This window comes from Macrotis lagotis, chromosome X (assembly GCF_037893015.1).
Source record: "Macrotis lagotis isolate mMagLag1 chromosome X, bilby.v1.9.chrom.fasta, whole genome shotgun sequence".
Classification (NCBI taxonomy): Eukaryota; Metazoa; Chordata; class Mammalia; order Peramelemorphia; family Peramelidae; genus Macrotis; species Macrotis lagotis.
Window position 1 is genome coordinate 617,343,013 of NC_133666.1, and position 72,089 is coordinate 617,415,101.

Consider the following 72,089-nt stretch of genomic DNA (forward strand, 5'->3'; position numbering starts at 1 on the left):
TCTAAATTACAATGGTTTCTTTGTTAATTATCTCCTATTTATCTTATATGTGTACAATGCATATATGTATATAAATAATCTTGCTTTGCATTCGTTTATTGATTTGTTTTTTCCCTTTGGGATTTAAACTTCTTGAGGGCAGGGCCTGTCTTTTACCACTTTTTGGATCTGTAGCACTTTAGTACAGTACTAATCAATAACCGGTGCTTAATAAACATTTATTGTTTGATTATTTCATTTGATCTTATTGATAATTTAAGTAGGCAGGACATTTTTGAAAAAGACCATGACATGAATATGAACTGGATGGGGGGGGGGGTGTACTGTGCTGAGTCACCAGCTTCATTTTCTCCTCCCAAATCATCTGGCTCCAGTGGCCATATTGAATCAGAACAATTGGAGATGGTGCTGGATACAAGGGCAATCAGGGTTAAATGACTTGACCAGGGTCAGGTGCCTGAGGACAGATTTGAACTCAGGTCCACCTGACCCCAGGGTTGGTGCTCCATCCACTGTACCATCTAGCTGGCCTTAGCTGACTCACCTCCTCACTGAGTGCATATCTCAACTGTTCATCATTTTGGAACATAAGATTTTCCACCCCAGGGTTTTTCCATAGAGAAGAAACCACTTGCAGGTTAGTTAGTCTAGACCTTGGGGACGGGTGTCTACAGAGTCCTTTGCTGATTCATTCCCAAAATCTTTGATCTTGTTAGGATCTGGTGAAGCTGATTTTCTGTTGTCATCACCAGGCTGGCAAGGCAGCTCGATAGACTGCTGGGTCTGGAATCAGGAAGGCCTGATGTGTGTTCCTAGGCAAGTTATTTAACCACTGCCTTCCTCAGTCTCCCCAACTGCAAAATAGAGATAATAATGGCACCACCTATGTAAGGTTGGTGTGAGGATGAAATGAGTTAATAGTAAAGGACTTAGCAGAGTGCCTAGAGCATAGTAGGGGCAATAGAAATGCTATCTATCATGATCATCATCATTATTATTATAGCCATAGAGAAATTTCCCTCTCATGTTGACACTGACCTGCTGAGGACCATTCTTAGGTTCATTCATTCAATCAGGTCTTAATCTAACCATTCACCTAGCCTTCAAAAGTCTATGAATGACATCATTATTAAGTTATTAGATTAACAATCAGGGAGAATTCAGATTTTTACTAGTAATTTTTATCCCAGGCAAGGCCTGGATTCTGTCACTCCAATCTCCTCATTTGTAAACTGGAAAAAATAACTATTACTGACCTCAGCATATACATCAAGCATAGAATGCTTTTGGATTATTGTGATATTTTTTCCATCTTGCTCACAAATATGGCCTAAGAGATTTTGCCAGATATATCTTTCATGGGACTCAAGAAGCAGACTGACCTCAAATAGAGTGACAAAGTTCAATCTTAAATCTTCTCATTAAAAATAATCTACGTGGCTCCTTTTGTCCCCACCCAGAAACCTTCCCTATCAGTCTGGCTGCTGTCTCTCTAGAGGACTCCTAGCATTCAAGAAGCATGGCAATGAACAAAATCCATTAGTCAAAAAACTGCCTTGTAAATGGCTGGGGACTAGTATCCTGGCTTCTTTTCCAAGCTGACAAACTATCTTCTCCTGAGCTCCATTTCCATCATTCCCTATGAAATTCACTCACAAACTGCCAGCATACCTTGGTAAAGTCCTTGCCTCACTCTTGGTTAGTGTTTGTTCCAAGTATAATTCCTTGAACTCCTCAATTATTTGGGGGTCTGTCCATTTTCTAGCCCTGGAACTTTCTCTTGACCTGTGTTCATAACTCTCAGTAGAATCCAAGATTTCTTAGCACTCCAGTATCATGGCTCCCAATTTCTAATTTGACTAGGCATTTAGTCATCAAACTGGTGCCATGTTCCTCATGGTCATTCTCCCTTGGAGTTCCCAAAATGAACCCACTATCACATGGACTTCCATAATGTTTTCATCATAGCTGTTCCCCTCTCTTCTCTAGGGTGTGATGTGGTGTGGTGTGACTTTGTATAAGTTTTTGGGATTTGCTTATTTGTTTGTTTCTCTCTCTGAACAGGGGAGGAAAAGGACACTCCAAAGTTTTCAGAGATACTCATATTATTTCCATATAAATCCTTTCTGCAATGCTCATTGAAATCCAGGAATACCATCTCTATTGTATGCCACCAAGTTAAGTGATATCTCTCTCTGTCTCTGTTGCTCTATCTCTGTCTCTCAGAGTCTCTGTCTCTCTGATTCTGTCTCTATCATTATGTCTCTCTTCTGTTTTTCTGATTATCTCGGTTTCTCTGCCTCTCTTTCTGTCTGTCTCTGCTTCTCTCTGTTCTGACTCTCTTCTTTATCTGTCTCTGACTCAGTCTCTGTTTCTCTCCATCTCTGTCTCCTTATCTCTCCCTCTCCCCTCTCTCTTAATGATGGTTCTTGGAGTTCAAGGAATCAGAAAATGAAGAAAAAACACAATCAGGTTCTCCTACTTTTTCAGTTTCATCATTTGGTCTCAAATGACACTCAAAATGATACATAATGTGGTAATATTACACTGTAGAAACAAAAATGAATGCAAAAGATGAATGTGTCCAAAGGAAATTTAATTAAGAACAGTCTATACATCAGGAGATGGGAGCAAGGATACTGCTCACCTCAAAATGTGTGTCTATCCTGGAACAATAGAGCAGTTGCTCCTCAGTCTGCATTGCAGTAATTTTCCAGCTTTTCTTTGTTGTCCAGGAGTTCAGTGTCTAATATGTGTTAGTGATGTTCCATTGTGTGTGGCGGGGTGGGCAGGCAGGGCAATGGAGGGAAGTGAATTGAAGAATGATGACTAGTAGAGAGAGTGGCAAGAGTCTCCTTTTTCTCTTGTAAGTTTTGGAATCTTTGAGCATAGTAATTGGTTGGGAAAATGAGAACATCAGAAGAGAATGTTCCTGGCTTTCCGTTAGGTTAGGTAACAAGGAGGGTGTGATTGTTCTAATCAATCGTGCCAGGGGTTATAGGACTGGCCAGGACCAGGTGTAGACTTTGTCTCTGATGTTATTATAGGTCAAAGAGGAGGACATCATCTCAGCTGTTTTTAGGGGTGACAGCAAAAAAGCAAAGAACAATCAGTACTAATGGGATGCATGAAAAATATTTGTCAAGTGCCAAGAAAATGACTGAGTTATTCTTTCAAGTAAGGTCAATAAGATACTTATGTTTGCAGATGGACAAACACATATCCCACATTCACCCATGAATTTTACATTTGAAAAACTTACTCAAATTTAAAAGGAAATCTGGAATAATCTTCAAATATGGAAAGACCCTAACAGATGAATATAAATCTCTATTTTTAATGTAGCTATGCTCACTTTGTTCAGTAGTGTTTCAGTCATGTCCAACTCTAATCCCATTTGTGATTTTCTTGGTGAAGATATTGGAATGGTATGTTCATTCAACAGCTGAAGAAACAGAGTCAAACAAGGTTACGTGACTTTCCCAGGGTCACACACAGCTAGTAAGTCTCAGGCCAGATTTGAACAGGGAAATGAGTCTTCCTGACTTCAGGTCAGCACTCTGTCCACAATACCACTTAGATGCCTATAACTATGTAGATGTTTATATTGTAGCTATAAAATATTTGGTATATTACATTATATAATATGTAAATATATTATAAAATAGCTATATAAATATAATGGCAAACAATAATGATTCATTTAAATTCCTCAGTGAATGGAGAACTAGATCTGGAATCAGAAATCTGAGTTCAAATCTTCTCTTAAGACAATGACTAACTGTATAGGCCTAGGCAATACTAGATCTGCCTCTGTTGCCTCAGTTATAAAATGGGAATAATGATAGCACCTGCACCCCAGAGTTGCTTTGATAATAAAATGAGATATTTGTTAAATGTGTTGCAATGTGAACAATTAAGAAGCAAAACCATATTCTTATAAACATCATGTTTTTGTCTTTGTTCTCAAGGAAGACCACGATATCAAGGAGATGATACCATGACAAGCACATGAATTGGATTTAAGTGAGGGGCTGCTATGCTAAGTCACTAACTTCACTTTCTCCTCCTGAGTCATCTGGGTCCAGTGTCCAGAAATGAATCAGGGCGACTGGAGGTGGCCCTGGATGTGAGGCAATCGGGGTTAAGTGACTTGTCCAAGGTCATACAGTTAGTAAGTGTCTGAGACTGAATTCAAACTCCTGATTCCAAGGATAGTGCTCTATCCACTGTGCTACCTAACTACCAGGTGAAGGGAGATTAGAATTGTAAATTAATCATTTTGAAGGTCAGCTGATGACAAAAATGAAAATGTTGGTGTGGAGAAGGATCAGCGAGGCAGTCAATAAGCATTTTTAAAGCACCTACTAGGTGCCAGACACTGTGTTATGCCTTGGTAATATAAAGTCCTCACTTTTCAACTTCCCAACTCTATGAATTTGAATAGCTCCATTGAAATCTTGGCCTCAACTTTCTAATCTGTAAAATAAAAGGGATGAATTAGATGATACATCCCCAATTCTAAAGGTAGTATTCCTATGATGCTTGATTGGTGTCTGTGACTTGGGGATCAGCCTGTAATGAGTGGTCACAAAAATACAAAAGATATGTGGGGGTAAGGGGTGGGAAGTGGATGGGTTGGGGTAGGTGGTTGTGTTTTTAAGAAGAGAATTGAGGGTGAAGATTTGGAAAAAGTTAGAGGGAAGATCCTTTCAATGTCATAAAATAATAATAATAATCTGTGAATAATTACTGCTATTATTTCTAACCATTATAATAGCATTTACATAATACTTTGAGGTTTGCAAAGTTCTCTATATGTATTCATTCATTTGATTCTTACAAAAACTCTGTGAGATAGCTGTTAATGTATAGATGAGAAAAATGAGGCACAGAGAAGTTTTGGATAGGGTCAAATAGTCTGGCAAGATAAGGGAGGGAATAAGTACTTATACCATTCCTGCAATATGTCTGGCATTTATGTTAAATGCTTTTCAAATTTCACGTTTGTTCTTCACAAGGACCCTTCAAGGTAAGACTCTATTATCATTCCCATTTTAAAGTAAAGGAAACTGAGGCAATTAGAATGATTTGCATTGGGTCACTCAGCTGGTCACTGTTTGCATTTAAACTCAGATCTCTTGACTCCAGGCTCAGTCTACTCTCCATCGCATCACCAAAGCTACCTCTCATCTCTACTGCTAGAAGTACCAATCCTCAAAATTGTCTCCTACCTCTTTGACCCTCTTTACTTCCTTCCTGACGGATGCTCAGTTCTCTTTCCATTATATCAGGCTGCTGCTGATGCTACTTCTCTTACTGCACAATCTCTTTTCTGACATACATAATTAGTTCTTCTAACAGCATTTCCCTCCTTATAGGGTCCATCTTCTTTCTCTTAGAGAAAGGCTCTTTTCTGTAGCCTGACTCCTAGTTTTCAGTAGGTCTTTTAACTGTGATACTAACTTATGTACTACTGACATGATACCACTACCATATTTTGTGATGGTTCCTATTAGACTGTTAACCCTATGATGGTTAGGAATGTGTTTTAACAAAATTTGTATCTCTCCCAGTGTCAAGGATAGGGTTTGACACATAATAGGTACTCAAGAAATGTTTGCTAAGTTGGATTGAATTGAGACTTGGATTCTGGCCCTGAATCCCCCACTGAATTACCACGTACCTTTGATCAAGGCACTTCCCTAACTGGGTTTCTTTCATTTGTGAAGTGAAAAGTTTGAAACTAGCCCTATATACCTTCCAGACTTCTTGGAAGAGTAGAATGAGGAAATGGGCATAATGATAACAAAAACCACAGTAACAAAAAATAATAATAGCTAACATTTGTAGAGTACTGACTGTATGCCAGACAATGAGCTATATGTTTCCAGACATCTCATCTGATCCTCACAACAACCCTGGTAAGTAAGTGGTATTATCTCCTTTTTTTATTTTTGCAAGGCACTGGGGTTAAGGGACTTACCCAAAGTCACACAGTATTATTTCCATTTTTATAAAGACACTGAAGTGAAGTGACTTTGTCAAGTGCCATATAGTTAAAGTTTCTGAGCCTGAATTTGAACTCAGGTCTTCCTGACTCAAGTCCTAGCCCTTTTTCCATGGCAAGACTTTACTGCTTCTAAAATCTCAAAGTGCTTTGTCTCCATCAGTGACCATGGTCATCCTCATTATTTTGACTGTATTAATACTTTCTCCTTCTTCAGAATTCAACTTCCTTAGTAACAGATAGAAAATTTTTTGTTAAGACTTGTAGATTGTTATTCCATACTACTGACCTAAGAACCCAAGGAGTTTAATATCTATTCCTATACAAAGTACTGCAATGAGACAGATGTAAGGAAAAGCATTAACATATAGGCTGATTCTCTTTCTTAGAAGATTCAGAGGACACAACCTTCTCCTTCTTAACTTTACTTAATTGGCAGTCAGACTATGAAAAAGGATATAAAACCCAGTTAGAGAATGGCCTAAGAATTATTTTTTTCTTGTGAAAACTTCATGAAGCTTTGGGTCTCCAGGAGGATGGCAAGAGGGGAGCCCTGCAAAGGAAGGAGAGCTGATGATACACTCTTTGATTCAAGGATATGATCTCTAGTTATGCTTCATACACAATGTGTTAGAATATAAATGCCGGTAGCACCCTACACAACACAGAACATAGAATGTTAGAACTGGAAAGGATCTTAGAAATACTCTACAAATTAAGTAATCTTTGAGATTGCGAATCTCAAAAAGTCAATGGTAAATCTGGATTTTATAACACCCTGGTTTCCTTTTTCTCACTATTGCATCCTTTTCACTGCCTCCTGCTACCTCTCAATAAACCAGTCTCTGACACACGGGCACAAAGGTCCCCCCATAAAGCCCAAGGTCACATACTTCAAAATTCCTGGCCCACCCCAGACCAGTATTCTAAGTCTAGCATTCTGGTTAGTGCTGGGAAGTTGCCATAACAACAGAAGTCTGCAAAAATAGAAAGCCCTGATTGGACAACAAGGTACTGTCCTTCATTTCTCTGGAGGAGATAGTTCATGATTTTCTTTACTGCCTAAGCAGTCTCCATGGTAACTATCTTCCAATCTGATGTAAAGAATACTCTTTGCTTTTGAAAGGTTTGTGTCCTATTGTCCTCTACCACCACCATGAGTTAAAACTTCCCTGTGTCAGTCTTCAATTTTAGACTAGACTGAGGTGGGAGAGGGGGCCTGAGCAGCCCTATTTTTATAGAAATCTTAGAACCTTTGTGCAATGATGAATAAAGTCCAGTTCCTACCCTAATGGTTTCAATCTAATTGAAACAGCAGGGAAGTGAATGAGGTGGGAATACAAAATGCACACATTCAGAAAAAAATTTGGAAATGAGAATTTTGGAACTAAATTGATCTATTTTAATATTGACAAGGTAAACTTTTTGGAGGTCCTAGAACAGTGATTTAAAAAAAAATTTCTAGCTCTCAAAATAGACCATTGCACTTGGTGCAATGGATAACTTCATTTTTAGATTTTATTTGTTTTTGTTTTTGTTTTCTGACATCAATCTTAATTGAACTTCCTTAAAATCCCCATCAAAACTACTATTTACTCTTTATCCTGCCACTAGGACCAAATAGAACAAACCTAATCCTTCTTTCATGCAACAGTCCTTCAAATACTTATAAACAACTCCAAAACCCTTCCCCAAGATATTACTATCATTCCCTTGGCGTGGATACTGTACGTGGAGATAGCCCTGGATACTTTGGTTACTCTGTCTTACTATTAGTACCCATGAAGCTTATGGTTCACTAGAACCTCCAGATCGGTTGCATGTCAACTGATGATTTGACAAGCCTTCTTGAGCCTTCATTTATGTAGTTGATGCTTTGTATCAATGGATAGAAATTTTATATTTACCCTTGTAAAATTTCATCTTTTCTGGAGTCAACTCATCATGTGAAACTGTTGAGATCTTTCTAACCCCTGTCTTATTTCAGCAATCATCTCTGTTTTAATAACTGCAAGTTTGATAAGCTTGGTATTTAGCTTCATCTAGTGCTATAATATATACAAAGTGTTTGGCAGATCTGAAAGCTTTCTGTAAAAGACAGGGGAAAAAAGGAAGAAATAACAGGAAGAAAAGGAATAAAAAGAAGAACTTAAGACCAAAGATAAGACCCCAGGGCACCACACTAGAGATTTCCCTCAGAGTTGATTTCTCCTTCAAAAACTAGTATTTTTTCTTGGTTGTCAATATTTCCCCCAAGACCAACTCTCCTGTGCTGCCCTTTCTTTCTTATTTTCTCCATCTTGCTCCCTTGATGAATCAATTCAACTCTACTCTGTCCTCTTCTCTTGAGTCTCCAGATTCTTTGTCATTTCACCAACTGAAGCTGCTAAGCCTCATTCTTGGATCATTTCTAACATTCATTGTATTTGTTCCTATACATTTGATGCTCCAAGAAGGTGGAGAAAATCACACAACCTTTCAAATGGGAACTACTACAAATATATGTTACACAACTTCAAATGGACTCACACTGCTTCTAGGTAATTCTGCACTACCTGCCTTTTCAACTCACTATCCCACTCTCCAAAAGGACTCTTCCAAAATCTCGTCATTGCTTCTAAGACCTCACATGATTCCCTGTCCTCCTACGTCCTCAGTTAAGGATCTTCTCTCATTTTAATGAAAAACATTGATGCCATTAGCTATGAACTCTTTCTCCTTCACTCCTCCTCAGCTCATAGACCTTCTGCCTCTAATTCTTCCCTCACTCTTATCTCTCATGATGAGGTAGCTTTACTCTTTATCAAGGGTAACCCTTTTTACTTGCTCTAGAGATTTCTTTAACAGATATAGCCTTTACAGATATCTCCTTTAACAGGTAGCCCCCTCTGTCACCCTTATCCTTTCACACTTTTTAGTCTCTCCCTGTCTGTTGGTTATCTTTTCTTACTATTTATAACCTTGTCTGTTTTCCCTCCCCTGAAAAAAAAAACCCTCATTTGATCCTTCAGTCCCTATTGTTACACTATATCTCTTCTGTCCTTTGTGACCAGACTTCTTGAAAAAAAAAAAAAGATATCTCTGGGCGGCTAGGTGGCGCAGTGGATAAAGCACTGGTCCTGGAGTCAGGAGTACCTGGGTTCAAATCCGGTCTCAGACACTTAATAATTACCTAGCTGTGTGGCCTTGGGCAAGCCACTTAACCCCATTTGCCTTGAAAAAACATAAAAAAGAAACATCACCAATGAATACCTCCATTTTGTCTTCCCTCATTCTCTTCTTAAACTATTATCAATCCACCAAAATTGCACTCTCTAAAGTTATTAATGGTCTCTTATTTGCCAAATCTAAGGGCCTTTTTCTGAGTTCTCATTCTCTTCAACTTCTCTGCAGCCTTTGATATCATGGATTACTCTCTTCTCCTTGATGCTCTCTTCTCTTTAGCTTTTCAGGACACTACTTTCTCCTGATTCTCTTTCTGCCAATTTGGCAGATGATGAATTCTTTTCCAGATCATACCCTCTAAGGTCTCCAACAGGATGTTTCTGAGCCTTCTTACACAGCCTCAGTTTCTTTATCTGTCTCCTAGACATCTTGGAAGAAGAGAATGAGAAAATGGTCATAATCCTGCAGGGGAAAATAGCAACATCAATCATTATCATTGCTAGCATTTAAACAGCACCTACTATGTGCTAACTGGTTTACAAACATCTCATTTGATCCACACAAAGACCCTGAAAGGTAGGGGTAATTATTAAAACCATTTTATAGATAAGCAAACTGGGAGAGAAAAAGGAGAAGTAGCTTTCCAAGGATTACAGAGAATTAAATTTCTGAGGCTAGGTTTAAACCAGCCGTCTCTCCCATTGCAATATCTAGCCATCTTTAAAATCTAAGTGGTCTTTAGGGACCAAGGTCATCCTCATTATTTTAACTTTAACAAAATTTTCTCCCTGTCTGGTCAAATTAGCAGACTTAAGAGCCCAAGTATTTTAATATCAATCTCAACATTATGTACCTCAATGAGACAGATGTGTTAAATGGAGCCTGAGGATGAACAATGAAATTCCGATGTTCTAGTTCACTCTTCTCCACACCTTCCTCAAGACACAAAGGCTGCAGTGCATCTCTATTCCTAATTTGATCTCTGTTGCCAACCAGAGGAAGGTAGTAGATGAAACACAAACAGAGAATAAAATCAAGGGTAATTTTTCCTGGAAAATTCCTCATGAAGCTGTGACTATGTGGGACCAGAGTGGGGAGTGGAGAAATGCAAAGGAAGGAGACCTGATGATCTGCTGGTTAATTCAACACATAATGCTCCATATACAAGATACTAGAGTATCAGTGCAGGGGACAACCTTGGAACACAAAACAAAGAATGCTAGAGCTTGAGGGGGAGCTGAACAATAATCTACCAACCTGATGCTGAATCCCAGAAGGAAAATAGTAAAACTTGGATGATATAGCATTATTGGGAGATTCTATCTCCCAGTTCATTCTTCTGTCCATTGCATCTTGCTACCTTCCCAATAAAACCATCCCACACCTGGTCACAGAGTACCCCTTAAAGCCAGAACCACATACTTAAGAATTCTTGAGTCACCCTAGACCTGCATCCTAAGGTTGGTATTCTGGCCAGCACTGAGATGTTGCCATAGCAACAGAAGTTTGAAAAATGGAAAACCCTGATTGGTCAACAGGACACTGCAGTACATTGTCCTAAGGGAGTTAGCTCATAATTTTGTCATCTATCTAAACAGTCTCCTTGATAATCATCCATCAGATTCAAAAAACACTCTTTGCTTTTGTGAGGTGTCTGTCCTGCCCTCCATCACCACTATTGTCAATTAAAACATCTCTAGCCCAGTCTTCAATTTTAGACCAAACCAGAGAAGTTGTACCTATTTCTTTTTTTTATTAAAGATATTATTTGAGTTTTACAATTTTCCCCCTATCTTGCTTCCCTCCCCCACCCCACCCCCACAGAAAGCACTCTGTCAGTCTTTACTTTGTTTCTATGTTGTACTTTGATCCAAATTGGGTGTGATGAGAGAGAAATCATATCCTTAAAGAAGAGAAGAGAAGTCTAAGAGGTGACAAGATCAGACAATAAGATATCTATTTTTTCTAAATTAAAGGGAATAGTCCTTGAACTTTGTTCAAACTCCACAGCTCCTTATCTGGATACAGATGGCACTCTCCTTTGCAGACAGCCCAAAATTGTTCCCGATTGTTACACTGATGGAATGAGTGAGTCCTTCAAGGTTGATCATCACTCCCATGTTGTTGTTAGGGTGTACAGTGTTTTTCTGGTTCTGCTCATCTCACTCAGCATCAGTTCATGCAAATTCCTCCAGGCTTCCCTGAAATCCCGTCCCTCCTGGTTTCTAATAGAACAATAGTGTTCCATGACATACATATACCACAGTTTGCTAAACCATTCCCCAACTGAAGGACATTTACTTGATTTCCAATTCTTTGCCACCACAAACAGGGCTGCTATAAATATTTTTGTACAAGTGATGTTTTTACCCTTTTTCATCATCTCTTCAGGGTATAGACCCAGTAGTGGTATTACTGGATCAAAGGGTATGTACATTTTTGTTGCCCTTTGGGCATAGTTCCAAATAGCTCTCCAGAAGGGTTGGATGAGTTCACAGCTCCACCAACAGTGTAATAGTGTCCCAGATTTCCCACAACCCTTCCAACAATGATCATTATCCTTTTTGGTCATATTGGCCAATCTGAGAGGTGTGAGGTGGAGTTGTACCTATTTCTTGTAGAAAATTCAGAGTCTGGTGCAATTATCAGTAAACTCCAGTTGCTACCCTCTCTGAGGGGAACAGGGCAATGAAGTGAGGAAAGAACATGCATAGATTCATAGAAATCACCCAAAAATATTTACAATGGTGACACCCCAGGCCACTTGGAGTTCCCAGAATCATTCAGTTCAGGAGACCCAGGAGCTCAAGAGGTATCACAGTGGTTCACTGTCCAAACAGAGAAGAGCTTTTGGAGAGGTGCCACTCTATGATAACAGACTGCGTTTAGAGGGAGAGGCCACTAAATTGGGATCTCAGACAGGGTAGGAAGTAAAAAGAGGCTGCTGAGGACATCCAAAGAAGGGGACAAACCAAAGAGAAAAGGTTAGAGTTATCTCAACTCTAAAAGCCCATTTTCTACAAAAACTCTTATCAATCCCTCCTAATTCCAGTGCCTTTCCTCTATCCATGATTTCCTGTTTATCCTGCCATAATCTGTCTCTACCTTTGCTTGCTGGGCTGGCTCACCCTTTGGGGAAGGCACTGTTTTTGCCTTATTTTTTTTACGTACTAGTTACATACCTGGCATCTAACAGGAGCTTAATAAATATTTATTGACCAACTGACTCTACGAATGCAAGTCTCAATCCTTTTTGACATTTTGGGAGAGAATTTTAAAAAGCCTACTTGTAGATATATTCTAGTTAAGCTAAACAGGTTCTTAGGGAGTAGGCATCTACAAAGAATCCATTGTCAGTTCCTATCCTAAATCTTTCCATCTTGTTAGGTTTTTTTCAGAGTTTGTAATTTTGTTGTCATAGCCACACTGTCAAGACAGTTGGACTCAGGAAAATCTCAGTTGAAAACAAGTTCCAGACACTTCTTAGACATGTGTCACCGAGCAAGTCACTTAACATTGGCATGCCTCAGTTTCCCCAGCTTCAAATGGAAATAATATCACCAACCTTGCAAGGTTATTGTGAGGATCAGATGAGATAATTGCGGTTAAGCATTTATCACAATGCCTGGCACATAGTAGGTGCTACTCATCATCAGGATCAACATCATCAGCATCAACATCATCATCATCATCTTCATCATCATCATAAGAAAACTTCATTCTAATGGTGATATATAAACAATCACTCTTTTATGTTCATTTGTTCAATAAGGTCTTAATCGACCTAATTGTTCATCTGTCCCTCATCAGTCCTCTGTGAGGTATAATGAATAGATGGCTGGATTTTTAATCAAGAAGGCCTCACACCTTTATTAGCCATCTGACCCTTCTGAAGATCTGGATCTGTCAACTTCAGTTTTCTCATTTGTAAAATGAAGATTGCAATATCCATTAAAGATCTCAATGAGATGAGGTGTGCATAGTCTAGATATGTAAAGTTCTTCCCACACCTTATGGTATTTCTGCAAGATACTGTGATTACCTTTGCTATCTTACTCACAAAGATAATCTGAAAGATTTTGTCAACTGTTTTATTCTTGAATCCCAAGAATCTGACTTTGATCACTGATAAAGTGACCAGAAAAGATAATGGGGTTATCTCTTTATTATAGTAGTAGCAGAAGAAAGGGGGGAAAGTAAGGAAAAATGAAGGGTGTTTTGTGTGTGTGTGTGTGTGTGTGTGTGTGTGTGTGTGTGTGAGAGAGAGAGAGAGACAGAGAGAGAGAGAGAGACAGAGAGAGACAGAGACAGAGACAGAGACAGAGAGACTTTGAGTATATATGGAATGTCTTAACTCAGAGACCTATACAAAAAATAGTCTCCCTAGTTTTCAATAAGTATTGATTGTAAGGATTTATATGGAAAGGATATGAACATCTCTGAAAAGGTAGTAGACCTTTTCCTCCCTCTTCACAGGAGGAGAAGCAAACAAGCAAACTTCAAAGGCTGTAACCCAAGCTTGGGACCAGGCTATAACACCAATTCTGCAAGAAAACAACCAAGAAGAAGACAGACTTCCAGTTTGGAAGATCATGTTATAGAGAACTTATTTTAGGTATCCCAGGAGAAAGTAACTATGAGTGGTATGGCACCAGAGGATGCTGCCTAAAGGCCAAAGTCAAACCAGAATTTCAGAGTCTTATGATCTGTGCTTCCCAAGAACCTTAAGATCAGTCAAGAGGGAGTTCCAGGATGAGGAGTGACCAGACCCCAGAAGAAAAAAAAAACACAGTCAACACTGAAATATCCTTGGGAGCCACTGTAGGAGTGTGTGAGGCAGGGGCTTCATCAAGGGATACTGTGCATTTGTGGAGATTGAGAATGAACCCTGTAATAATGATAGAAATGCATCTCACCACAAGCTCAGTTCTATGACTCCTGCTATTTACAAGTCAGCTTCAAAATCCACAAAGAACAAAATAACCTGCTCCCAAACTGGGTGATGCTCCACTTCCAAACTGAGTGAGCTCAAGCTTAGCTTTCTGAACCGAGAGCCCCAAACTGTAGCCTCCACATCCCTCACAGAGTCAGAATAAGAATGGGACCTTCTGCTGCCACAATGTCCTGTTGATCTAGGATTCTAAATTAAAGTCAATCATGGGTTACACGAGTTTGAGGATTTTGTAAATTTAATTTACAAAGAAAAGATTTAATCAGATTCTCCTACTCGTTTCATTTCTTTCACTTGGTAGCAAATGGATCCCTATGTGACACATTTTATGACAACCTTACACTAGGTAGGGAAAAAGGAAATCCATGCAAAAGATGAATATGTCCAAAGGAGATTTATCTTAAGTAAAATCTATGTAGCTGCCTGGAGATGGGAGTGGGAATACTGCATCTATATTGGGACAATAGAGCAACTGGGTTTCAGACTGAATTGTGGTAACTTCCCAGCTTTCCCTTTTTGAGTAGGGATTCCTTGACTAATATGTGTTAGAGATCTTCCTTTATTTCAGGGGAAGGGGTTGGTGATCAAATTCCAAAATGATGATTGGTGGAACAGACTGCCTATGGGTCACCTCCCTTTTCAAATCTAAGTTTTGGGATAGTTGAATGGCTAAGTGAGATAAGACCAAAAGAAGAGAATATTCCCTGATTCAACCAAGAGTAGCCAACAAGAAGGGTGTAAAGGTTCTCATTCAGGATACCAGGAGCTATAGGACTATTCAGAGCCAAGTGTAGAGTTGGTCTATGAAGTTATTATAGGATGGTAACAACTTCTCAGTTGCTTTTAAAGGTGAAAGCAAAGAACAAACAACCATGATGGGATCTATGCAAAATGTGTCTCAAGTATCAAGAAAATAAACTTTCAAACTGTTCTCTGAAGTGAAATCAATATATACTTGTGTATACATATACACATACACCTACGCCAGAAAATTTATATTTGAAATGCTAACACAAATTCAGTAGGAGATAGGAAATAAACCCCGAATATACAAAGATCTGCATCTTATAAAAATCCTTGCTAGACTCTGAGCTCCTTGAAAATAGGGTCAATATCTTAAGTAAATTCGTATCTCTTTCAGTTCAAAAATAAGGTTTGGTACACAATAGAAAATCAAGAAATATTAAGTATAAATGAACTAAGATTTGAATTCTGGTCCCAATCCTTCCAATGATTTTCTATGTGACTAAGTAGGCATTTGCCCCATAGGATCTCAATTTCCTTATTCATGAAATAAGGTGTTTAATCCCTGTCTTATCTCTCTTCAAGACTTCTTAGAAAAAAAGAGAAAATTTGCATTATTGTGTAGATGAGATTAATAACAATATAACAACAAAACTAGCAAGAATAATACTGATAACTAGCCTTTTTTAGAGCTTACTATGTGCCAGACACAGGGTTAACCAGTTTACAAACATTATCTCATTTGATCCTCACAACAACTCTCAGAGGTAGGTGCTATTACTAACCCCATTTTATAGTTAAAGAAACTGAAGCAGAGGGGAAGTGACTTTCTAAGAGTCAATCTATCAATATGTCTGAACCTGAATTTGAACTCAAGTCTTTAATTCCAGGACTAGAGCTCTATCCACTAAGCCAATTGTGCCAAAGGTCTTCTGTGGTCATTAGAGACCATGGTCATTTCCATTATTTTCTTTTCCTCTTTAGAATTCAATATTCTTGGTCACAGTTAAAATCTCTATATAAAACCCTGTAATTTCATTGATCAAATAGAGGAACTCAAAAGGCTAAATTTAATTTCTTACACCATGTACTGCAACAAGACAAATGGACTGAATGGGGTCTGGTCTATGGGGACAAATATTGAAATACAGGCCTGCATGCTCCTGCTCCATCTTCTCCACATCTTCAAGACCTAGTTGCCATATTTCCTTTCTCCTCCCACTCCTCTTTCAACACCAAACAAAAAGGTCAGAGATAAAAGGGACTAATTTACTACATCTTCCTCATGCAATAGGAAAGGACTCTGAGCCTCAAAAAGTCAATAAAAAAATTTGGACAATATAGCACTCTCCTTTTCTATCTCCCTGTTCAGTGTTGTCTCTGCATCCTGCTGCCTCTCAATAATGCAGGTTCCCTACATGGGGACAGAATGTCTCATAAAGCCTAAAGTCACAAACTCTTAAAATCCCTGACCTACCCTTGACAAACATCCCAAGGCTGGTATTCTGGCCAGCACTGAGATTCTGTTGCCATGGCAACAGAAGTCTGAAAAATTGAAAGTCCTGATTGGACAATAGTGCACTGCAGTGAATTTCCCTGAGAGAGTTAGTTCATAGTTTTCTCAATTATTCTAGACAGTCTCATGGTAACCTTTCTCTGATCTGATGCAAAGAATGCTCTTTGTTTTTGAGGAAGTCTGCCCTACTCTCCTCATCCCAACATGAGTTAAAAACATCCCCTGACCTTGTCTTCAAGTTCATATGTACAAATTTTTTACAGCATAAATAGAAAGCAATTAATAAAGGGAAGACCCTAGTATTAAGAGGTTTTAGGAGAGGTTCCCTGCAGAAAATGGACTTTTAGTTGGGACTTAAAGGAAAGCTGGGAAGGCAGTAAACAGAGAATACAATGTCAAGCATTCTGAGCATGGAGGATTGCTAAAGAAAATGCCTGAGTCTGAGAGATAGGGATGGGAAGGATTCAAAATTGAGTCATGCCCAGTGCTAAATGGGCAAAATAATACAAGGAGATAGGGAATAAAGTGAGAAGACACAATGTAAAGTCAAATTTACCAAAGGATCAAGATGAGGAAAAGGGAAGAGAATGGCACTTTCTTTTTAATTTTGTTTTGCAAGGCAATGGGGTGAAGTGATTTGCCCAACAAGGTCACACAGCAAAGTATTAAGTGACTGAGGCTGGATTTGAGCTCAGGTACTCCTGAGTGCCACTGTACCACCTAGCTGTCCCCAAGGATGTAAGAGTAGGTGACTCGGGAAGGAATGGTGAAATCAAGAAAAGTAATAAATTTTGAAATAAAAATCAACTCAGGAATGTCTCCAGAGCAGCATCCTAGGGTCTTGTCCTTGGTCCTGGTTGTTGTTCTTTTTCTTCCTATTGTTTTTTATTCATGACCTTAAAAAAAGCACTTTCAGGTCTGTGAAACACTTTGCATGTCTTATGTCACAACTTGGGTTGTAGATACTAACCTTATCAAATTGGTAGCTCAGCAGATTTTGCAATGATTGAGAACACTGAGAAAGAATTCAAAAAATTTCAAAAGACTTAAAAGATAGGTTGACTCCAAAAAGGTGAGGGATGGCCTGTATAGTCAATAGTTGGTATGAAATAGTTTAGGGGTTTTAATCTAACATCAGCTTAATAACTACCAATAGTGTGACAAGGTGGGCAAAAAACTAAAAACATGTAGTATGCTTCCAATGAATAGGTGGGTGGGGTATTTTAGGGAAGCACATTTAAGGAGGAAAAAATTCTTAAAAATGAAGTCATGCCAAATAGCTATCCAAAAATACTTTGAGAGGTAGTGAGTTTCCCATTACTTCCAGTTTTCAAGTAGTCTTCTTGGTAACTTTGCCTTTTCTCTCTCTCTCTGGCTTGTCCCTAAACTTCCCTTCCTTGGATGCCCCCCTCAACATCTTTAAACCCAGTTTAAAGACTGCTGTTTCTTAGTGCCAACTCTTCAACTAAACTGCAATTATTATCCATGAATGGCATCTCTCTGCACTGTCATATTCTTTCCATATAAATACGTTATGCAAAAGCTCATCAAAATCCAGGTATACTAGGTCTATGATATGACCCTGAATTAAGGGCTCTCTCTCTCTCTCTCTCTCTCTCTCTCTCTCTCTCTCTCTCTCTCTCTCTCTCTCTCTCCCATCTATCTATCTATCTCTATCTATCATCTATCTATCTATCATCTCGCTCTCTCTCTCTCTCTCTCTCTATCTATCTATCTATCTATCTATCTATCTATCTATCTATCTCCACCTCTTCCTTTCCTCCATCTCTCCATTATTTTTCTCTTTTTGTCTCCATTTTGCCTCACCTTTTTCCCTTCACCTGCTGCTTTTATAACCAGATGACTAATTCTAAAAGCTGTCATTATTTCCCTTTATGTTGCCACCCCCATCCCTATGTCTACATGCTCTGAATCTAGACCTCAGAGCTGAATTTTCTAGGTTTTTTCCACACACATAGAAAAAAGAAAATATAAAAATTTAAGAATAATACTCAAAGGATGGGTCCCTTAAAGTCCAGCCAGAGGACAACTACCTTGTTCCAAATTGGATGATGTTTCACTTACAATTAATTTTGTCTCATTGGAGTTCCCCAGGCTCAATTTTCTGGACTGGGAGTCCCAAACATAGCCCTATCTTCCTCATGGAACAAAAAAAGAAAACAGTTCCTTCTTTTCCTTCTATCATCTGCTGATTTGGAATTCTAATTAAGGAGATAATTGGGGGCTTCCTAAGTTCAAGGAATCTGAAAATTAAGAAAAGACTTGATCAGTTTTTCCTCCCCCTTTCAATTCCTTGATTTGATAGCAAATGGATTCCCAAAGGACAGATTATGTGGCAACCATAACACTAGGGAGGGAAAAAGGAGATCTATGTAAAAGATGTATGTGGACTAATATGGATATGTGATTTAAATGATTGCCCCTATATTAAACTGTTTATCATCTTGAGGAGGGGAAGGAGGGAGAAAATTTGGAATTCAAAATTTTAAATAAAAATGAATCATTTAAAATACCCATTACATGTAATTGGAAAAAATAAAATACTATTTAAAAGAAAAGATAAAAATGCAAGCATCTAAAGGACATTTGTTTAAGCACAATCTCTGCAACTGTGTGAGAATATTTCTCATCTCAAAATGTGCATCTAACACTGGGACAATAGAACAGTAACTCTGCAGACTGCATTGCAGTAATTTCCCAGCTTCCCTTTTCTGTATAGTGCTTCCATGTCTGATGTGTTAGAAATTCTCCCTCATTTGAGAAGAGGGAGGAAAGGAAAAGAAACAAAACTCAGTTTGGAAACTGTAGAGCACCCTTATTGGTTCTTTTCTAGTGACAAGAAAATAGTTTTAAGTTATTCTTTCAGGTGAGGTACATAGGTTTTTATATTTCCTCACACATACATCCCATTTTCTGACCCCAGAATTTTACATTTGAAATGCAAATTCAAATTCAGTATAAGACAGAGATTAAACTTCTTATGAAAACCTCCAATATGTAAAGATCCATATCTTGAAATCATACTTGTGGAGTTGTAAAGATCCCTGAAAATAAGAACTATGTCTTATCTGTCAGCTTCCTTCCATTAATGAGCACAGGGTTTGTCATTCTGTAGGCATATGTGCTGAATTGGACCTGTGAGGACAAGCATTAAAATACAGACTATGATGTTCCCCCTCAGACTTTTCCACATGTTCCTCAAGACCCAGAGACCACAGTACCCTTCCCCCCACTCTCCCCACTCCCAAGGTTCCTTTGGTGGGTCAGACCAGGTGGGGAGAGATACAGCAGAGTCAGAGAGCAGAATGACTTGAGAATTGTTTTTTCCTGGGAAATTCACCATGAAGTTGTGTTTACCCAGGGTCATGGTGCAGATGGAGAACTGGAAAGGAAGGGGAGCTACTGAGCTGTTCATTATTTCAAAAATAGGACCTCTTGGGGCAGCTAGGCGGCACAGTAGATAAAGCACCAGCTCTGGAGTCAGGAGTACCTGGGTTCAAATCCGGCCTCAGACACTTAATAAATACCTAGCTGTGTGGCCTTGGGCAAGCCACTTAACCCAATTTGTCTTGCAAAAAAAATAAGACCTCTCTCCGTACACAGCACTTCACACACAAGTGTATTGGAATATCAACATAGGGAATATCCTTGGAACACAGAACAAAGAATGTCAGAGCTTGAAGGGATTTTAGAAATAACCTACTACAGCCTCCTTGTATAATAGGGAATCTTAGAAAATCAGAGGTAAAAGATGGATGATATAGCACCCTGTCTCTTGTCCCCTAGGTCATCATCATTCTTGCCAATGCATTCTGCTACCTCTCAATAAAGCAGGCTCCCATGGATGGCCACAGAGCATCCCTTAAAGCCCAGAGTCACACATTCCAGAATACCTGGCCTTCCCCAAACCAGAATCCTGAGGCTGACAATCTTACCAGCTCAATGATGCTACCTTAGCAACAGAAGTCTGAAAAATGGAAAATTCTGATTGGGTACACTGAGAGGTGAGGCACCTCCTTAGCCCTAGAGTTTCCTAGGGAGATAAATAATAGTTTTAAAGACTAGCAGGACAGGTTTCATGGTAACCATCCTCCAATCAGATGCAAGGAATAGTCTGCATCTGATAGGTGGAGGGCCTACCCTCCCATCAGAAATTAAAACATCCCAACTCAGTCATCAATTTTAGACCAACTGGATGAGTTATCCCTACTTCTTATGGAAAATTCAGAGTTATGTGCAAGGATTAGTGAAAATCCTTGTCCCTGCCCTCTTTGAAGATTCAGTCTCATTAGAAAGATCAAGGCTTTGAGTGAGGTGGAGATAGAATATATAAAGAATCATTAAACACACACACACACACACACACACACACACACACACACACACACACACAGAAAAAAGTTTCCCTGAAACAAAAGAGCTGATTACAGTGACAAAAATCTCAGGTTTTTGGAGGCCCTGTAACAGCAACTTTAGAGAATTTAGAATCTAGTGAGGATTTAGGATCTCAGGTAGCTTGCTACCCAAATAAAGCAAGGTATTCAGAAGGATGCCACTGTTATGACTCCGGTCCCATTTTGGTTGGGGAGCTGGGACTAAGAGACACCAGGTCTGAAAACCCAAACAATGTTGATTTGAAAAGGTGAAAAAGGTCAATGGGGAAATTTTACAAAAGTACTCAGGGACAGGGTAGAGAGAAAAGGTAGAGCTTCTGCTTAAATACCCATAATATTAGGAAACATACTACCTCTCAAAGCATTTTTCCCAGGGGTCATGCTCATGTTTATCAGTATCTCTCCTAGTATGTTATGTAGTACCCAGACCTGAATATAATATTTTAGATGTAGTCTAGCCCTGGCAGACATCAGTCTAGTAAAGGAGCTTCTCATTTCCTGGACTGGACACATCTCTAGATGCAGCCCTAGATTGTTATGGCTTCCCTGTCACATTGTCTGAAGTTTTAAGCTCCTAGTCTGTAAAAGACCCAACATTTTTTATACCAACTGTTGACTAGCCATTCTAGTTGATTAGAACGATTCTTTTCATTCATGTGTAAGACATTTCTGTTTATCCCCTTGTTAAATGTCACCTTTCTGTAGTCAATACATCACTTGAGCCTGTTGCAATCTTTTGGATCCAAACTTCATGTTAGTAACCATTGCAAATTCTTGTTAGCTGCAAATTGGATAAGCTTGGTGACTATGACTACAGCTTAATCTAGTGATATAATGAATATAAAAGGATTTGCAGACCTGAAAGCTCTTTGTAAATGTCTTGAAGAAGAAAGAAGAAATAACAGGAGAAAAGGAAGCAAAAGGACAAACTAGACCCAGGACAAATCCCTGGGACAATACACTAAAGACCTCCCTCAGCACTGATTTCTAGGATTTTTCTTGCTATCACTATAACCTCCCAGGTCTTCTCAGTCACTCTCTCCTCTTTTTCTCAACTTGATCCATTGGTGAACCAATTCAACTCTACATTCTTCTCTTTTCCTGAATCCCACCCCCCATCATTTAACCAATTGAATGTTGTTCATTCTTAATCTTGATTCACTCCCACTATTCACCCCATTCTCTCCAATGAACCTTCAGTTGCAAGAAAATAGAGAAATTCACTCAATTGTTCTATGTTCACTACAAATATATGTTATACAACCTCAACTGGACTCCACATTAATAGGGAAGACAACCCAGGAGAACTTAGGGTGAAAATGTTATGTTTGGGATAAATTGAGTTGCAGGTGATTCTTGGAATTTTGAGATATCTGAAAGACAACTGGCATTGTGAGGATTGGAAGTTAACAGAAAAATAAGGACAAGATAGGCAGATTTGAGAATTGTCTGTCTAGAGATTGTAATTAGGTTCAAGGAGCTAATAACATCACCAATTAAAGTAGTTTAAAGGGCAAAGGTATTTAAGAAGAAAGACCAACAGAGACAAAGAGATAGAGGGAGAGAAAGAGGGGAGAAGGGGAGATGAGGGGGAGCAATTGTTACTAAGCAATTCTACTCTACTTTCTTTATCAATTCACCATCCCACTCTCCATAGTGACTCTCCCAAACCTTTTCATCCCTCTTCAAACCTTCCTTGGCTACCAATCCCCTGCCTTACTGTCTTATATGAAAAACTTGCTTCAAATTTTACAGAAAAAAATGAGGTCATTCTTTCTCTAGCTCCTTTGTTGGATCCAAATCTCAAACACTCAAGCTGGAAACATCTTGTGCTTGATTGTTTCCCTCCCAAGGTTAGCACTGCGTGTCTCTTGTTTATAAGCTTTTGAGATTTGTTCATTTGTTTGTTTCTCTTCTTGGGCAGGGGTAAGGAAAAAAACCACTAAACCCCTTTCAGAGAAGCTCATATTGTTTCATTCACATCATTTCAGCAAATATTCATTAAAAATTCAGGTCTCTGTCATGTCCTTGAGGTAAAAGACCACATATACACACATACATTCTCTCTTTCTCTCCCTTCCTTCCCTCCCTCTCTCTCCCTCACCCTCTCTCTCTGTCTGGCTCTCTCTCTCTCTCTCTCTCTCTCTCTCCTTAAATATCTGACTTCTTTTTCTCAGGCTCTGTTGCTGGGGTCTCCCAACAAGGTTTGTCTTGGTGCTTCTCTTCAATTGATTATATCATCAGCTTCCTCATATCTCTAAACTGACAATTCTCCAATCTACCTATCCTACCCCAATCTCTCTGTTGACTTCCAGTCTCACATCTGCAATTGCCTTTGAGACATCTTAAAATTCCAAGAATCACCTTCAACTCAATATATTCCGAATATAATATTATCTTTCACCCTAAATTCTCCCAGGTCTCTTGTCCTCCCTATTACTGGAGAGGTAATACCATCCTCAAAGTTCTTTAAGCTTTCAACCTAGGAATCATCCTGAAAACCTAAAGAGAAGATGAGTATCAAAGAGGAGAGTATGACCCACAATGCCAAGAATTGCAGAGATGTCAAGGAGAATGAGGACTGAATAAAGGTCATTGAATTTGGGATCTAAGAGATCACTGGTAATTTTAAAGAGAGAAGATTCAAAGGAGGGATAGGAGGTTAAGAAGATAGTGAGAGGAGTTAGAATGGAGCTACCTACTGTAATTGACCTTTTCAAGGATTTTAACCACAAAAGACGGAAGAGATATAGTATTATGATAGGCAGGGATTAAAGGATCAAGTGAAAGTTTTTTGGTACAAGTTTGTAGAGTCAGGACTGAGTCAATAGACAGGGGATATTTAAAATAAGTTATAGAACAGATGGAAAAGTGAGGTTGTATGACATATTTATAGTGGATTCAGGCAGAACAGTTATGTGATTTTCTCTACCTTCTCGAAGTAGCAGGTATGTAGGAAAGAACAGAGTAAAATGGTTGGAGTGTTCTATGTCCTCAATTATCAGGGATCAATCAACTAAATTATAAGGAGTTGTCATCATTATTTTAATTTTAACAAATTTTTCTCCCTCTTTTCAGAATTCAGTTTTGATCACAACATAAAATTGCAAGTTAAGAAATATATAAAATCTTGTGATTTCCTTTCTCCAGTCAGAAAAGCTTAATATGTGCTTTCCTAAACCATGTACTGCTATGAGACTAATGTGCTGAATATGGCCTGGTCTATGAGGACATGAAATGAAATACAGACCCTGATGTTCTAGCTTGGTCTTTTTCCACTCCTTTTCAGGACCCAGTGGTCACAATGGCCCACCCCCTCCCCAATTTCAACCCCTTTGGTGATCAGATACAGGAGAGAGAAGATAAAATAAAGTCAGTGGGATTGTTAACTCAAGAGTTATATTTTTTTCTATGGAATTTAGCTTCAAAGTAAAGGGATATATAGTGGGGAGTGGAGAACTGGAAAATAAGGAGGGTTAGTGAACTGCTGATTAATTTAATAAGATATCTTCTAGTGTACAATGCTTCATACACAGAGTAACTGAATATTATTATGGGGAAAACAAAGAATGTCTGGGTTGGATCTCCTTACGTAATAAGGAAGGACTCTGGCACCAAGAAAATCAAAGGTAAACCTGGACAATATAAGACCCTGGTTTCCCATCCTTCTGGTTGGTGTCCTCATCATTGCATCCTGCTGCCTCTTAATAGAGGAGGTTCCCATACAAGAGCACAGTGTGTCCTATAAAGTCCAAAGTCAAAATTCTAGAATTTCTGACATACCCTAGAACTGTATCCTAATGCTGATGTTTTTACTAGCACTGAGATTCTGTTGCCATAGCAACAGAAGTCTGAAAATGGAAAGCCCTGATTGGACAACAGGGCACTGCATTGAATTTCCCTAAAGAATATAATTCATTTTTTTACTGTCTAGACAGTCTCCATGGTAACTATTCTCCAACATGATTCAGAGATTATCTTTGCTGTTGAAAGGCAGCACCTTTCTACCACCACCATCACCAGTAAGATGTCCTACCTTCCATCACCACCATCACCAATGTCTTAACTCCTCTCTGACCCAGTCTTCAATTATAGACCAAAGTGGGTTATTATCCCTATATTTTATAAAAAATTCAGTTTTGTTGAGTCTAGTCCATGTACTCTTTGATGTCAGTCTAGTTAGGGGAAGCAGATCTGTGAATGAAGTGGAGATTAAATATGTATACATTCATATAAATCACAATAAAAGAAGATTTTTGGAACCAAATAGACTGATCATGATGGTGACAGTCTAGGCCTTCTAGAGGTGCCGAAACCATCCCAGCTCAGAGGACTCAAGGGATCAACAAGTATTACAGTGACTTGCAGTATAACCAGAGAAGGGCACAATTCAGAGGGATGCCATTATTATGGCAACAATTCCACTTTACTTGAAGTGATGATAAGATATCCTACATCTCTAAACTGAGATCTCAGACAGGGCTGAGGTAGGAAAGGAAAAAAATGAATTATGGGATCTAATCAAGAAGATTCTCCTGAAAACCCACAGTAATGTTTAAACTCATTGCATCTCAAAGCAGATCATTGCACATAAGGATAATTTTTCAGGACATTTCACTGTTAGAAGTATTTATTTCTTGACACCCAGTTAAAATGTGCCTCCCTGATTAGCCTCCCAACCCACCCATTGCTCCTGGTTCATTAAGACCAAATAGCACAAATCTAATGCTCCCTTCTTGTGACAACCCTTCAAATACTTAGAAGTAGTTCCCATGGTTTTCCCCAAGGGTGCTATCATCACCTGGACAAGGAAATTTGTCTTTCTGGATGCAGCCCTAGATGACTGTGGCTGACCTTGCATACTAGTGGTCCTTATTAAGAAAATTCACAGATCTAACAAATATTACTTATCCAGGTCCTCCCAGTCCTTCATTTGGACAGCTGATTTTTTTACATTCACAAGTAGGATTTTGATATTTACAATTTATTAAATTTCATATTTCTTGAATCAATCTGGAATTTAACATTTTTCCCCTCTTTTTGACTCCAGTCTTTGTTAGTGATCATCCCAGATTCTTATGAACTTCAGATTTGATAATGTTGGTGTCTACAGTTTCATTAGTGATATAAGATATGGAAAGTGCTTTGCAGACCACTTGTAACTATTATGAAGAATAAAAAAGAAAAAACAAGAGGAAGAAAAAGAACAAAAACCCAGGACCAAGGAGAAGAGACTGTTGGTAAGAACATTTTTTTGTCCTCTCAGTAAGAAAAGAGTGAGGAGAGGTATTACCAGAGTACCAAGTGGGACATATCTTGTCTAACAGAGTCTGATAGAGTTGCTGTCAATATTGGTGGGTTTTGGGGTGGCTAGGTGGCGTAGTGGATAAAGCACAAGCCTTGGAGTCAGGAGTACCAGGGTTCAAATCCAGTCTTAGACACTTAATAATTACCTAGCTGTGTGGCCTTGGACAAGCCACTTAACCCCATTTGCCTTGCAAAAACCTAAAAAAAAATATTGGTGGGTTTTATTTGCTTGATTTTTTGACTATGTCCAAGGTCTGGATGACTCAAAGGCAAGGCAGGAGGTTTGTCTGCAATGGTTGACAATCTTTGTCATAACCTCTAGTGCTTTGTATTAAACCAGAGAGCTAGTTTGGAATCAAAAATTCAAGTTGTAGAATTAAGCAGCCAAGGCTCTGGGAAGGAATTTCTTGGGTGATGAAGATAAAAAAGGAATCTCCTAGCACAATTCTGACTTACAATGAAATCTTCTTAAGTTATTTATTCATGATTTGCAACTTAATTTTTTTTTACAAATCACTTAGTGAATTTGCAAAGTATGAGATGGTATAATAAAAAGCGCAATAGATTTAGAATCAGAGATTATGGATTTGAATCCTAGCACTGTTATCTACTCAATATGTGTCCTTAGACAATTTATTTAACCTCTCTTGCTGTTTCCACATCTGTAAAATGAAAGAATAGAACCTGCCTGAAGACCACTGAGGTACTTTTGAGTTCTAATTCTACAATCTTATGATGATACCTCAGTCAATGCTTTTTAAAATAAATACTTTTTTTAAAAAAGATTTCATTTTCAAAAACATTAAAACAATTTTAAATCTGTAAGGTTTTACAATGAATAGGAGTCATGTTCCTAAGAACATTTTAAAAGGCATTTTGCTAATGAAACAAGCATTTTTACATGCAAAAATAGGTAAAGGGATCACAAATCTTTAGCTTAACTAAACTGTTAGACCCAAGTTGAATCTGAGAAATTTGAGGATAGGTTTCTATTGGATGAATATTTTGGGGTTATTCTGAGAAATCAATTTTTTTCAAGTCAAATATTCAAATGGATATATGATCTAATTAATGATTCTTCAGTCAATGGAGATTGCAACTCATCTATGCCTGCTTTTCCTGGAAACATGACTATAAATTCACCATAATGGATCCACTCAGCATTCTGGCAAAATTCCTGTTGTTCTCCTTTTTTTCAAATGATGTTCCATTTTTCCAATTACATGTTAAGAAAGTTTTTCAACATCATCCACATGCATATGCATATTTTTAAGTTACATGATTTTCTTTTACCCTCTCTTCCCACCTCCCTCCCCTCAGTGTAGAAGTTAGGTGAATATTGTACATACACATTTATGTTTAGCATGCTTACAGATTAATCATTTTCAGTATGATAAATTAGAATTAAGGGAAAAGAAAGAAATCCATGAGATAGGAAAGAAATACATAAAAGAAATTTTTTTAAAGTATCCTATTCTTATTTTGACATTCATGAAGACATCAGGGGAGCACTTTATCTCATCACATGGTCAGTGAATTTGAATTCTTTTTCTGTTTTTTTTTGTATTATACAGCTACTAGATCATTTTGTACTATATTGTTCATTTTCTTCTATCATTATTTTCTTGCTTTTATTTTCCTTTTCTTTTTTTCTCTATATAAATTTTATTCAGTTCTTGCTGTTTATGAACTAATTCAAAACTCCTAGTACACTGTTAAAAATATAGAAGTAGAAAATGTCTTTAAAATAGATAGGCAAGGGGCAGCTAGGTGGTGCAGTGGATAGAGAACTGGCCCTGGAGTCAGGAGTACCTGGGTTCAAACCCGGTCTCAGACACTTGATAATTACCTAGCTGTGTGGCCTTGGGCAAGCCACTTAAACCCATTTGCCTTGCAAAAACCTTAAAAAAATAGATAGGCAAATAATCAAGGACAATTTTAGGGTATATACAGCAGAGAATACCATCTGTATCCAGAGAAAGAACTGTTAGTTTAAACAAAGATCAAACACTATTACTTTCAATTTTTTTTAAAAAAGAAAAAGTTGTCTTATGTACTACATAATTTTGCTATCTCTAATATTTTATTTTTGCCTCAAAGATATGGTTTCTCAGGGCAGCTAGGTGGCACAGTGGATAGAGCACTGGCTCTGGAGTCAGGAGGACCTGAATTTAAATCAGACAGACCTGAGTTCAAATATGACCTCAGACACTTTAATAACTGCCTAGCTGTGTGACCTTGGGCAAGTCACTTAATCCCATTGCCCCTTAAATAAATCTTTTTTTAAAAGGATATGGTTTTTTTTCTCAACACATTCAATTTTGATCAATGTATAGCATGGAAACAAAAGAAAATAGGCAAAAAGACATATATCAAAATATTCCTTGATACCCATAATTAATATTGAATTGTGAACCTTTTGGGGAAAGGTCATACAATTTAAATAAATTTGTGAACTTCAAAATAATTTAAGAAGATAATAAGAAAATATAAATAGTACAAAAAAAGTCTTGCTAGATTCTACTGCCTGTCCCACATCTAACTACAATATACTATATTCCCCACATTCAATATATAGCAATGTACAGATGTGCTAATTTGTTGTTTTATTCTACATTAATGCCTCCATCTAACAAGTAGAGTTCCCTGTCATGAAGAAGAGAATCTGTTTAATAAAGTTAAAAGAGAAAATCCTCAAAGATAATTAACATTTTAGTAGTAGAGATATGTTTCTTATGTATTCTTGTTGCTGTATTTTAAAGAACTATTGATGATTCAAATCTCTACTTTCCTCTCTTCCCCAAACACTCTCTTTCTACCTTCTCTCCTTCCTACTTTTCTCTCTCCTTCTTCCTACCTTCCCTCTTTAATCCTCCTCTTTCTTGTCTTTTCTCCCAGACAGCCACAAAAAAAAGAAAGATTTAAGGAAAACCTCAGGATAAACTGCTAAACTGTGCAAATTAAAATTAGTCAATCTGTTCTCAAAGAAGAGATTTTTTTTTAATTTGATATTGAAATTGGGAGAAATCTTTTTTGTTCTGTAACCTAAGGGAAATTTTTTGGTATTAACAGCTGTAATCACTTTTACTTTCACTTTAAGAATATTGTTACCATGACATATGCATGTAATAGAATATTTCTATGCCATGAGAAATTGTGAAATGGATAACGTAAGAAAAATTAGAAAGACCTCTATAAATCCATGTAATGAAAAGAAAAACAAATTATACAATGGCAAAAACTTTGTACAAAAAAACAAAAAACTTTGAAAAATTGATCAATACAATGATAGACCATGAGATCAGAGGATTGAAGATGGAACACATCATTCACCTCCTGCCAAAGAGGTGAACTTAAAATGCAGAGAGAGGCATTTTCAGGTATGCTCAATGTGGAAATTTGTTTTGCTGTATTCTCTGCTTATGATAAGCATTTTTCTTTTTGTTTAAGAAGGAGAGGAAGTGGAATGAATAGATACTAAATGCAGAAAAAAATTGTAAAAGAGATAGATAAGATAAATGGATAGCTAGATAAAGATAAAAAAATCATTATCTACAGAAAGTTTTTTATAATGTCTCTTAATTATTCTAATACCTCCTACTGTTAACAATTTATACAGTACATAGTTTATTTATTTATATGCATATATAAAAATATGATTTCTTAATAGATTGCTATTAGATTGTGAGTTTCTTGAGGGAAGGAATTGTCTTTTGTCTCTTTTTGCATCCCCAGAATTAGCATAGTGCCTAATAAATAGTGGGAGCTAAATAACTTATAAAGTGATTGGTTAAGCCAGTTGAGTGCAAGTCTCAATCAACCCTTCCAAGGCTGATCCTTAGGGAATGGGCATCCACATAGAATTCATTACTGAAAATCCACATAGAATTCATTACTGAAAATCTTTCTATTTTATCAAAATTTGTCAGAGCTCACCTTCTGTTGTCAGTCTGTCAAGATAACTAGATAGAACGATAAGATAACGTAGACAATGTATCATGAATGTATGCAGAATTTTGCAGACTTTAAACAGTACACCTGCAGACTATTGTGGCTGACTATCTTATTCACAAATAGAGATTTTTTTTTCACTTATTTCATTCATGCAACCCAAGAATCAGACTTTGGTGGAACAGAGTGGCATGGGCCAACTCCCTTCTCAAATCCAGGCTTTGGGAATTTTTGTGAATTTGTTGAAAGAGGATAAGAACATCAGAAGAGAATGTTCCTGGTTTTCCCTTAGGTTAGCTAGCAAGAAGCTATGTGATTTCTCATCTATGATGCCAAGAATTATAGGACTATCCAGGGCCAGATGGATATTTTGCCTATAAGTTACTATAGGACACATATGGTGACACCTTAGTTGCTTTTTGAGATAAAATTAAAGAAGCAAAGGGCAATCTATACTTATGGGATGCATGAGAGATACCTGTCAGGTACCAAGAAAATGACTTTGATGGGTGAAGAGAGGTCACATACAAAACAACCCATATTCAGATCCTGGTATGTTACATTTGAAATATCAACTCAAATTCAGAAGGAAAGAAGGAATCAACTTCCAATCTATGAAGATCCATGTCTTATGATGGTCCTTGCTAGACTATAAGCTTCCAGAAGGCAGAGTCTATGTCTTAACAGTCTTATCTTTTCCAGAATCAAGCACAGTATTTGACATACAATAGATAGTCAAGAAATGTTTCTCAAGGTGAATTGATCTGACACTTGGATTCTGGTCCCAGTTCTCCCATTGAATTATTATGCGCCTTTAAACAAGTCACCTACCATACTGAGTCTCAATTTCTTCATCTGTGGAATCGACCGTTCCATCCGTGCCTTATCTGCTTCCCAGACCTCTTCAAAGAGTACAAAGAGAAAAAGGTCATAATACTGCAGGGGAAAATAATAATAGCTCTAAGAACTATAATAGCTGTAGGAATAAGAGCTAATATTTGTAGTATACTTTTTTTAGGTTTTTGCAAGGCAATGGGGTTAAGTGGCTTGCCCAAAGCCACACAGCTAGGTAATTATTAAGTGTCTGAGACCGGATTTGAACTCAGGTACTCCTGACTCCAGGGCCAGTGCTTTATCCACTGCGCCACCTAGCCACCCTTATAGTATACTTTCTATGGGACAATACTGCGTAAGTCCTTTACAAATATTGGCTCATCTGATTCTCACAATAACATTGGGAGGAAGGTCCTTTAACTATTTCTGTTTTATAAATTAGGAAACTGAGGCAGACAGAGGGAAAGACATTTGCCTAGAGCCACACAGTAAGTGCCTGAGCTTAGATTTAAACTCAGGTCTTCTTGACTACAGACCTAGAACCCTTTCAACTGCAAGATCTAACTCCCTCTAAAATTTTAAAGTCTTCAGTTGTCAGTTATTCTCATTATTCTGACTGTAACCAAACTTTCTCCCTCACTTGGACACCAGTGGAAAATTACAAGTAACTACATGTATAAGCTTGTTGTTCTATTGTCCAGACAGAAGAGCCCAAGGAATTTGATAGTTTCCAAGACCTTGCACAACAATAAGAGAGATCATCGGTGGTCCTGTCCTTAACCCTGGTGTTCTCTGAAGGAGATTGATCATGGTTTTCAAGACTATTCACTCCATAGCAATCATCCTCCAATCTGATGCAGGGGATATTCTCTGTCTATGCTAGGTAGATGTCTTACATGAATTAAAACACCCCTGATATTGATTAATGGGGACCAGTGAGGATGAGCATTGACATATAGGCCATGATGCCCCTGATCAGTCTTCTCCATGCTTCCTCAGTACCTAGAGGTCACAGTGTTCCTCCTCCTCCCATCTTCATCTCCTTTGCTTGATTAGACCAGGAGGGAGAAAATTGGGCACAATGAGAGAACACAAGGATTCAGGGGTTATTTTTTTCTGGGAAATTAATCATGAATCAGTGGCTATCCAGGGCCATAATGGTGATGAATTGGAGAGCTATTGAGTTGATTATTAATTCAAATATAAGAATCATAACTATACACAGAGCTTCATACACACAGTATGTTAAAATATCAACCCAGGAAACATAGAGCAAAGAATGTCAAAGCTGGAAGGGATCTTTCAAATAAACTAATAGTTTCCTCATGTCATTGGGAAGGAGTCAATCTCTGAAAGTCAATGATAAAACCAAGACAAATTAGAACCATTATTCTGTCTCCCAGTTCAGCCTGCTGACTACTCCATCCTGCTGCTGCTTGATAAAGCAGATTTCCATGGACAGTCACACAGCGCCCCATAAAGCCCAGAATCACACACTCCAGAATGCCTGACCCACCCCAACCAGCCTCCTAAGGCTGATATTCTTACCAGCCCTGGAAATTTACCATGGCAACAGGAGTCTGAAAAATGGAAAGCCCTGATTGGACAAGTCATGGGTGGTCCACATCCTTAACCCTAGTGTTCTCTGAAGGAGACTGATCATGGTTTGCAAGACTATTCACTCCATGGCAATCATCCTCCAATCTGATGTAGGGAATACTCTCTGCCCAAGCTAGGTACATATCCTACAGGTTCTCCATGAGTTAAAACATTTCCTGACTCAGTCTTCAATTTTAAAACTATTTCTTGTAGAAATGTATTGTATGATAATGTACTAATGCTTCCTTCTGTGATGGTTCAATATAGTTGCAAGGAGCAGGGCAGGAACAAAGTGGGGATAGAATATGCACACATTCATAAAAAGGAAAGATGATTCCCTGAAACAAAATGGTCAAATACAATGGTCACAGTCTAGACCTTCTGGGGGTCCTGGTACCATCAGACTCAGGGGTCTTAAGGCCTAGAGAAATCCAAGAATTTGAGATGCCAGTCTCATGACAATCCCAATATAGTTGGAAAGCTGGTACTAAGAGGTAGCTAAATTCTAAAGAATCTGTGGAGTTTAAATTATACAACAATAAAAGAAACCAAGGCAGAGTTCTCAGCCAATGGCACTTTATTAAAGACTTCATGGTCCCCTCTAAGTGAAACTCAGATCTTCCTCATGGTCTGAAATGCCTCTGCTCCCCTTAATTTTTTAAGATTTGAGTTCCAAATATGCAAAAAAGACATGGTAAAACACTGGATTTCTTTCTCTTGAGGGTTAAAAATTAAGATGGGCACATCATTAGTCATCTCTGATGACCAAGTAATCATAAGATGGTCACAGGATGATTATCTGTTCATGTTGGACAAAAGTACAAGAATAAGTTGGGGGAATTTTCAAGAACCAAGGCATGCAAAAATACAATTTTGGATATGAAATTTGATTAAAACAGGATGGAGATAACTATCAGCACTCTTGTGTTTGTGGGAAAGAGCTTCATAACTGGTAAAGAAGTAGTGAATATGGGGTGGCTAGGTGGTGCAGTGGATAAAGCACCAGCCCTGGAGTCAGGAGTACCTGAGTTCAAATCCAACCTCAGACACGTAATAATTACCGAGCTGTGTGGCCTTGGGCAAGCCACTTGACCCCATTTGCTTTGCAAAAACCTAAAAAAGAAGTAGTGAATATTACATTAAAGTATAAAGTCTTCTATAAAGGTCTACTATGAGAGCCTATCTTATCCTAAATGATTTGTGTAAAATATCAAATTGATTAATATTAATTGCAATAGAGTCAGAGTCCAATGAATTATATCATGTAGATTGAGTTACATTTAAGGAAAGGAGAAACAAACTAATGGATTCATTCAAGGAAGGTTACACAGAGAAAAACCAAAAAGAAAATGCAAAGTTGTCATCAAACCTCTAGTTAAATATTTAAAGTGATAGGAGATTCACTACTTATCAAAACAGAGCTTTGTTATTTCTTCTACCATTCACACACATGTTTAAAAATATATTCCCTAAAATATGGTATCCAGAACTAAACAAAATTTTCCACGTGTGTTTGGGTCAGGTTAGACAGTTTATCCAGCAGGATTCTAATCTCCTGGCCCTCAGCACAGTGTCTCTCTGAATGTAGCCCTAAATTGCTTTAGCTTTTTTTTTTTTTTGGTTTCCCTATCATATTGCTCACAATATTAAATCTGTGGTCCACTAAAGTACCCAGATCTTTTTCATACCATTTTTTTTAGGTTTTTGCAAAGCAAATAGGGCTAAGTAGCTTACCCAAGGCCACACAGCTAGGTAATTATTACGTGTCTGAGACCAGATTTGAACCCAGGTACTCCTGACTCTAGGGCTGGTGCTTTATCCTCTGTGCCACCTAGCTGTCCCCGTACCATTTTTTAAATAAAGCAATGGGGTTAAGTGACTTGCCCAAGGTCATATAGCTAGGTAATTATTAAGTGTCTGAGACAGGATTTGAACTCAGGTCCTCCTGACTCCAGGGCCAGTGGATACACTGTGCCTCCTAACTACCCTTTTTCAGAACCAACTATTGACTAGTCCAATCTCCCCGAGCTTTCATTCATGTAGTTGGGTCTTTGTATTCATATGTAGGACTTTTTTTATTTAGTCCCTTATTAAATTTCACCATTCTGGAGTCAACCCATCATTAGACCCTCTTGTAATCTTTTGAATCTCAATGTAAGCAATAAAAACAAACTCCTATGAACTGCCAATCTACCAAGTTTGGCCCATGCAGCTTCATCTAGTGATACAATATATGCAAAGACCTGAAAACCCTTTGTAAAAGTCAAGAAGAAAGAATAGGAAGATCAAGGACTCAGGACCAAGGGCAAGTCCCTCAGATATCATACTACAGTCCTCCTCCAAAGTTGATTTCTATTTCAATACTAAAGATTTTTTTTTCCTTGGCATTCCAATTCCCTCCCAGGCCACCTCCCCAGTCCACCTCTTTTTCCCATTTTGACCCCTTGGTGAACCAATTTCTACACACTCCTCCTCTCCCGAGTCCCTACACCTCTTAACATTGCACTAAATAACCTTCAGTTTTGAATCATTTCACACCATTCACCTAATTCTCTTCTGTATGCTGTCTGCTACAAGAAGGTGGAGAAAATCACACAACCATCCTAACTGGGTCCAAAATATATGTCATATAACGTCACCTGAGCTCTTGCTGCTTTATCAAGAAACTATCCCACTCAACACAATGGCTCTTCCAAATGTTTTTATTGTTCCTCAAACCTTTCATGGCTCCCCCTCACCACCCTCTCAGTAGAAAATTTTGTCTCATATTTTACAGGAAAAATTAAGCTCCCTCTTCTCTACTCTTACTCATCAAATATCACTTTGATACTTTCTGACTCAATCTCCTTCTCCCCAATCTACCATGATGAGGTAATTTTACTCCATATCAAGGATAACCCCTCTGCCTGCTCTGGTGATCTCCTTTGATCTCATCTCCTTTAACAAATAGCTCACTCTGTCACCTATTTTATTGTTTTTCTATCCCTGAATACTGGTTCATTATTGTCTGAAAACATGACCATATCTCTTCTATCCTGAAAAATTTTCACTTGATCTTTCCATCCCAACTATCATGCTATATCTCATCTGTCCTTGGCAAATACAATGCATCCCTCCAGTTTCTCTCTTCAAATGCTCTTCTTCACTTTTTACAAACTGATTTTTGACCTTACCATTATACCCAAAGTGCTAAAGTTACCAATGATCTTTCAGCTGCCAGTTCCAATAACCATTTCTCAATACTCAGTCTCTTAGCCCTCTATGCAACTTTTGATACTGCTGATCACTCTCTCCTCTTTGAGATTCTCCTCTAATTTTTTGAGATACCACTCTTTCTCCCATCTTACTGTTGACTATTCTACTCTCTTACTGTTGATACACTACTGTCATCCATCTTACTGTTCCTTCTCTATCTCCTTTGCTGGATCCAAAAGTGGATCCAAGTCCAGATCCCACTTTCTAATAGGAGATGTTTCATAGGATCTTATTCTGGACACTTCTCTTCTTCCTCTATACTAGTTCACTTGGTGATTTTGTCAGCTTCCCTATATTTAATTTTTATTCCCATGCTGACAATTCTCAGATCTACCTATTCTACCCCAACCTCTCTATTGATTCCCAATCTCATAGATCAATTGCCTTTCAGACATCTCAAAATGGATGCTCAAAAATCTTAAACTCAACATATTCAAAACAGAACTCAAATCTTTCCCCTGTATCTTCCTCCAGCTTCCTACCTTCCTTACAATGGTAGAAGAAAATATCAGTCCCTCAGACTTTCAACCTTGAAGGGAAGCCATTCATTTAAAGATCTGGTAGTTTTCTTCTGTGAGGACTTTAAAAGAGCCTCTCCTATTGTTCTTGAATTTTTATATTTTCTTTTTTCTTTGTGAATAAACCTAAAAAGTATATCCTTGAGGCCTAGACAAAGCATGAGTACATAGGCTTGTGGTGTGGAGACAAGGGGAAACAGTTAACATTTGCTGGAATTAGGCATCTAGTTATTTTAACATGGTAGGGAAAAGGTAGCAGATATATCTTTTATATACATACATATATATATGTGTGTGTGTGTGTGTGTGTGTGTGTGTGTGTGTGTATGAGAGAGAGAGACAGAGACAGAGAGAAAGAGACAGAGATAGATACAGAGAAAGAGAGATAAAGACAGAGAAATGGAGATAGAGACAGAGACAGAGAGACAGAGAGATAAAGATAATGGTAAGAAACAGAGATATGCGAGAAAAAGAGGAAGACAGAGTCAGAAAGAAGACAGAGAGACAGAGACAAAGACAGAGAGACATAAAAAAATAGAAAAGGAGATAATATGTGTGTGACTATATGTATATGATCTTTTTACCTAGAGGCGTAACATAGACTTAGTATTCCTGCTTTACAATAAACATTTGCTGAAAGGATTATAAGGAGTATTGTAACATGAACATCTCTGAAAAGATTTGGGCAGCCCTTTCCATCCTCTGCCTAGGGGGAGAGCCAAACTTCAAAATCCTCAATAAAAGAGGTACACAGCATCAACCCTGTGGGAAAGCAAGCAAGGAGAACCATAGATAGAGAATGGATTTTGGAGACTCCCTGGAGAAAATGGTCATGAGGAATAAATTGTCAAAGGTTGTGAACCAAATCCTAAATTCGAACCACAAGTTGGGAGCCATATAATTGGTAATACCAAGGAACCTCGGGATTTTGCTGAGAGGTATGGATACTGATCAAAAGGGAGCATCAGGCCAAAGGAGTAGACAAATATCAGACTAAAAGAGCTCAGTCTATAGCTAATTATCCTTCTTACTCAAGTTCCCCAAAATTAGCTTTCTAGCCTGGGAGCCCCAAACCATAGCCTCCACACCTCCCTCACAGAACAGAATGAGAAGGGTACCTAATACTCCCACCATTTCCTGTATCTAGCTCTTTTTGGAATCACTCAGTGTAACAACTGGAACAAAGGTTCTCTGAATTCAAGTACTGTGAAAATGATGGAAGATTTGATCACATTCTTTTGTTCATTTCTCTTCTTTCATTTGGGAACATTTGACTTCCTAAATGATACATTATGAGGCAACCTTATACTAGGGAAGGAAAATGGAAATCCATGTATCCAAAGATTTATTTAATGACAGTGTATGCATCAGACTGGAGATGGGAATAAGGCTATTGTTCATCTTAAAATATGCATCTATAGCAGGGCAATGGAGCAGTAGCTCCCCAGTCTGCATTGCAGTGACTTCCCAGCTTTCCTTTTTCCTATAGGAATTTCATGTCTGATATGTGTTAGTGATGCTCCATATATGGGAATGGGGAAGAAAGAATGAACGAAAGTGAAAAGCAGAATGATAATCGGTAGAGGAGAAGGTCATGGGCTATACCTCCCTTTTCAAATCTAGGCACAGTTATTATTGGAAGGGATGAGAACATGAGAGACAATGTTCCTGTTTTCCCCAGGATAAACTAATAAGGAGAATATGAAGGTTCTCATCTATGATGCCAGTTTCTACAGGACTGTCCAAGCCAGGGATAAACTTTATCTATGAGTATACTATAGAGTTGCAGAGAACAAATGAAAACTGGAAGGAAGCACAGGAAAACCAGGAAGTTTTGAAAATAATGTGTAGCATTTATTAGTTTTTCAGGGGAAAAAAAGTAAATCTGAAATAGAAATTTATGATTTTATATTGAATCCTATCTTTCAGTTCTGAAGTGTACATGGAAAGTTTTCTCATTTCACATTTAAGTTCAAAATGAATTTTTAAAACTTTGAAGCTATTACAAGGTTAAAAATTAATAAAATCTTCCTCCCTCTCTTCATAAAAACATGCCTGGCAGGACATAGAAAACTGTAAGTTATGATAGTAAAAAATTTGTTATTCCCTTCTCCAAATAGGAGAGATCAAGAAGCTTAATAAAAGTTCCACACCATGGGACAGCTATGTGGCTCAGTGGCTAGAGCATTGGCCCTGTAGTCAGGAGGACCTGAGTTCAAATCCAGCTTCAGACTCTTAATACTTACTTAGCTGTGTGACCTTGGGCAAGTTCCTCAACCCCAATGTCTTGCCAAAAAGAGTTCCACACCATGCTTTTGAATGATATAGATGTAGTGAATGGAGTCTGTGTGGGAAAGCCCTGAAATACAAGGCCTGATGTTCCATCTCTGTCTTCACACTTTCTTTTAGATGCAGAGGGCACAAGGACCCTCCATCTCCACTTTCTTCTCTCTTGGTGATCTGACCCAGAGGAAGAAGATGAAGCACAATCAGAGAGCAGAATGACTGAGGACTTAGTTTTTTTCTGGGAATCTACCATGAAGCTTTGGCTACCCAAGGCCATGGTGGGCCATGTGAGCTGCTGGTTAATTCAATAATAAGAGTTCTATCTGTGCACAGGGCTTCGTAGAGAAAATGTTACAATATCATCACAGGAAATAACCTCTGAACACAGAACAAAGAGTGTCAGAGCTGGAAATGCTCTTAGAATTAACCTATTATATAGCCTCCATGTAATAGGGAAGGACTCAGTCCTAGAATCAATGGTAAAATGTGGACCACATAGAATCCTGCTGTGTAATAGCCCATTTTAGTGTTCTTGCCACTACCTCCTACTGCTTCTTTACAAAGCAAGTATTCAAACCTGGGTACAAAGTGTCCCACGAATCCAGTCTCATACTTAAGAATTCCTTGCCTAACCTTGATCAACATCCTACAATCAGTATAACTGAGATGTTGCCACAGCAACAGATGTCTGAAAATGGCAGGCCCTGATTGGATGGCTGAGCACTGCAGTGCATTTTCCTGGGGAGATAAGTCATGGTTTTCTCTACTGTTCAGACAGTCTCCATGGTAACCATCCTCCAATCTGATGCAAGAAACCCTTTTTACATAGAATACTTCTTTTTACTTTATTTTTCCTGGAGTTTCTTTTTTGGGGGGAGAAGGGGTTTGTTTTCTATCATAACATAATTAAAATGGGCATGTTTTGCACAACTACACCATTTATAGTCTATAGCAAGTGCTTGCTTCTAAGAGAAGCAAGGGAAGGGAGAGAATTTGAAGCTCAAAGTTAAAAAAAAAAACAAATGTTAAAATTTGTTTTTACATGTAACCAGGGAAAAATAAAATACTAAAAAAAAGAAAAGAAACCCCTTTCGCTTTTGACAGGTATATGCCCCATTCCTTCTCCACTACCATCATCATTTAAAACATCCCTGATCTGGTCTTCAATTTAAGACCAAATTGAGAAAGTTTATTTCTTAGAAAATTCAGAGCCTTATAAAGTGATGAATAAACCTTAATACCTGTCCTCTCTGAGAATTTATTCTAATTTGGGGGAGCAAGGCAATGAGTGAGGAGGGGGTAGAATCTGCAAATATTTATATAATTCACCAGAACAAACATTTGCTTGAAACAAAAAGACCTATCACAACCGGGACAATCTAGGATTCTTAGAGGTTCTGGACCCATCTAGCTCAGGAGACTTAGGATCTCTAGAGGCTCTAGTGGCTCGTTGTCCAAATAAAACAGGACACTCCAATGGATGCCCCTGCTATGACACAGACTCAGTTTATTTGGGAAACTGCTGTTGAGACCCCAGGTCTCTAAACTGGAATTGTTAACAGGGCTGAAACAGGAAAAGAGAAAGAGGCTAATAAGAGAACCCTGGGAAGAATATTTATTCAGGTTCAAACCAGAAAGGCAAAGAAGTCACCAAGTCCCTGCTTGAATATCTACGGAAATGAGAACATGCCTACCTCTCGCAGCATGCCATTGCATTTTGGTAGACCTATTTGTGATAACTTCATTGTTACAAGCTGCTTATTTGTTTCTTTCTTTGTTTGTTTTCCAGACACCAAGCTTCCCTGAAATTCCCTATCAAAGGCTTTCTGAATATAGTCTTAGCAATATAGATGATCACAAATTCTTATGATTTACATTTTATTAAGCTTGTTGTCTACAGTTTCACCTAGAGATATACTATGTGTAAAGTGCTTTGCAGATCTGAAAATCTATTGTAAAAGACACAAAGAAGAAAGAACAGGAGAAAAAGTAAAAAAAAAAGAATAACCTAAGATTAAGGATGAATTTCTGAAGCACCATACAAGAGACTTTCCTCCAAATTGATATTTTTTCCAATATTAATGATTTTCTTGGTGTCACCATCTCCCTTATCCAAGACCATCTCCCCTGCATCTTCATTCTCTCTTCTTTGTTCAACATGACAGAGCAGCTAGGTGACACAGTAGAAAGAGCACTGACCCTGGAGTCAAGAGGTCCTGAGTTCAAATCCAGTCTCAGACACTTGACATTTTTCTAGCTGTGTGACCCTGGGCAAGTCACTTAATCCTTATTGCCTCACATCCAGGGCCATATCTAGTTGTTCTGGTTCATATCTGACCACTTGACCCAGATGGCTCTGGAGGAGAAAGTGAGGGGGATGACTTTGAACATCTTTTCACTCAAATCTGATACATGTCATGGTATCTCTTCCCTGAAGCCATGGTCCTCTTCAAGAATGAAGGACAAACAACAGCAGCAACCATGACTCTCCCCCCAGATCTTTGTTGAACCAACTATTGTCCATCCTTGCCTCCCTGATAATTTATTTGTTGCAATCTTTTGTTGGATTTTTATGTTTAACCCTTGTTAAGATTCACTTTTCAGGAGTCAATCCATCAATTAAGCCTGTTGAGATCTTTTAAAATTTAATTTTATTGCTATCAATCATTTCAAATTCTTAGGAACTGGAAATCAGATAAAAATTATTTTCTACATTTCATTAGTGATCATTTAAATGCTTTACAGACCTTAAAGCCATTTGTATATGACATGAATAAGAAAGAAGAGAAAGAGGATGAAAAATACAAACCATGGGGCACCATGCAGGAGACCTCTTTCAGAGTTAATTTTTGTTTCAGTATCAATGATTTTTCTTGTCATCATCATTCCCTTGAAGACCATCTTCCATGCACTGCTCATTCTTTCCTCTTTTCCCCATCCTAACCACCTGATGAACCGATTGAACATGATACTGTCGTCCTCTTGAGTCCTGAGCACTCGTCATTTTACTCATTGAGGATTGCTAAATCTCTGTCCTGAGTCATTCCCACTTCCATCTCTCAGGTCCAGGGATTATTTTTTCACAGCTGTTCCCCTTGCCTGGAATACTCCCCCTCCTCCTCTCTGCCTCCTGGTTTTCTTGGCTTCCTTTAAGTCTTAACTAAAAGTTCATCTTCTACAGGATATCATTCCCACTCCTTCCGAATTTTAAGATCTCCATCCCCTTATTTCCAGTCTATTCTGTACAAAATTTCTGTTTTTCTCATTAGATGATGAACTCATGGAGTGCAGGGACTGTCTTTTGCCTCTTGTTATTTCCCAGGACTTATCACATAGAATAGATTTAATGAATATTTATTGACCAACTGACTCAGCCCTTCTACATCTTGATAAATAATAAAAAATTCAGTACCGTGGAGTCTTTCTTTAGATAATAAATCTCTCTCGATTAAGCTAGGCTGTTCCATAGGGAACAGGTGTCTGTATGGAGGCCATTACTGGCTCATACTCAAAATCTTTCCGTCTTGTAAGGATTTACCAAAACTCATTTTCTGATGTCAGAACCAGGATATGAAGGCAACTTGGTGATCAAGTACTTAGAGAGCTAGGCCTGGAATCAGAAAGACCTAAGTTCAAATCCAATTTCAGATATACTAGATGTGTGTCCTTGAACAAGTCACTTAAGCTCTGAATACCTCTTTTTCCCCAACTGTAAATGGGAAAAAATAATAACACCTATCTTGAAGGGTTGATGGGATGATCAAATGAGACAATAGTTGTAAAGTACCTAACACAGTGTCTAAGCATATAGTAGATGCTATGTAAATGGTATTCTTCATCATCATCATCATCATCATCATTGCTACTGTTCTAACCAGGGGAAAATTTCTCTTTTATGTTAACATTGACCAGTTAACACCATGCTTTAGGTTCATTTGTTCAAGCAGGTCTAATTATAGCTAACTTCATTTAGCCTTCATCGATCCATTGGCGTAATGAAAAGATTGCTAGATTTTCAATCAAGAAGATTGTAGAGGGGCAGTTAGGTGGCACAGTGGATAAATTACCAACCCTGGAGTCAAGAGCACCAGAGTTCAAATCTGTTCTCAGAAATTTGATATTCCCTTGCTGTGTGACCTTGAATGAGTCACTTAACCCCACTGCCCTACAAAAACAAAAAAAATTAAATTAAAAATAAAAGATGTTAGATCTTTACTAGCTCTCTCAGTTCAGGCAAGGTCTAGGTCTTATTATCTTCAGTTTCACCATCTGTAAAATAGTAATTATAATATTCATTACTAACCTTAATGAGATAATTATTGTTTATAAAGTTCTTCCCAAACCTGAAAGCATATAGTATACTTGCAGGCTATTGTGATTATCTCCATCTTAGTCACAAAATAGCCTGAGAGAATTCCTTCACTCCATGTTTTCAACCCAAGAGACTGACTTTGACTACTGGTAGGGCAACCAGACTCAGTCTTTCAGTTGTCTCAATAATAGCTATTGTCCTAAACCTGATACAGTCCTTAAGAACATCAAAATCAAGGTGATAATCTCCCTAGGGACTTCTCTGCCTTGTACAAGGATAGTTGAGCAAAATCCTTTAGCAAAAAGTTGATGATAAAAGGCAAGGGATTGGTATACCAGCTTCTTTACCAAGTCTAGAAAACCCAGATTCTGGTGAGTTCCATTTCCATCATTAATGACAGGGTTCAGTCTTAGTCCCTATAAACTCATATTATTTCTTGATGAAGTCCTTGTTTCACCTATTTCTACTGTGTATTCCAAGGAAGATTCAGTGTTGACTAAGCTTCTTCATTCTCTCTAGGATTTGATCACCCTATCTTGGTGCTCCCTCTTGGCCTATGCTCACTCCTCTCAGCACAATTATCAAAGTCTTTGTCACCACTAATCTTAGAGCTTCCAAATTCTGGTTTGACTTTGGAAATTAATCCTCAGATTATGATCCCTCTTTCCAGAGTCCCCAAAATCAGTTCTATAAACATGGACTTCCAAACTGGTCTTCCTGGTTGGTTTCCCCCAGAGTTGGTCCTTTGTACCTCTTCTGTATAAGCCTTTGAGGTTTAGTTTTTCCTTAATTTTTCCTCCTGAGAAGGTGAGGGAAAAAAGGACTATACAAACTTCTTCAGAGATATTCATATTCCTTCTATATAAATTCTTTCAGTAAAATCTCATTGAAATCCAGGAGAAACTATGACCTGTATATACCTCTGAGTTAAAAAATCATGCATAACACATACACACACAACCTCTTAAATTTTAGTTATCTTCTTCTCCAGTTGAGTGCCTATTTCAGCAACAGTCATCTATTTCCTTTTACTTCCCTATCCCTATTACCATGACTACAAAGATGTGTGAATCTAGGCCACAAGGATGTTCCTCACACACACATACACACAAACACACAAGACTATGTTAAAAGTCAAGTAAACTTCATCAAGGGATGGTCATTCAAAGTTCACACAGAAGAAAACTGTTTAGTCTCCAATTGAGTGATGCTTCATTTCCAAGTTATTTAACTTCTCTGCAGTTCCCCAAGCTTACTTTTTAGACTGGGAGCCCCAAATTATAACCCCCACCTCCCTCAGGGAGCCACAATGAGATTAATACCTAATGTTTCTATTATCTCCTACTGAACTGGCATTCTAAATTGGAGTCACTAAACCAATTAAAATGTGGGCTTCCTGATTCAAGGAATATGAAAATTAGAGAAAGAATTGATCACATTCCCCTATTTGTTTCAGTTCCTTCATTTGGTAGCAAATGGCTCTCCAAATGACAGATTATGTGATAACCTTACAATAGGGAGAGCAAAAGGAAATCCATGCAAAAGATGCATGGATCCAAAGGAAATTTATTTAAGGACAGTCTATGAAGCTCTCTGGTGATGACAGTAGGGATTCTTCTCACCTCAAAATGTGCATCCAGACTAGAGAGATAGAGCAATAGTGCCTCAACCTGCACTGCTATGACTTCCCAACTTTCCTTTTTGGTATAAGTGTTCCATATCTGATAAACATGCAAGCTTTAGAGATGCTTCTTTATTTGGGGGTGGGATAGGATGGAGAAGTGAATTGCAAAACAGTGACTGATGGAGCTGAGGATCAGAAGCCATGTCTCTTTTCAGTTTGAGCACGATCATCAGTTGAGAGGGATTTGAATATCAGTAGAGAATGTTCCCAAGGTTGACTAATAAAGAGAATGTAAGGACTCTTGTTTATGGTGCCAGGAACTAACCAGGACTAGGTGCAGACTTTGTCTAAAAAGTTATTCTAAGTCAAAGATAGGGAATGCCTTCTCAGCTGGTTTTAAGGGTGAAAACAAAAAAGCAAAGAACAATCAACCATGTTGGGGATGCATGCAAGATGTCTGTCAAGTTCCAAGAAAATTGTTTCATCCTCTCAAGTGAGGTCAAGTGCTACTATGTTTCCCCACATTCATTCCCTACACCTTGACCTTGGAACTTTCCTTTTCAAAAGTTTTAATATTTAAAGCATCATTTCTTATTAAAAATCCCTACCAGACTGTAAGCTCCCTGAAGGTAGGAACTGTGACTTAACAAAATTTGTATCTTTCCTAGTGTCATTCATAGGACTGATCAGAGTAGACTTTTAAGACACATCTGTTAAGTTGAATTGATTTGAGACTTAGAATCTTTTCCCAAATTTCCACTGAATTGCCATGTGCCTTTGAGCAAGTACTTCCTTTACTAGAACTCATGAACTCATGGAATGAGTTTAAGCTTTGCCTTATCTGCCTTCCAGACTTCTTGGAAATGAGAATGAAAAATGGTCATGACTCTGAAGGGGAAAATGACAACGACAACAGTAATAACTAGCATTTATAAACTGTTTACTATGTGCTAGGCACAATACTAAGCCCTTAATATTGCATTCAATCCACACAACAACATGGGGGGATAAGAAGGGCGCTATTATTATAAACTGAGGAAGTCAAAAATGAAATGACTTGTCCACAACCACACAGTAACGATCAGAACTCAAATCTTCCTGACTTACCAACTGAATTTTATTCAATGACACAACCTGGTTGTATCTAAAAATCTAAAAGTGCTCTATGGACATCAGGGAACATGATCATACCCATTATTTTCTCATAAAAATCATCTCTCCAGAATTCAATGCTTGGCCAAAAAATGGAAAACTGTAAGACATGTATAAAACCTTGTGATTTCATTCTTCAAACACAAAAGCCCAAGGAGCTAAATTTAAGAGCTTAAACATCATGTGCTGCAATGAGACATATGTTAAATAGGAGCTGATTGGTGGGGACAAGCATTGCTCTATCTCAGTCTTCCTCACACTTCAAGACCCAAAGGCCACAGTGTCCCTCTTCCCCTAGCTCCCAATTTCATTTCCCTTGGTGGTCACACCAGGAAGAAGGAGATGAAACATAGAGCAGAATCAGTCAAGAATTATTTTTCTTCTGGGAAATTAATCCTGAAGCTATTATAATCCAGGGCCATAGTGGGTCTGGAGAATTTGGAAAGGAAGGATAAGGGAACTGCTTTTTAATTCAGTAATCTATCTGTGCACAGAGCATCAAACACAGAGTATTAGAATACCAGCGTGAAGAGCATCCTTTGAACACAGAACCAAGGATGTCAGAACTTCAAGGGATCCTAGAAATAACCTATTACATCATCCCCATGGGATATGGAAGGACTCGGTTCCAAAAACTCAATGCCAAAATATGGATGATAAAGCACTCTTGTCTCCTACTTCTCAGTTCCCTACTCAACCAGTGCAATTTCTTACTAAAGCACCTTCCCATGAATGGGTACAGATTGATCCATAAAACCCAGAGGCTCATATTCCAGATTTTCTGGCCTACCCATCAGCATTCTTGTACTCTTGACAGCACTAGGATGTTGCTATGGCAACACAAATCTGAAAAATGGAAATGATTAGACACCATCCTAAACTTCCCTGAGGGAGATAGTTCATGATTGTCTCCGTGGTATAAATGGTCTCTATGGTAACCATCCTTTAATCTGATTTGTTTCTGACTGGTGTAAAACCTATTGTCCTCCACCACCATCTCCTTCAGTAAAAACATCCCTTTCCTGGTCTTCAATTTAAGACATAATTGGGGAAATTATTCCTAATTCTTTTAGTAAACTAGATCCTTGTGCAATAATGAGTAAACTCCCAATCCTTGCCCTCTTTGAGGGGGTTCGGTATAATTGTGGGGAGGACAGTGAAGGAGATGGAGATAGAATGTGCATATATTCATGAAAATGATCATGTAAGAAGAGTCCCTGAAGCAAATGGGTTGACTATAATGGTAGCAGTCAAGAGATTCAAGAGTAGGAGAGGAATGACAGTGTCTTGCTGTCCAGATAAAACAAAGCAGATCAACACCTCTGTTATGACAACAGATCCAGTTTAATTGGAGAGAGCTGGTACTAAGATATTCTAGGCCTCTAAACTGGAATCTCAGCTAGGCTTTGAGTAAGAAAGAAGAAAGAGGCTACTGGTGACATCCAAGGAAGGGTAGTTGCTCAAGTTCAAGTCAGAGAGAAAAGGTAAAATGTTGATCAAGTCCCTACTTGAAGACCTACAGTAACAGGAAACTCACTATGTCTCAAGGCAGGCTACTGTACTTTGGGGATACCTGTTTTGTGTCACTTCATTTTAAAGAGAATATTTTTTCTAATACCAATCTTAAGTGTGCTTCCCTGATATTTGTCACCTCCACACATGCATTGGAAATAGCCCTGTATTGATGTTACACTGTTAGCAAGTTTTAAGCTTATAGTCCACTAAAACCCCCAGATCTACTTTATACCAACTTGTTAACTAGCCAGACCTCCCTTCACTGTTTTAGAGTCAATCCAACATCTGACCTTGTTAGAATGTTTTAAATCCTAAGCAATCAATACAAATTTGATAAACTTGATGTGCCTACAGTTTCATCTAGTGATATATGTAATGGGATTTTTCAGAACTAAAAATTCTTTGTAAAAAAACACAAAGGAAGACAAAAGAACAGGACAAGTCCCAGGATAGAAACATCTCTCAGAGGAGATTTGTATTTCAATATTATTTTTCTTGGTAACACTATTCCTTCCCTGGTCATTCCCCTGCACTGACCACTCTTTTTCCTATCTTGATCCCTTGGTGAACAAATATCAACTTTATACTGTCTTTCTCTTTTGAGTCCCAGCCCCCTTCTCATTTCACTGTTTGAGTCCTGCTAAGCCTCAGTTTGGATCATTTCCATCTTAATTTCTAAGCTCCAGGGATTTGTTCTGGCTAGCCTCCATATCCGGAATGTTCTCTCACTTCTTTTATTGCTTTCCTAGCCTTTAAGTTCCAAATAAAAGTCCATATTTTCTAGGAAGTCTTTTGCAACCCCTTTTAAAACAACAAATCTTTCCTCTATAATTTCTTATTTACTATACAGTGTTTATATATATATATATATATATATATATATATATTTGTTTTCTTGTTGTCTCATAAGATTTTGTGCTTGTTTAAGGCAAGGATTGTTTTTTGCTTCATTTGGTATTCATCTGACACATAGCAGGCACTTAATACGTATTTTTGACTAACTCAATGCTCTAAGTCTCAGCCCATCTACACCTTGAAAAATGTTATGAAAAATTCATCTCCCTAGAAGGTATCTATAGATAAGAAGTACCTTCTAATTTTTTCTAATCTCATCCTTAAGGGACAAGTCTCTGCATATTGTTCCTCATTGACTTCTTTTAAAAGTATCTCCATCATGGGGCAGCTAGGTGACACAGTGGATAAAGCACCAGCCCTGGAGTCAGGAGTACCTGGGTTCAAATCCGATCTCAAACACTTAATAATTACCTAGCTGTGTGGCCTTGGGCAAGTCACTTAACCCCATTTGCCTTGCCAAAACCTAAAAAAAGCAAGTAAATAAAAGTATCTCCATCTTGTTACAATTTGTCAGAGCACAACTTTTGTTATCATACTAAAAGACACTATGGATGGAACACTGGAACTGGAATTAGAAAGACATGACTTCAAATCCAGCTTCAGTCACTTACTAAATGATGTACTTGAGCAAGTCACTTAACTTCTGCTTATACCTACCTCAATTTCCCCATGTGTAAGCTTGGAATAATAATTGCTTCTCTTATGCAGGGTTTTTGTGAGGATCAGCTGAGATAATATTTGGAAAGTACTTAATGTTGTTTCTTACACAGTTGGGGCAATGTAAATGATACTTATTATTATAGGGAGAGGGAAATTTCCCTCTTATGTGGACATTGACCTTATTAACCACCATCCTTTAAGTTCATTCATTCAATTAAGTCTTAATCTACCTGTTTATCTATCCCTCATGAGTCCATTGTGTGGCATAATAAAGTGTTGAATTTGCTATAAAAAAGACCCCAGACTATTACTAGCTATCCTATCCAATTCAAGGCAATATCTGGATTCAATTCCTTCAATTCTTTATTTGTAAAATGAGGACTATGATATTTCTTACTCACCTTAATGAGATATTTATATATGATGTATAATGTATTTAACAAAAAATAAAAAAATAAAGTTCTCCCCAGTCCTTAAAGCATTATATATCACACATCTTTGTGATTATCTTTTTACTTTGCCCACAAAGATAGCATGAGAGAATTTGGTGAATATTGCATTCATGCAACCCAAGCATCTGACTCTAAAGACTGATCAAGTGTCCTGAGAAAATCTTGGGGTTTACTCTTTAATAATAATTTCTATCATTCCTTTTGTTCCACCACTCAGATAACTTTCCTGGATATGTCAAGATCTGGCTTCTGTCTCTCAAGAGGCCTCTCAGCCTTCAAAAAGGCAAAAAGATGAACAAAATCCATTAGCCATAGAGCTAATTTTTAAACCACAGGGGGCTGGGCATACCAGCTCCTTAACAAGGTAGAAGAATCCCAACTTCTGGTAAGCTCAATTTCCACCATACCTTCAGGGTCCAGTCTTAGTACCCATAAACTCACAATATCCCTCAATGTAGTACCTGCCACACAAACACTGCTATTAATTCACTTGCCACTGTGGGTTCCAAGGAGGCTTCAGTAGTGACTGTTCTTTTCCTCTGAGGTCAGTCCATTCTCTAGTCCTAGAACTCCTTCTTGACCTTGCCCATGCCTCTCAGGGCAATCCTGAGATTCCTTGTCTTTCCCAATCCTGTGATTGCCAATTTCTGGTTTGATTTTGGCATTTAACCATCAGCATCTGGTTCCATGATCTTCATGGTCACTCACTATGGGAGTCCTAAAATCAACTATCTCATGGTCTTCCAAACTGGAAGCCTATCTTCTTCCTGGTTACTTTTCCCCGGGTTGGTTCTTTGTGCCTTTTCTGTATAAGCCTTTGAGGCTTGTTAATAACTTTGCTTCTCTTCTTAGGAAGGGAAGGGAAAACAACTACCTAAATCTTTCCGGATATATTATATGTTTCTATCTTTTCTATTCTCTCTCTCTCTCTCTCTCTCTCTCTCTCTCTCTCTCTCTCTCTCTCTCTCTCTCTCTCTCTCCCTCCCTCCCTCCTGTTTCCTCTTTCTCTCTCTCTGTCTTTATCCCATCTCTCTGCCTCTCTTCTGTTTCTCATGTCTCTCTACCTCTGTCTCTTTCTCTGTCTGTCTCTGTCTCTTTGTCTCTCTGTGCCCACATCTGTATCTGTGACTCTCTCTCTTTGTCTCCCTCTCTCTGTCTCTCTCTGTCTCTCTCCCTCCCCTGTTTCCTCTTTTTCTCTCTGTCTTTATCCCCTGTCTCTCTGCCTCTCTTTTGTTTCTGTTTCTCATGTCTCTCTACCTCTGTCTCTTTCTCTGTCTGTCTCTGTCTCTTTGTCTCTCTGTGCCCACATCTGTATCTGTGACTCTCTCTCTTTGTCTCCCCCTCTCTCTGTGTCTCTGTCTCTCTGTCTCTCTCTGTCTCCCTCTCTGTCTCTCTCTCTGTCTCTCTGTCTCTCTGATGTCTGTCTCTCTGTCTCTCTCTGTCTCTCGATCTCTCTGTCTCTGTCTCTCTATGTTTCTGTTTCTGTCTCTCTCTGTCTCTCCCATTTTACTTTTTTTTCCCTTCTCCTGGATGAATAATTCCAATATTTATCCATCACTTGTTTCCCTTTGTCTCCCCATCCCCCTAAGACAAAGAAGCATTTTCTAGGCTTTATTCAGAAGGAAAGAAGAAAACAATTTTTTAAGAATAAAATACTAGGTGTATGTCCTTCAAGGTCCACAACAAAAAGAAAACTGTCTGGTTCAAACAGAATAGTGATTAAATGCCAAGTGATAATGCTTTGTTTCAATTCTTCCAGCCTAATTCTGGACTAGGAATCCCAGCCCACATCTTCTATGTCCCTCATGAAGCCAGAGTGATAATGGTACCTAATGCTCTACTCACTGCAACAACTGGAGCAAAGAGATCCTGAATTAAAGGAATTTGAAAATAAGGAAAGGACTCTTTCAATACCTTCATTGGGAGCAAATGTCAGATTAGGGGACAGTCTTACTGTAGGGAAGGGGAAAAGAAATTCATGCATATGTCCAAAGGACATTTAAGGACAGTCTATGTAGCTGACTGGAGATGTGGATGCTGCAAATTTCAAAATGTGCATCCCAATAAAGGAAATCAAGTCTGAGTACCCTAGACTCCATTTCTGTGACTTCCCAGCTTTCCTTTTTTGTAGAGGAGTTTCATGTCCAATATGTATTAGAGATGCTTCTTCATTTAAGGGTGCACAATTGGTGGTACAGAGAGCTATGAACCATTTCCCTTTTCACTTGTAAGTTTAGGATCATTGAGCACAGTAATTAATTGAGAGGGATGAGAACAACAGAAGAGAATGTTTCTGGTTCTCTTCCTTAAGTTGGTCTACAAGAAAGTTGTGAGGATTCTCATCCATGGTACCAGGAGCTATAAATTGGCCAGCACCAGGTGCAGACATTGTCTGTGATGTTATAGGGTAAAAATGGGGACAACTTCCACGTTGCTTTTAGAGGTCAAAGCAAAAAAAGCAAAGAAAAACCAGTACTAATGGGATGCATAAAAGATATTTGTCAAGTGCCAAGTAAATGACTTTGAACTATTCTCTCAAATGAAGTCAACTTGTACTTCTGTTTACACACACACACACACACACACACACACACAACCAACAATACCCTGATCATAGAACTTTATATGTGAAATGCTAACTCAAATTCAGAAGGCAATAGGAAATAAACTTCCAATGTACAAAGACTCTATCTTGTGGTTATTCATGATAGACTATTAGCTCCTAGAAGGTGGGAACTATTTTTAATATTTATATCTCTCCCAGCATCAAGCACAGAGACTGACACAGTTGACTCTCATAAAATGTTAAGTAAATGGATTTGAGACATGGATTCTGGACCCAAATCTTCCACTGAATTACTATATGACTTTGAGCAAGAACTTCCCTTACTGGGTCTCAATTTCTTCACCCGTGAAATGAGAAGTTTAGTCCTTCAGGCCTCCCAGATCTCTTGGAAGAGTAGAAGGAGAAAATGGCCATGATCCTGAAAGGGAAAATACTAATAACTACAATATAAAATTGCATGTGTATGACACTATGGAACAAGTTTTATAAAATGTTACCCTCTTGATTCTCGCAACTCTGGGATGTAAGTGTTTTTATTAAGCCCGTTTCATGGATAAGGAAACTGGCAAACAGAGGTTAAAGATTATCCAGTGTTACACAGAAAGTTTCTAAGATTTGATTTGAAGTCAGGTTATTGGGGTTCCTCACCCAGAGTTTTCTCCATTAAGATAAAGTCTTCTGTAATCATTGAGGTCCTGATCATCCCCATTATTTTAAATTTAATAATTTTAATCTTTCTCCTCAGAATACAACACATTTGGCCCCCAATGGAAAATTTTAAGTTAAGACATATAAAAAACTTGTCATTCTATTCTTCAGACAGAAGAGCCCTAGGAGATTAACACCAGTTTCTCCATCATGTACTTACAATGAGACAGATGTCCTGCATGGGGGTTGTTAAGGACAAATATTGACATATAGACCCTGATGCTCCTTTGTCTTCTCCACACCTTCCTCAAGACCAGAGGTTCACAGTGCTACAACTCCTCCCACCTTCATTTCCCTGGGAATAAAGTCAAAGAACAGAATGATTCAGGGGTTATTTTTTCTGGGAAAGTCACCATAAATCTATGGTTACCCAGGGTCATGGTAGAGGTGGAGAACTTAAAAGGAAGATGAACTAGTTTGCTGCTCGTTAATTCAAAAGATCTCTATTTATAAACATGCTTCATACACAGTGTGTTACCCTTGGAACACAGAACAAATAATTTCAGAGCTGGTAGGGATCTTAGAAATAACCTACTACAGCCTCCTTGTGTAATAGGGAAGGACTTTGGATCTCAGAGAGTCAGAAGTAAAGTATGGATGACATAGCATTCTGGTTTCCTGTCATCCAGTTTAGCCTTCTTGCCACTGCATTTTTCTGCCTCTCAATAGAGAAGGCTCTCATGGATGGTCACACAGCGCCCCATAAAGCCCAGAGTCACACTCTTCAGAATACCTAACTTCCCCTGAACCAGTATCCTGAGGCTGATCTTCCTGCCAATTCTGTAAGGTTGACATAGCAACCAAAGTCTGAAAAATAGAAATCTCTGATTGGTGGTGAGGCACGTCCTTAACCCTAGAGTTTCCTAGGGAGATAGATCATGGTTTTCAAGACAATCTGGGAGTCTCCATGGTAACCATACTCCAACCAGATGCAAGGGCTACTCAGTTTATGATAGGTACATGCGCTACCCTCCCACCATGAATGAAACCATACCTGTTTAAGACTTTGAATTTTCTATAAAAAATAGAGTGACTCACCTAGGTCTAAAATTAGAGTCTTGTGCAGTTAATAAGTAATCTCAAGTCCTTGCCTTCTCTGAGAATTTTCTCTAATTTAGAAGAATCCAAACATTAATTGTTTTTGAAAAATAGGACAGATTTCCTAAGCCAAAAGGGATGATTACAATGGTGATGGTCTAGGCTTCTTGGAAGTCCTGGAACCATCAATCTCGAGGAATTTAGGGGCTAAAGAGGTATTCAAGTGGCATGCTGTCCAAAAAGAGCAGAATATTCAAAGGGATACCACTATTATGACAATTCATTTTAGTAGGAGAGATAGTACTAAGAGACAACTGGTCTCTAAACCAGGATATCAAACAGACTTGGGACAGGAAAGTAGAAAGAGGGTAATAGGATCATCCAAGGAAAGGCAGCTACTTAGAAACAAAACAAAGAGAAAAGGAAGAACTTGAATATCTAGAGTGGTGGAAAACTCACTATCTGTCAAAGCAAAACTTTATAATTTCTTCCTCTGGTCATACTCATGTTTATTAACACCTTTTCTAAATTTGATATCCAGAATTGAATATTATATTCCAGGCACACTCTCATGTTCTGGTCTTGAAAATCTGTGTGTTTGCTGTTGAATTTTTGACTGCTATGTCACACTTTTGGCAATTTTAAACTTGTGATACACTAAAGTCACAGAACTTTTTCATACCAACTATAGACCAACAGGCCTCCCTGAGCCTTTATTTGATCAGTTGATTCTTTATATTCATGTATAAGATTTTTATATTTACTGCCCTCCCCAATTAAATGTCACTATTTTGAAGTCAACCTGTCATTTGAACCTCTTTAATCTTTTTAATCTCATCTTACTGGAAATCAACATCACAAATTCTTATGAGTTATAAATTTGATTAATTTAGTGTCTACAACTTCTTCTCATAATATAATACATGTAAAATACTTCATAGATCTGAAACCCCTTTGTTAGTCAAACAGAAGAAGGATCAGGAGGAAGAGGGAAGAACAATAACCCAAGACTAAGGATAAGTCCCAGGGGTCCCACACTAGAGACCACCCTCAGAGTTGATTTATATTTCAATATTAATGATTTTTCTTTGTGTCTCTGTTTTCTCTCTGATTACTTCCTCAGCCATCTTTTCCTCTTTTTCTTATTTTGACTCCTTGGGGGAGTTAACTCTACACCATTCTTCTCTCTATTCACTAGTCCCCTCTTGAATTATTCCCACCATTCACTATCTCTCTCCTACACACTTGTTGTTGCATGAAAGTAGGGATATGACTTCCAAGGTAGAGCCAAGATGGCAGCATGAAGCTGGCATGCTCCTGGAGCTTTTCCCTACACAATGTTAAATGAAACCTATACAAACATTAAAGTTACAGATCCCACTAAAAAAAGAAAAAGATAAAAATGGGATCTCAACTCTAGACATCGTGGAGGATTTTCAGCAAAAAGACTTTTTCTTCAGGGTAGAAAGGGGAAATAGAACCCAGCTAAGTGGGAGTGCAGGAAAACAGCCAATCAGCAGCCCAGGTCCCAGAAGGTAAAAAGCAGGCCAACGACAAGAGTCCCAACCCCAGACACAGTCTGAGCCCTGGGAACACTGGGGCAATAGACAGGACTGGGTTGGGAACAAACCTCTGTATACACAAAGCCTGGGCACAAAGGAGGGAACTTCTGCATAGGCAGCCCCTGGGCCACATAAGCAACATCTTGGCAAGCTTTGAATCAGGGACCAGACTCCAGCCCCAGCACAGAAAGTTTGGGACTATACTCCCTAAACTTCAGGAATAGAGCTCAACTATCAAAATGAGAAAAAAAAAAGTCCTAACCATAGGAAAGCTAATATTCACATAGAAATGATAAAAATGCTATCCCAGAAGAAGAAAGTAGTGACAATTACCTACTTGGGAAATCTCAAAGGAGGTTATGAATTGGACTCAAATCTAAAACTTCATGAAAGAGATTTAAATGATTTTAAAAACCAAAGAAGAGAGAAGAAAAATGGAAAAAAGAAATGAGAACCAAGCAGTAGAATTATGAAAAATTGACCAAAGAAATCAACTCCTTAAAAAAGTAAAAACAACCAACTGGAAAAAGAATTTAATTCATCAAAAAATAAAATTAATCAACTGGAAAAGGAAAACAACTCATTCAAAAAAAAATTAACCAATGGGAAAAGTAAATATAAAAGCTAACTGAGGAAATTCAGCCCTAAAAATTAGAATTGGAAAAAGAGAAACTAATGACCCTATGAGACACGAAGATGTAATCAAACAAAATCAAATGACTGAGAAAAAGTGAAGAAAATGTAAAGTATCATTTAAGAAAAACAACCTGGAAAATAGATCCAGGAGAAATAATTTATGAATTATTGATCTACCCGAATGTCTAGATTAAAAAAAAACCTGGAGGGGGAGGCTAGGTGGCACAGTGGATAGGGCACCAGCCCTGGAGTCAGGAGTACTTGAGTTCAAATCCGGCCTCAGACACTTAATAATGACCTAGCTGTGTGGCCTTGGGCAATCCACTTAGCCCCATTGCCTTGCAAAAACTAAAAAAAAAATGCCTGGAAAATATCTTTCAGGAAATTATCATGAAACTACAGGTTTCCCATCCGCTCCTTTCCAGGGTTTTCTTCTCTTCTCCCTCTATGCTACTTCACTTGGTAATCTCATCAACTCTCTTGGATTTACAGACTATTCCCATGTTGACAAATTTCAAATCCTTGTATCCTATTCCAATCACTTGGCTGACCCCACATCTCCAAGCAACTTTCAGACATCTCAAAATGGATGAACTGGATTCTTCTTAAACACATGTCCAAAATTGAACTTATTTACTTTTCTTCTGAAATCTTTTTCCATTCCTAATTTCTCTGTTGTTGTTGAGGGCAATACCAGCCACCCACTATACTCCCCACCTAAGAGCCATCCCAGCCTCCTCACTTTCCCCTCACACCACCATATCCAAGCTATGGCCAAAGTCTATGGGGTTCACCTTTGTATATCTATCATGCCTCCTTCTCTCTTCTGATACCACCACTTTAGCATGGGCCCTCATTTCTGTATTACCTATGTGGTATCAGCCTCATGGTAAATCTACCTGCCTTAACTCTCTCCCCACTCTAATCAATCACCAAAATGATTTTACTAAAGCCAAATTTGATCATATTACTTACCCCTCACCCCATCTCAACAAACTGCAATGTATACTAATCCCTTACAGGATAAAATTAAAAATATTCTGTCATTCAAATCCCTTTATAATCTAGCCCCCTCCTACCTTTTGAGTCTTCTTTCATTTTACTGTGTCCTACACAGTGACACTGGCCTGGCTGTTTCACAAACCAGATACTCTATTTATCCATTTTTTGGCATTTTTTCCCTTGCTATCCCTGAGACTCAGAATGTTTTCCTTCCATACCTCTGCCTCCTACCTTCCTTTGACTTCCTTTATCTCCCAACTAAAATCCCGTCTTCTATAGGAAAATTTCCCTAACTCCTTTTTAATTCTAGTGTCTTCCCTCTTAATTATTTCCTTTTTATGCTGTGTATAGCATTTGTGTACATATTTGCTTTCCTGTTGTCTGCTCCATTTGGTTCTAAGTTCCTCAAGGGCAGGGACTGTCTTTTGCTTCTTTTTGAATCCCTAGCACTTAGCACATTGTCTGGGACATTTTGGTTAAGTCATTTCAATTTTGTTTGTCTTTTCATGATCCTTTGAGGTGAAGGGAGAGGAAGATCTTGCAAAGACACTGGAGTGGTTTTCCATTTCCTTCTCCAGCTTATTTTACAGATGAGGAAACTGAGGCAAGCAAAGTTAATTGACTTACCCAGCATCAGCCAGCTTATAAGTTAGATTTGAACTCAAGGTCTTGGCAATCCATTCACTGTACTCCCTACTTGCCCCTTTCTGGAACATACTAGGTACTTAATAAATGGTTAATGACTTTTTGACTGACTCTATGAATGCAGATCTCAACCATTTTAAACTTGGTAGATGGTCTGAATAATTCACTGCCCTGGAGTCTCTCTGAAGATAATAAGATTTTTTCAGTTTAATGAGGTTGGTCCTTAGGAGACAAGTATATGAAAAAAATCTATTACTGGCCCATACTCAAAATCATTCCATCTTTTTAGGATTTGGCAGAGCTTATGCTGCCATAGTAACTAGAGGGTATGGTGGATAGAACACTGGACAGGAAGAATCAAGCCTCAGACACTTAATTGTTGTCCTGAAAAAGTCACTTAACCGATGATGACTTCAGTTTTCTTAATGTACGAGCATGATAAAGATCTTGCCTTGCAAGGTTGTGAGGATCAAATGAAATAATAGTCAACAAGTATGTTAATATAAATAACAAAGAGCAACTAGGTGATACAGGTGATATCAAAAAGACTCATCTTTCTGAGTTCAAATCTGTTATGTGACCCTAGGCAAGTCACTTAACCTTGCTTGCCTCAGTTCTTCATCTCCAAAATCAGATGGAGAAGGGCAAACTGCCTTTGTATTTCTGCTAAGAAAACCCTAAAATAGACTCATGGAGAGTCAGACACAACTGAACAACAAAAATTTTGCAGGGTTGTTGTGAGAATCAAATGAACTAATAGTTGTAAAAATTCAACTTAACATCTGACATCTAGTAGGTGCTATATAAATACTAGTTATTGCTATTAAAATTAATATTTTATATAGAGAGGGAAATTTTCCTCTCATGTTGACACTGACTTGTTAGCAGTCATTATTTAGCAACCAGGTCTTAATCTGCCAACTGTTCATCTAGCCCTCATCAGTCCATTGGTTGGCATGGTGACTAAAAGGCTGGACTGACAATCAGGGAAACCTCAGATCTGGAGATAATATTGGAGATAATCTATTACTGACTCCAGCTAGATGATGCATATATGATGTATACAAGTAATGCTCTTCTCAGACCTGAAAGTGTTGTATACCTGCAGATTATTGTGGTTATCTTTCCATTTTACTCACAAACATATCCTGGGAGAGTCTGTTATCTTGAGTACTTTATGGTTTGAATGTGAAATATGAACCATAAGAATGAACCCCAAGAATCTAACTCTGACAACAGAGAGGGTGACCAGATTCAATAGTGGAGTCTTCTCTCTAAAAATAATCTTATGGCTCTTTTTGTCTTTCCCCAGAAAGATCAGAATCTGACTGATATCTCTTGAGAGACCGCCCATTCTCTTAAAAACATAGTGATGAACAAAATCCATTAACAACAGAGCTCTGGCATCTTTGAGCCCATAAATTGGTGGAGAGGAGTGAGAGCATCAGAATGAAATATTCCAAGATTTTTTCAAGGTTAGCTAACAAAGAGGATATCAAGGTTCTTGTCTATGATGCCAGGAGCTATAGGGTTGTTAGGACCCAAGTGTATACTCTCTGAAATTATTGCAGGACAAAGATGGGACCTTCTCAGTTGCTTTTAAGGGTGGAAGTAAAAGTAAAAAAAAAAAGATAACATTGATGAAATACACGGGTTGTCAAATGCCAAGAAAATGACTTTTACATTATTCTCTAAAGTGAGATCAATAGGAGAGCTAAGTGGATAGAGTACTGAATCTGAAATTAAGAAAATTTTAATTCAAATCCAGCCTCAGCTACCAACTACCTGTATGAATCCAGGAAAGTAGCTTATCCTTTGTTTTCCTCAGTGTCTTCACCTGGATAGTAACACCAGGGTTACTATGAGGATAAAATGAGATCACATTTACAAGGTGTTTTGCAAACTGAAAGCATTACATAAACACTAGCTAATATGATTATTTGCAATTATAAAATTCTAAGAAGCAAAAATGTATCATTTTATACATTTTAAAAAATAAAGGTCTGGAACTCTAAGAGAGCAAACATTACAGAAACCATTACAGATGTTAAAGGCATTTTTGATTCAGACCAGATTAGCAACCTTGATACCACCGGCTTAGATCCAGTGATCCCTTCTGCAATCGCATTCATTCATCCAATAAATATTAAGGACTAAAAGAAAACAAAGACATTATGCACAGACTACACTTTTTCAAAGAACTTATGAGCCAATGGGAAAAAAAGACAAGATTTCAATTAACTGTGCTTGGAGGACGAGAATAATGAAAGCATAGGGCCCAGGGCCCTCTTAGACATGTAAAGGGAGGAACCCAGACTTGCTATTTTTTATGGGATTTTTTGTTTTGCTTTTTTAGAGGCAATAAGGATTGAGTGATTTGTCCAGGAGCACAACATTAGTAAGACTGAGGTTGAATTTGAACTCAGGTCCTCCAGACTCAAGGGTTGATACTCCATCCACTGAGCCACCTCTCCAGGTTTGACCATTGATTGATCAGGAAGCATATTATCTTGGTGCCAACATGTTCTTTTCCATTCCAAGGCCTTGAGTTTGAAAGGAAAAGTCAAGAGAACAATCATTTATATAGCATTTGTTATTTATCAGCCACTGTGCTAATCACTTTTTACAAATATTATCTCATTTGTTCCTCACAGTAATCCTGGAATACAGGTGTGATTATTCCCATTTTGCAGTTGAGGAAACTGAAGAAAATGGGAAATGACTTGTCTAAGCCTGCACAGTGAATTAGTAGAATAGGCTAGATTAGAATCGGGTCTCTGAACTGCCAAATCACAGGCTCCCTCACCTGTATCACTTGACCTTTCACAACACTTTTTGTTAATATATAGCAAATGGGTGGAGTCTGCAAGTAAGGAAAGGAAGAGTGAGTCATATATCTCATAACTAAAAAGTGCATCAGAGATTATACAGAGATCTGACCTCACACCTACTACAAGAATATTCAGTCCTGAGTGTGCTCATGACAATGTGTTTAGGTAAACAAAGATAGCTCAGGAAATACATAGGTATGGGACCCAGGGATTTGCATTCTCAGAACTATCCATTCAAGATAAAAATAACAATATACAATAACAACCACACTGTAAAGACAAACAGTTTGAAAAGATTAACAGTCTCTGATCAATGAAGTGACTTTCTAAGATTTCAGAAGACTTAATTCCCAAAGCCCTATCAATCAATATGATCCCATCTACTGTTAACAAGCTCTGTACATGAGAGATTCCACTCCAGAAATTTTGATTCCCATTTGACACAAGGAGAAACTGAATCCCAGACAGGGAATCCCACAAGTCAGTGACAGTGACATAGAAGACCAATCAGGATGGTGAAAAGCCTTGAGTTTATGCCACAGTTGGGAGAAAGTTTTAGCCAGGAGGAAAAATGTTAGATGGGTCTGGGTGGGAGGGACTGGGACAGCGTAATAGTCTTCCAGTATTTGAAAGGAGTAGAAATTAGGATTGATCTGTTAAGTCCTAGAGGCATAACGAAGGGCATAACTAGAGGGCAAACAGGGTAGAAGCATCAGATATACAAATTTAAATTTGAAATAAGGAAAAATTTCCTAACTGTAAAAGCTATCCAAAAGCAAAATGGGTTATCTAGAGAGGGAGGGAGGGAGCACATTCACTGTCAATCCCCAGCCCAGGTTGAATGATTATGGGATAGAGTGGCCTGTCACTTCCAGTTTTGCAATTCAATTCCTCATGGAATACCAGGATGTCCATCCAACCTATGGCCAGGACCACAGATACCTCAGGGTTTCTCTCTAGTGCCATGGTTATGGAATGGTCTAGAACCAAGACAATCAATGACCAAAGACAAGACTCCATCTGAGGGCTCAGCCTGTCAATAGAATCATGATTTGGACTGGGTCTGGAGTTAGGATTCAATCTCTTCCAGGGTCTAACTCTCAGTCTGTAATTGGAATTGGGGTTCATTCTATACCCAGAGTCATAGTATAGCCTGGGACCAAGGTTATTCTTTGAGAAGGACTAGAGCCAATTCTGGTTTGAAGGATTAGAGAGGTAGCAAAAAGGAAAATGGTGGTAATGAGGTTCCAGGTATGTACTGTAAGCGTCAAAGGGTTCAATGGATAGAAAGGAAGTCTAGAAATTCCCATCCAAACTTTCTTCCCTGATATTGGGCCTCTAATTAAGATCTCTGTTAAATAAGATGATCCTTTCTATTGCCAGTGATGAAATTCAATAAATATTTATTAAGTACTCAGTATATGCAAAGCATTCTTCTAGGTCCTGAGAGAAAGAGAAAAAAAAGAGAAAAGAAAAATAAAAAGAAAGAAAAGATAACATAGTACAGTGAACTTGGCCAGAAGACATGTGTTCCTAAGACACATCACTCTGAAGCTGTGGAGCTAGAACTCCATTGTAGCATCAATGGGAGATATTCAGAAGGGATGAGAAGGGGCAGCTAGGTGGTACAGTGGATAGAACACTGACCCTGGAGTCAGGAGTACCTGAGTTCAAATTCAGCCTCAGACACTTAATAATTGCCAAGCTGTGTGTCCTTGGGCAAGCCACTTAACCCCATTGCCTTGCAAAAAAAAAAAAAAAAAGGATGAGGAAGTCATTTTATGGAGGTCCCAGAAGTACTCAACCAGGTCTATCTCACCTAATCTCAGTGAAGGTTTCATCTTTAAAATGGAGGTTATTGGATTGACTCATTGGATCATAGATTTAGAAATTAGAAAGGATCTTTGATATCATTAAGTTTAATGACCTTGGGGCAGCTAGGTGGTGAAGTGGATAGAGCACTGGCCCTGGAGTCAGGAGGACCTGAGTTCAAATCAAGCCTCACTCTGTGAACCTGGGAAAGTCACTTAACCCAATTGCCTTGCAAAAAACCTAAAAAAAAAGGTTTAACCAACTCATTTTACAAATAGAAAAAATGAGTCCTAAGTCAAGTAAAGAAGAGTCAGGATTCTGGTAGGAAAATCCAGGTCTTTTGATGGCCAGTATCTATCCTATCACAGCATGATGCAGTGGAAAGAATACAGACTTTACAACCAACATAGTTGAGTTCAGGCCTAAGGAATATTGGGCTACATTTGGGAGAAATCCCCAGTCTAGGACAATGGGGAGGAGACTATTATCTAAGAAGGACAGTGCAGAACATCCATTTAAGGAAGAGACCCAGGTCAGTAATTTCTTTCATTTCTCACCAGGAAACAGTTCAAACTTCTCTACAATGCTCCAGGAATCTTTTCATCCCAGAAGATCACTTTCATTCTGGAATTTATATCTGGAAAATCCTTTATTATCTCAAACCCTCTCTCTCATTGGATGGCATAGCCTAGAACTTCCATTTAGAAGGTGCCTAAACTAATTATCTCTTCATTTCCCCTCAGACTACATTCCTCTAGATTTCATACCCAGGAATCTTTTCAACTTGGAAACTCATGTCAGCCCAGGAACTCATCTTTTCTTAGTCCCCTCTGCCTTTGAAGCTCTTTGATTGGAGGATACTTAGTGGACAGTTCTTCCCAGAACCTCCACTTCCAAAGGACTCATGACCCAGCCATCTCTTACATGTCTCACCAAACTGAACTCTAGATTACCTCTAACAAAACAGGACTCCACCACCATCACCACACACACATATGCACAAATACACATGCTCGCACAAAAACACATACACAAGCACACAGAGGAACACACTTCCCCCCCGATTTTCTGGGTTTTTCCATGCATTGTCTTCTCCCCTAGCAATGAAAAGTCCCCTGGGGAGAGGACTGATTTTCTTTACTTAGTATCCCAAATTCTTATTGCAACATTCTTTCCAGGGCAAAGAAAAAGGCTCCATTTATATCATCTGATCCTCATGAGACTTGATCTCCAGGTCTATAACCATCCTGCTCACTCTCCTAGTTTGCAATGTTCTTATTCAAACATGGAACCCAGGAAAGACCACACATCTAGAATAGTCCTATGATATTCAGGAAACATCATCTCTTCTGTTTTTAAATAGAATTTTATTGACAAAACACAGCCTGAACTTTTTTAAATGTACATATATATGCATATAAATATAAAAATCTAGAAACATACCCATATATGTATGGCTAAATGCGTATTTCCACTTGTGACTTCTTTCTCTGAAGGTGGATAGTATTTTCCTTCATAGGTCCAAGTCTTTCATATTTTTCAAAATTAACCAGCTCATCATTACCTACACCAGTATTGCAATCTACACCTAAATATTCCAACATATTCTATGAGTTAGACCTCCTGTATAGTACAAAGTTAGACCTCCTGTGCAGTGCAAAACCTAGAGGATTAAATTAGGAAAAAGGGATCCCGATGAAATTTGAGCCCCAAGTTGCTATAGATACCTCCATAGATCAGCTCTAGAGGAGTTTTGAGTTCTTCTGTCTTCACTGGTTACTCCCTCCCAGAATCCATCTTAATTGAGTGTAGAAGTTGGGGTTGACTCCAGTAAGAAGCAATTTAATCAGGATAAATGTCAAGTTTTTTCTTGAGTTCAAATCATATCAGAAATTCTAGATAAGAGAGGTATAAAGAGATAGCATTTCTTTTTAAAAATTTCTTTATTTTTAACACTTTTTAAATTTTGAATTCCAAATTCTCTCCCTCCTCATCACTCCCCTACCTGAAAAGGCAAGAGAAATGATATCAATTAATTAAACATGTGAAATCAGGCAAAACACATTTCCATCTTAACCATATCACAAAAAATAAATAAATAGGTAAATAAATAAAACCAGAAAATTATATTTTAATTTTTACTCAGAGTTCATAAGTTCTCTCTCTCTGGAAGTGGATACCATTGTTTCATCAGGAATCATTTGAAATTGTCTCATTTCATTTTGTTAATCATAGTTGATTAATATTACAACATTGCTATTATTGTGCACAATGATTTCTCCATTCTTCTCACTTCACTTTGATCGGTTTGTACAGGTATTCCCATGTTTTATTTTTTGTAAAGTCACCCCCCTCATCATTTCTTTTAAAAAAAAGTACTCCATCATAATTATATGCCATAGTTTGTTCAGCCATTCCCCAATTGATGAACATCCCCTCAATTTCCAATTCTTTTGGAATTTGAATAATTCCAAAATATATTTTTATACCTAAAGATTCTTTTCCTTTCATTTTAATATCTTTTAAGTACAGATATCATAGTGGTATTAATGGGTCAAAAGATATACACAGTTTTATAGCCCTTGGGCATAGTTCCAAGTTGGTCTTCAGAATGATGGGACCAATTCATAACTCCACCAACAACTTATTAGTTGTCCCTCATCCCCTTTAGCATTATCTTTTCTGATCAATGTGAAGTGGTACCTCAGAGTTTTTTAAATTTGAATTTCTTTAATCAATAGTTATTTAGAGCATTTTTCATATGATTATAAATAGCTTTGATCCCTTTTCTGAAAACTGCCTGTTCCTTTCCTTTAGTCATTTATCAGTTGGGGGAAGGGATCTTATTTCTATAAATTTGATTCAATTTCCTATATATTTAAGGCCTTTGTCAGAGAAATTTGCTTTTTAAAAAATCAGATTACTCCATTGTCTTATCATAGGCAAAGAGTAAAATGTAGTTTCTCTAATTCTCTCTTAATTAGCCCAAATTTTGCTTTTATTTTGTCTGAGATCATAATTGCTTCCCTGCATTTTTTACTTCAGATGAAGCACAATACATTCAACTCTAGTACTTCATTTTAAAATGAGATAGCATTGGGCAACTAGGTAGTGCAATAGGGTAGCTAGGCGGTGCAGTGGATAGAGCACCAGCCCTGGAGTCAGGAGGACCTGAGTTTTTATCTGTCCTCAGACACTTAATAATTACCTAGCTGTGTGACCTTTGGCAAGTCACTTAACCCCATTGCCTTAAATAAATAATTTTTTTAAAAAAATGAGATAGCGAGGTTGTCATGAATTATAAGCTCAACATGAGCCAAAGATGTGATGTGACAGCCAGAGGAAGTTGTGCTGTAGGCTACATTCACAGAAACATGGTTTCTAGAAATCAAGAGGTAAAAGTCTGAAAAGCCCTGCTGAAGGCATTTGAGGAAGGGATGCAATGTAGATGATGTTTGTCCTTCATTGTCAAAGAAGATTATGCCATTGGAGAGGTGATGCCATGACAAGTAAGTGAATTGGATTTGAGGGGGGGCTGTGCTGAGTCACAGTCTTAATTTTTTCCTCCAGAACCATCTGGGTCCAATGACCAGATATGACTCTGTATGACTGGAGATGACCCTGGATGCAAGGAAATCAGGATTAACTGACTTGGCCAAGGTAAACACAGTTTGTAAGTGCCAAATGTCTGAGGTCAGTTTTGAACTTGGGTCCTCCTAATTCCAGGCCTGGTGATCTACCCACTGAGCCAAGTAAAGCTTTCAATGATCTCTCCTGATGAAGAGAGCTCATAGCCTTGAAGTTGTTTCTGTCTCTTTTGTATCCATTATTAGGGGGAAGGCGTTTAGAGATGGCTATCACATTGTGAGCTTTGGGAGAATAGTCAAGAAAACACAGCAGTGGAGTCCATTATGAGTTTTGCAACCAGTCGATACAGCAGAGAGAACTCAGGAATAACCTGGCTCAAAGCAACCTGAATCCATTCAGCAGCATGAACTTGGTGAGACCAATGTTATTGAGAAATTCTGCTGAATCTAAGATTTCTCTCCCCCAAGGACTAAGGTGGTATGAAAATAAGTATATTCCCAAGGGTTGGAGGGAAATGTATGTACTTCTCTTCTTGCTTTGTCTTTGAAGTAAACATTCTGTGTAAAAAATAAGATTCAAAAATTCAAATATCTTCCAGCTATTCTCACTGGGTCTTTTCCGGGTTACTGGTCTACTGTAGCTCGGTATCACCTCAAAGATAAAGTCAAGGTAAAGAGTCAATCATTCTTTTTCCACAGCTGAGAACATCTGACTACAGAGCAATTGAAGCAAGGATCCCAGATATCCCAGCTGATAGACAGATGAGGAGAAGGAATCCACTAAGCCTGCTGACCAGAGCACTGTTACAGAGATCTGTCCGACAACACATGGCTGGGGAAGAACCATATTCTTCTTGGGCAGGTGGACAACTGTAAGCACAAGACTTGATGACCCAAGTCTTCTCACCTGGAGGAGCTGGAACATAAGAAAGAATGAGGTTCTTGACACATAGGAGGATGGAACCCTTGACTCCATCCCTCCATAGAAGACATGTCATATATACTACACCTATGTGGGAAACACAATGCAATGAACTTGGGGCCACATGTGTTAGAGAGACACTGTCATTCTGGAGTTGAAGTTAGGGCTTAGGCTCTGTTGAGGGACCAAAGGAAGAGGGATTAGAGCCCCATCAAAGCATTAATAGGAGATATTTAGGGATCTGAAGAGGTGAAGGAGTCATTTTATAGAAGCCCCAGATGTACCTTTAGAGGTCTAGCATACTCACCTGATCTCAGGTATATAATCAATGAAGACCTAGTCTATAAAATAAAGGAATTGAATTTGCTCAAAGAATTGTAGATAAAAGGGATCAGTGAATCTAACTCCTTCATTTTACAATTGGAGATACTGGAGTCCAAGAAGGTAAATCGCTGAAAAGGGGCAAGGAGAAGGTGAAGAAACTAAGAGACAAATTCAGACTCATGGAATCATGAAAAGAACCCTGGTATCTGACTAGAGAACTCAGATGTTCTCATTTTCAATGTTTGTCTTATCATAGCATGATCCAGATAGATAACTGGATTCAGTTCTCACCTCTATCATTTACTGCCCATGTGACTATGAAATGTGTCTCTATCTCTCTATATAAGGGTTTTCTATAGAATGAAGTCTGGACTAGCTGATTACTAATATGTCCTAACTATGCTAGCATTCTTTTATCCACGCTCTATGTTAACCTAGTCAAGGTATCTATAACTTTGAGTAATTTTTACAGACCTCAAGGACTTTTCTGTAAGAGATGATCCTTGAATAGTTTAATAAAGGTTGGGGGGAGGGATAAAGAAGGAAATAGTTTAAGGCAAGAACAGTGTGCCAGCCCCAGCACTAAGTGGATACAAACCACATTCCCTAGGAATTAAACCAATGTCATAGAGTAGGACAAATATTTGTCTTGAAGTCCCAAGATAATATGGTTTCAGACCATAGAGATCATTGAGTCCAAGCCACTAATTTTACAAATGAAGAAATTGAGATTGGGAGAAACTGTGACTTGCCAAGTGACATAATTAGTAGGTATGTGAGGCAGAATTTTGATTCAAGTTCAGTGTGGTCACTTGGCTGCCTCTAGTTCCAATCACTTTACCTATTAATTGTGTGGTTTGGGGTAAGTCTCTCCAAGATTGAGTTTCTTCTTCTAGAAATTTGGACTATCAAGACTTCACAATGAAGATTTATTAATTTTTCTCCTCAGACCAAGCCTAGAAGGGAGATCATTCAAATATCACACATTTTACAGGGAAGAAAATTGAGACTCAGGAAGAAATACCTTATCTAAGATCACACAGTAAATGTATGAGTTTGAACTCAAATCCACATCTCCTAAAATCCAAATTTGTTGGGGGGTTTCTGCCAGTCTACAATGTCTCATATCATTGGACCATAGACTGTCAAAAATTCTGTAGCATCTAGATCAAGCATTCTTCACCTGGATCTGTGAAAACTGTTTGGTAAACATATTTTTGATGATTATATTTCAAAATCATTGACTTCCTTTGTAATCCAGTGTTTTTTATTATTGAAATTTAAAGCATTATTCTAAGTCCATTGATTTGACATGACTTCCAAAGGCATTCATGATTCACAAAATGCTCATTTGGAATCCCTGATTTAGTCCAACCATCTCAGGACAGAAAACCTAAGATAGAGGTGAGAAAGGAACTTGTTCAGATCAAATGGAGATTTCTACTACCTCCTATATTGATCCCTACCCTGCTCATTCCTTGGATTATTGGGAAGACAATAGGGGATCTTTGTAATCTTAAAAAGAACCACCTGAGTTTGGAGTCTAGGAATGGAGTTCAAATCCTGCTTTGACTCTCAAGAGTCTGACTATTCAGCTCTAAAATGGGTATATTCATCCTTTCACCTTCCTTATGAGTAAAGTGTTTTATGAACCTTAAAAATCTATAAAGTATAAGCTTTATTTTTTCATCATTAGATTTTGTGCATAATTATCAACCAAACATGTCCTCTCCCTTCCTCCCTCAGGACCAGCCCCCAGACAGATACTCACTTTCCCATGTGTTTAGGCAATAATTTGTTAGGTTGTTACAATCTGTAGGCTTTAGGCAGTCATCAGTCCCCACACATTCATGACACTTCAAGGCCAGGACCATGGAAACTACAACGGAAGAAAAACATATGAATCAATTGGAGCCTGACCTTGTACAACATGAGGACCCAATAGAGAAAGAGCAGGTGCCATAATAGCTTGGATGCTAGATTTAAAGGCTAGGTCCAGATTGGTCTCTCCTTCTTAGTGGCTAGCTCAGTTCATCTCTCTGAGTCTCAGTTTCCCAATCTGCAAGCACCTCCCTAGGTTGTTAGAGGCCCTAATGACCTGTAAAGAACTTTAAGATGGATTCTTATCTTGAATGTAGCCCTCTCCTGTTCTGAGGGGCAGAAATGCTACCACCCAAGGTCAGCATTACATCCTTTCCTAGTTTTTATCCTCTGGGGTCTTGACCCTTTTGCTACAAGGGATAAAAAGATAAGGAGAATTGTCAGTTGAGAATCCAATACTTTCCAACTTGAAGGGAGTTCAGAGCAGCCTCCCTTCCTCTAGTGTCTCTCACTCTTCCCTAAAGCCAACCAAGAAAACCTTCTCCTGCCTCTGGACAATGGAATGACCAACCTCTCCTGCAGCAGCAATACAAATAATATCACAGTTCTATGGGAGGAAGGCCTTTATCATCAGAGATAAGAGGCTTCCTACATGAGGTAATAGAGAATACATGCTCCTTAAGAGAAGGAATGAAAAGTGGTGGAACTGGAAGAGGAGTCAAAGTCTGAGTTCAAATCTAACCTCAGATAATTACTATTTCTGACTCCCTCATTTTCTCATCTGTAAAATGAGAACAATAAGAGGCAATATTTCCCAGAGTTGTTGTAGGAATAAAATTAAGGAATATTTACAAAGCACTTTGAAAACCTTACACTTTCATAAATATTAGCTATTTGGATTCTTAGTTTATATCTTTGTATTCCCATAGATTAGGACAGTGCCTTGAATATGATGTTTAAAAAATGCTTGATGAATTGAATTGATAAACTTGATTAAAAATTGAATAAAAGATTATTAAAATGTATTCAAAAATGAATAAAAATTGATTTTTAAAAAATTAATAAAATTGAATAAAGGTAAATCTTGGAAGAAGACTTGGGCTTCAGTTATTCCTATGAAACATACTAGCTCTATTATCATAGGCAAGACATTGACCCTCTCTTGGTACCCCTTCTTTCCATCCCCACCCTTGCTAGTAGCTCTCTAAGACTCTCGATACTAATTGAGATATTTTTTTCAGAAATGATGGGAGCCTCCATACAAGAAATTGTCCTAGGATGATGAAATGGCAGATCCAGATAAGAAACAAAAGTTTCTTCAAATTCTGACATTCCATGACAAAGTGTTTGTTTTTGAGTAGGATCTCAGTAAAGTGAAGGTGATGATACTAATACCATCTCTTTTGAGAGATGCCATTTCCAAACTGTAAAGGCCTTAGTACAAGTCCTAGTCTTCCTTCCCACTAGTTAAATAGCACAGCTATTTTGTGATGTCCCCATTACCATGTGCCATCCCCCCACTTCCCACACCTCTTACCTTGGCCCAAGAGCATCAGTGAAAACAAGAGCAGGCACAATTCAGCTTTCATCTTGGTCAGTCTAGCTTGGGTAGTGAGTAGAAACTACCTAACCTTGGACTGGTTTTATACTGTATAGCCTGGGTTGGTCATCCTTTTCTCTCCCTGTATTAATAAAGGGAAGAACAAGTGATGCTGACTCACAAAGCAAATTGACTAGTCTCCTCTCCCTTCCATACTGACTCTCCTCTGACTCTCTCCCTAGGTGTGGTAAGCCCAGAGGTCAAAGAAATGACATTGTAAGATGTGTTTAAAATTGGAAAATATCACTCCCCCCATAAAACAATTTATTATTACTCTACATCTATTGTAATCAAAGTAGTACCATTTACAGACTTCTACATTTTACAGACTTTATCATGTAAACACCTGAGCCAGAACAAACTACTATAAAAAGTAGCATTTACTTGCCATTTTTCTTCCAGTTGCTTGCACATTATACTGACCAAATGTGTGTATTATCAATAATAAAGTTGCAGAAGCCATAACTTTTGAGTAATTCAAGTTTCCCTCAAATACAACATTTTTGAAATATAAAAAGTAAAATAGAGTTATTCATTAGCATTAACGCAGTTTTGCTTTATTCATGTATATTTCTGTTCTTATCTATGCATCCTTGCAGATTCAGTTCAACTCCAAGACACGAACTTTTGGAAAAGCATCATTTCCCCCCCCATGAAGACTTCTTGTCCTGCAAAACATTCCTTGTCTTTTAGCTGTTCTTTTCTTTTTTTGGGGGGGGGGGGTAGGTTTTTGCAAGGCAAATAGGGTTAAGTGGCTTGCCCAAGGCCACACAGCTAGGTAATTTTTAAGTGTCTGAGGCTGGATTTGAACTCAGGTACTTCTGACTCCAGTGCCAGTGCTGTACCCACTGTCCCACCTAGCCACCCTCTTTTTAGCTTATCTTAATGGTGGCAATGCTCTCATTATCTTGTCTTTGATCACGATCTTGACCCCAATTCTATTGCTTCCTTGTTCTCTGCTTCTCTAGATATAATAATCATCACAACAATCTCTACAATGGGAATTGTTATTTCTACTTTTTTCTCTGGATCTACTGTGGCCCTTTCTCTTGATCAATCATATCTTCTTGATTCATAACTATATGATTTGGACTCTATTCTCCATCCTGCAAAGAGCTCATAAGCCCTTTTTAATGATTATCAGCAAATATTTTGGATTGTTTAAAGAAATAACTACCAATCTCAATAGAACTGCCATAATCATCAGCACTGGCATCAGACACAGTTCTTGATATGGAACTGTTTGAAATCACCCTGTTCCTATTCATGATTTCTTCAAACTCGGCTTCACTTAATGGTACTCTTGAAGCATACATTTTTTTCAGGCCTCTCTCTGATGTTGATAGTCTCTATTGCTTGGCGGGCAATCAAAGCTGGGCTTACTTGTGGAGTGAGTTGGGTGGCACCAAGAGGTGGTCTAGGAAGATGTGGAGGAGGAGCGAGTGGAGCAAGTGTGAAGGGTAACCCCAGAGAACCAGGTGGGCAAAGCAGAAAAGGACTTAGAGACGGTCCCTGCTGTGGAGGCGGGGGACCAATCTGGAGACCCTAACCTAAGACTAGATGTGGAGCATCAGTAAAAAGAGGATCAATTGGAGGCTGCCTAAATGAATATCTGGGGGGGAAACCTCCTGATGGTATAGAGTGATTATTTAAATTAGGAGGCCCAGATAATTAAAAGAAAGAACCTAATCGGGAGGCAGAGGATCTCGTGGACTGGGAGGTCATGGAGGACCTAAAAGTGGACATGTAATATTTGTCCAAATAGGAAAAGTTGGGGTAACCCTTCTGATCCAATTGGTCCAGGAAATGTGATTCCCACCTGGAACAGCTCCAGGAAAATGGCCCCTTCCTCTACTACCTTGTAGAAATGCTGCGCATGTACTGCTCCTGGGAGACCAAGTTTATCTTCCTCAG

General features: G+C 38.3%; 1 protein-coding gene and 1 long non-coding RNA gene across 2 annotated transcripts in view; one reads left to right on the plus strand and one right to left on the minus strand.

Annotated features, from left to right (window-relative positions):
• The first annotated feature begins 24,762 nt into the window (after window positions 1–24,762).
• LOC141499716 (uncharacterized) lies at window positions 24,763–49,415 on the plus strand. The gene is made up of 3 exons (XR_012471736.1): window positions 24,763–24,902; window positions 25,852–26,041; window positions 49,339–49,415. It is a non-coding gene; the product is annotated as an uncharacterized LOC141499716 (long non-coding RNA).
• A 13,966-nt stretch (window positions 49,416–63,381) lies between these two features.
• Window positions 63,382–72,089, minus strand: part of LOC141500032 (lymphocyte antigen 6D-like) — a 13,767-nt gene continuing 5,059 nt past the window's right edge. The window contains exons 2-4 of the mRNA XM_074202900.1: window positions 70,113–70,257; window positions 68,526–68,633; window positions 63,382–66,424 (exon numbers count right to left, since the gene is read on the minus strand). Of these exons, the coding sequence (XP_074059001.1) occupies window positions 66,222–66,424; window positions 68,526–68,633; window positions 70,113–70,164 (363 nt within the window). The 5' untranslated portion in view covers window positions 70,165–70,257 and the 3' untranslated portion in view covers window positions 63,382–66,221. The remainder of the gene's footprint in view (window positions 66,425–68,525; window positions 68,634–70,112; window positions 70,258–72,089) is intronic.